Source organism: Corylus avellana, chromosome 4 (assembly GCF_965113065.1).
Source record: "Corylus avellana chromosome 4, dhCorAvel1.hap1.2, whole genome shotgun sequence".
NCBI lineage: Eukaryota > Viridiplantae > Streptophyta > Magnoliopsida > Fagales > Betulaceae > Corylus > Corylus avellana.
In genome coordinates this window covers 27,614,684-27,680,160 of record NC_142493.1, presented here as the reverse complement: position 1 = coordinate 27,680,160, position 65,477 = coordinate 27,614,684, and the positions used below count along the sequence as shown (strand labels likewise).

Sequence of the window (65,477 nt, the reverse complement as noted above, 5' to 3'; positions counted from 1 at the left end):
TTGAAGTATATGTTAGTGATGTATAGGGAAGGGCACAATATCTGATTGTCACTTATTGACCGTCACTGAATTGCTATCGCCACCTGTAGACTTTCGGCGATCGGTAGTTGAAACAAAAGAACTGTTTCGACATCGGTTAGTTCGGTAGGCGGTATAATTATTATTTCGTCGGTTAACCGAACCAAATCGACTTTGGTCCTAAATAGTTTTTTGCATCCATTGTGTAGCCCAAAAAATATGTTCAATAATACATGATTTGTTTAGTCTAAAAAACAACAATTTGGGTACAAAAAAAAAAAAATCATTATGGGCCATAAAAATAGGCTTGGCCCAATATAAAAAGACCATGACTAACCAACTTAATCAACTGACATTTAACCGACTTCACCGATAGTGTCAATGAAAGTGTCAATATTACATTAGTAGTTAACATTAACAATGAGTTGGCCGGGTTTTGTTGAAGAAGAATGAAACCATTTCTGTGATTCACACGACCATCTAGTTAGCAGTTAGCTGGATTGGAAAAGACCATCTAATAATGTACACCGACAACGCTGGTGTCAATGTGCAAATCTGGTTCCTACTTATTTGACCCAATTTGCATATGGAATTTGTCATGCACTGAACAGGTGGTTGGATTTTAATGTTGTTGAAGTCGCTGTGGTTATACCTAATCTTGTTAGATTTCAGAGTGAAAACAGAAGAGAATTAGATCAATATTGTTCTTGGGATCGGAATTGAGTGAAAATGGCTTCAACTCTAACCTCTTGTTTGACTGATCTGTCACTGTCACTAGTTATACCCAAACCCATTTTAAGCAACCAAAATAAAGTTTGTTTTCCTCAGTGAAATAGTTTTAAATTTCAATAATTTTGTGTAGTATTAAGTTTTTTCTTATAAGTAGATGGTGGGAGAAAAAGAAAATTCTTGTTCATCATCATTTGTTCCTTTTGGTATGTATGAAAATCATTAGCTGTGACAAAGTAACAAAAATTTTATAATCAAGATATCAAAATGCTCGCAGTTCTCGCCGTCTAGGCTTCTCATGAGCAGTTCCAGCAGATCGGTGTTACCATATTTACGTTCAGGTAGAATAGCCACAATTAGTCTCTCCCTCTGCCTTTTTTTTTTTTTTTATTAAGAAAAAAAGAAAGAAAGGAAGATACCAAAATCCCTAGTCATGACCTATCTCATCATCACCGGGAGAGCTATGAAATTGATATATCAAGAATATAGCAAGATCGAACTTTTTTTTATTCCTAATCTTCACCAAACTATATGAACTTTCTCACAATTGCCATCTAAATTGCTATTAATTTTATGGATCATCCCAATCCTCTTCTTTAAGCAAAGGAAAGGTACCTAATAGATCCATCTAAAAAGCACAAACAGACGAGCAAAGGATTTGTATAGCACATAGAAAGGTTAAAAAGATTAGTTAGCTAGGCAGGCTTTAGCTTAAACAAAAATAATGATAGATTGACAATAAGAAAAAAGCAACTTTTAGTGGTCACTTTAATTAGTGTTGACTTTGTAAATGAAGTCATTAATTTTTTAAATCTTAATTAGGCTCAAGATAACATATTATACAACTGCACCCAAAAGTGTAATAAGTAGATATATTGATCTTAGGCATTACAGCTGCTAGGAGATAATTAGAGTTACAATTAGTAAACAACAGTTCATAATGACAACCAATGTTGTCTTACAAGATTTACAATATTTTGGAGCCCACAATGTTCTTTCTTTTGTTGTTTTAATCTAAAACCCATGTGATTGTGGGGTTAACATGAAAGGCAATGTCTGTTGGCAACCTTTTCTCTTTGTTCCATCACCACTTATTACTCTGGTTAGGGAAACCACCATGGGAGGAAATCAACCAGTCTCTGATATTTTTACTTAACTAGATATGTGGAAGAGGGAGAAGGGTTGTTCTGTCATGTTCTTTCAATTATGATTTTAACCTTTCCATGGTAATGAAAGGTGTTTGTTTAATCATAGGGCTGGCTCATCAGACAAATCATTACATCTCTACCTAAGGACTTGTTACACTACCTACTATATAAATATATATCCTTTTTGTGCTGATTGGCTTAATTACATTACCTAATTCCAGCAAGTCATGCATATGGTAAATTTGTTTGACATTTTTGCTGGTGAATTAGAGTTTAGTGCACCTAATTTGGATGCATTACCTAATCCCCTTCTTTGGTTGGCCGAGAAAGAATACCTTGCTTCTTTCTTTCCTTCCTCTCTCCCACCCCGCTCTTTCCTTTTGGGGAAAAACACAAAATCAGTTCTTGTAATTATACTGATTTGCAATAAGCTTTTTGCGGTATAAAAATGATTTGCATGTAATAACAAATAGGACCGTACATGTTAAACCCAATTTCTGTCTATATTTTATTTTTGCATACGACAAGGAGCTCTCAGAACTTTTTATACCACAAAAAATCTATTGCAAATTAGTATAACCTCGTGCATAGGCTGAACTATGTTAGTACGTAGCTGCAAATTTTTTAAAATGCCTCAAAATTATATGTGTTTTATGAAATAAGAAATAGGATCTTCTCTAGTTCATTTGTACTGAATAATATCTAGTTAGTTATATTGGAGTCTATTTTTGTCCGCTCAAAAAGTGAAAAAACAAAAATACCCACCATCCTGTACCATCAAATAGGCCTTCCCAACAAAATAATTTATCTTCTTTCTCCCAAGTCCCATCTTTTTTTTCATTATGACTTGTTAGACTCTTTCTCTCTCTCTAACTCTTGGGCCCAATCCTACGCCGAAATGGACTAACAAGGGGGCGGTTGGTTTGGCATTGAAAACATGAAGCCCACAAACCCAAGTGCAAAATTTAATGCACGAAAAGATGTTGTGGGGGCCTCCTTGACAGATTTGAAAAATATTTTTCCCTTTCTATTTTTGCAAGGGCGTCTCCCTCACTTGTGAGGTTGGTATATGATTAATACAAAACAACATTGAATTCAACAACCACGTTTGATATGGTTTATTAGCTTCCAACATTTTGCTATCGTGCATCACATTGTTGAGGTTCTTTTGATATACGTTGGTTGTGCCCCCTTTATTCTGTTTCGGTATAAATTAATTTAACAAGGGAATATTATTACCTATCCAATTGATAAGGAGCTTTCACCTTCATCAAAATTTGTCAAACAAGAATATTCTTATACAAATTCTTCCACTAGCTCCTAGATTCTCACATTACGGAGTTTAAGCCGTTTTAGCTTCCATGTACCAAAACCGTTAAAAAAGTGACATGTTTTGTAGAAACGCTTATTGGTCAGAAAATTAAAAGACAGTTTTTGACTCAAAACTTATATAAAGAGTAAAAACTTGATGAAAATATACTCAATTTTCAATGATAACATATCATCTTTCTAGTATGTATCATTTTTTAAGCTGTTTGATATAATAAATTCTGTAATTTAAAAATCTAGAAGGATCGTGATGATCTGAAAGTTATATATACATATATCATGCATGTCCGATAGTATTTTGCTTTTGAAATGTGAATTACGTGATTGTGCCCTTTATTCTACTTGATGAAAATTCAAGAAGGGGAATATTATTACCATACCTTTATCCACACAAAAATACTAAATACAAGTTATTGATTGATCACATATATATGTGTATGTAAGTGGGGTCTAGCTCTAGAACCTGATTTATACAAGCATATATAAGGTATTAATCCTCAGAAAAAAAGAAAAAAAAAAAGAAAAGAAAAAAGTATTCCTTGTTGAGACCCACTTCTATAACCTCTTTTTATAATACTTTGATGCCCACCAAACAGGTATTAGTTGTAAACCTCTGTCTCTCTCTATCTCTCACATTTTGTGGATAAGAAGTGAGTGAGGGAAAGAAGATTCTTCGGTTAGGATTGTTGCACCAACCTAATCGTACCCCCACATGGCCTGTCTTTCTAATAAAATCAATTTGCTGAAAAAGAATGAAAAAGGCCTCCTGATGTGTCAACCAATCAAAGCCCCTCCCGCGCCAATCACTCCGCAAGCAACCATGTGTGTGTATATATATATATATATACGTGTTATATAAATAAATAAATACAAATTATTTAAAGAAAAAAGAGGAAAAGAAGAAAAGTATAAAAGTATAAAAGTGGAAGTTGCTTGAGAAATGGAGAGGAAAGAGGGGGGGTTAAGTAACAGGAGGGTCGTCGTCTGTTTTGTTGGCTTTAATGGGCATGCATGTGACAATGCGTGCTTGTGTGGGGGTCGGTGATTGCGCTACGTCGTTGGATCATTGGGTCCCGCCAAAAGTATTTTGTTGATTTGATTGTTTTAATATTAAGATCTGGTTGGGGGTGGCCGGGTGGGGTGATTTTGATCAGCAAGCTAGCTGCTTGATTTACTGATCCCGCCCTGAATCAAGCAGCTGCAGGCCCGCCCATTTTGGAGAATTTTGACCTAATTGCCGCTACTTGGTGTTTGAATACGAATCTAGAGGAATCCAGCTTTTCTAGCGTGTGATGCATGCTTAGAAAAATTATTCATATATATATAAGCAGCTCCATTAGGATTTTCTAGTGCTTTCTTTATTAGGACAGCTGTTGGAGTTGAAAATGGGGTCTTTGGTTTTCTATTTCTTTACATCTAACTTTAGGTCTAGAGAACGTCTGTAGTTTTTATCGTATAGTCATATTCAGATATATAAAATAGTTATTTTGGTCGCTCTCTCCTACATTTTTTAGTTAGAAAAGCTGTGAATGGCTATTAGCTTTTATCACATCAACTTTATGAAATATAATTGTGTGGTACGTAACATTTTTCTAAGTGGTTGATGAGAATGCTTTTGTCTTAATATCCACCTGATTGCAGGGAGAAAAATCTAAAGATAAGTTGATTGAAAAAAAGGAAATGTATTCGATCGGTCAAGTGAGATTAATTAGAGGTGTAATGGACCCCTGGAGATCATAAAGGAGTGGAGGGCAAGATCCGTGATAGGCTTAGCTAGCTTGCTTGCTTCTGTGGAAAGTTGGTGCTTCTTCGAGGTATATTAAGGAACTAATTCTTTCAGCTATTTGGATCAGGAACAGTACTGTAATTAATTCCCCATGCCAGTATATAGAAACAATTGAATTGAGCATCTATTCTTGACCCAATATGGCCAGGGATCATCCAACTGGTTGATTCACACCAACCATATATAACATAACATGCTGAATTCGAATTTGCATATGTGCCCTAGTTTTTAATGATCCAAATTTAATTTTAATTTGTTTTTATGAGAAAGAGAGAAAGATAGTGAAATTCAATATGGACCATTGAAAAAAAAAAAAAAAAAGGGGTATAGTTTCAATTAGGTCCCATATCAAAATTAACTACTATTTTAGTAGCCTCTGTCCTAACATAGTACGACTCTCCCTCTCCTAGTGATTATAAGGTGACTAAGACATTTAACGGAAGCCTTGGTAACCAACTAATTAATTAACCATAAATGAGAAGAAGATAGATGACATCTCTACCGTTCACAAAAATACATTGGTACATATTTAATTTTATAAGTAGTTAATTAATTATCATCTTGTTTTTTGTTTTTATTTTGTTTGCCCTGGCCTTCGGGTTGAGGATGAAGTAGATTGGTGTAGGGGCATAACTCTCACGGCTAGATTTTTAGTTTATAATTGTTTATTATTATTATTATTATTATTATTATTATTATATATATATTTGTTTTGTATTTTGGCTATCCATGTCCTAGATGTAGTTTCAATGAATCAAATCTATTCCTTAAATGTAATTGTACATATATAGGTTAACGGAAGCTTAAAGTCATTTTTATAACTTTGTAACATTCATAGCTTTTAGAGCTGTATGCTGTAGTTGTAAGAACTTTATCAATAGAAGTTTCATATTTTCAAAAAAAAAAAAAAAAAAAAAAATTCACTGAAGACCCCTGAACTTTCACCCGATTTGATAAACCCCCTTTAAACTTAAAATCTCTCAATTTAGTCCACTGAACTTTCAATTGCTCTCAATTTGAACCCCTCCGTCAGATTTTAAACGTTACATAACGTTTATACCCCTGACTTTTTATAAAATTTCAACTTCCAAAACGTTTTTTTATTTTTATTTTTTTAAAAATCAGGGATATTTTGGTCTTTTTTTGTATTTTTAATGGCTAAAATTAACGGAGGGTCCAAATTGAGAGCAATTGAAAGTTCAGGGGACTAAATTAAGAGATTTTAAAGTTTATGGAAGGTATTTCAAAACGGGTGAAAATTTGGAGGTCTTCAACGAAGTTTTCCAAAAAAAAAAAAAAAAAATGAGAGAGAATTTATCTCCCACAATATAAAAATCATATGGACTTTGGTAGTTGGTCCGTACCAGTAGTTATTTAACTTATTTTCAAGTATTCAAATGAACGTACGTAATTAATTTGTCTTCTTATTCCAAAAACAAAGGAAAAAACTAGTGAATTACTATGATCATCAGGTTTTCGATCGTCGTCTTGCTTTTTTGTTATTTCTCACAAATAGAAACCAAAAAGAAAGGAAATTACGTGGGGTACGTACGTACGTATGTACGAATACATTTTGATTTTTTTATATATATAGATTTTGATTTTGTATTTTCTCAAAAAAAAAAGAAAAAAGAAAAAAGAAAAAAAAAAGTATTTTAAGTGGTACGAAAAAAAAGGGAGAAAAGCATGTGATAAGTGGTACCCCATATAGTTGCACCATGCACATGGCACACACGTGCTTGGTAGGTCGTCATTATCTAACCCAAATGGACCTTGGAATCTAATCCTAATCAACATATGCCAACAGGGGAGGAGAAACGCACAGCATTATCCAAAATACATGTAATGTTGAGGGCAATTTGCAGTACGAGTGGTACAGGTAGCATCAAGATTACATGCCCATGTGCAACATTGGTGTATGGTCGAGACATTTTGGGTCGCCCTGTAGAATACATGTTCATCTTTCATAGAGCACAAACCTAATTGGAGTTAATATCAGCCTGTAATCTTTGATACATCCCTAACATGTCCATATTCGTGTCGGCTGTACCACGTGTCAATTATGCAGGCTTCCATCCATTCTTAATTACCTCTTTTTTATGATATTTATATTTATTTTATTTTTTTCCATTAGTTGATCATCCTTATCTGTTCATTGCTGTGATGGGACAACGAATGAGACCATGAAAATGGAATCACAGGACCAAAATCTCTGCCTAGGATGGATAGCCGGCAAAACGTAACTTAGCAGTTTTTTTAATTTCTATGATGCAGTCAACTCGAATGTCTAATTAAGATGGAATACACAAAACAAAACGATACAAAAGAAGGGGGAAAGGGGTTGACAACGATGTTTTCAGAAAAAAAAAAAAATTGAATAATTAGCTCTTTGAACTATAACGCCATATACTATTAGTGGCGGTGATTCAATGGTTAATTTTAAGGAAAATTTCAAAGTGGTTAAGAACTTGGGTATACACTATAGGGTGAATATTCGACTCCTGAAATGAGAATCCTCAATCTTATTAGTATTAGTTGATTTGACTCCCATTGATATTCTGATGGAGCTGGGTCAGATTATAGTTCAGTTGAACTTAAGGGAGGGCATGTGGTTTCTACTGTCTAGGCTTCTTCTGTGCAGCTCACAGCGGGCAGATGTTATTATAGTCATGCTCAAGTATTTTTTTTTTCTTCAAAATACCCTTAAAGTCATTAAAAATATATAACCATTACAAAAAATTAGAATTGTTAAAAAAAAAAAAAAAAGGTGGCCTTTTTCACATTAACCTCCTTAATTTATTATTATTATTTTCAAATGGTTATTTCCTATTTTGAAAAAAAAAAAAAAAAAAAAAAAAAAACGTAAAAAGTGTCTAATTTAACACACAATAGTAGTATGAGGGGTTCTCATGTCACTTTTTAAAGTTTAGAAACATAATGAAAATGTAGTAGTAGTTTAATTAAGGGAGTAAAGTATATTTTTCCTTTTTTTAAATTATTTTTAAAATAAGGTTATGATAATCCCATTTATTTTTCTGAAACCAAGTGGCGAGAAAGATTTTAGAGCAGCAAGGGTCTCTCTCATAATCTAATTAATTTATTCATTAACTTGATAAGAATATCCTTTTGCCTTTATGAACACAAATATCTACAATTTGGTTTTGGTTTTTCAAATCGCCGTAATTGCCTGATTGTACATTCGAAAGGAGCTAGAAATTTGTTAATGAAAATCTAATCAAGAGCGACTCTTCAATCTAATATGCCGATGATTTTGGTCTTACGGCCGGTTCATATATAGAAAAATAAATTGTTTTTTAGTACGTAACTTATGGCCCCAATGTAAAAACAGTATGTACGTAGTAAATAGGAAATGCCATTGAAGGTCGTCGTCAACCCTTTGTTATGCCATCAAATACGACAAGGGAAGTTTCTTTCTAGGGTAAATATTATGTAATATAACAAGCAACTCTATCTATCTGCTTTATGCACTAGGATTTTTATGTCCTCCTTCATGTGGTAACCTTCTTTATTAATTATCTCAAAAGTTGGCGGCTCCTGCCCAAATTTCCTCCTTTCACACAAGAAGCTTCGTCGAGGTATATAAGAAGTAAGAATGAAAGGTAAAAAAAAAAAAAAAAAATAGAGCCTTAGCATGCAAGTATAGGAAGTGGTGTAGCTCAACCCCCTCAAGCATATACTTTGTTGCTTGGTAGGGAAATTAGGTTGTTTATGGGATCCCCATCCCTGTCTATGCAACAAGCCGTCAGCCGCCCTATGTGATTCAATGAATTTGGAAATACATAAGCATCAAAACACAAGATAAAGATTCATAACAATTATTTGTTCGAATTGTTAGCAATTTAGGGAGATAATGTGAGAGACTCTATATGAGATCTACGTGTCTGACCACTTACTTGAGTAGGTGGGTCTGATCATATATGATCTTTTACGTTATTTGTTGAAAGTGTTAGTAATTCAGAAAGGTAATTGTTGTGGATCTCAATATCGTCGCACATTCAATTTTTCGTGCCTACTCTAAGAACATCCCACTATTGTTTAAAAAGAAAAAAAGAGATTATAAAAAGAGAAATGCTATGGGTTCCAAATCTTCTACCAAAAAATGTGTATCAAAATGATGTGAAGCTTATTCATTGGTACCCGTAGCATTTTTCTTTATTAATTGTTTTGATAATCTCCTATGAATAAGTTCAACATCATCTTGGTATCCATCTCTCGATAAAAAATTTAGTATATACCCATAACATTTTTCTTATAAAAAAGACTTGCTATATGTATATCTCTTGTACATTTACGTCCATCTTTTTTACAAATCAACTATTTGTATGTGAGATTCATATGTCAGTCCTAAAAATTTAATGGTTGATTATAGAGAATGTACCAAATAAAATTGAACCAATTTCCTAATTATATATATATCCCAATGTAGCATTAACTGATCTTTTAATGGGACTGAAGCAAGCCTCTCAAAGTAGTTGGAGGAAACTGACACTTTTAGTGATGGGACCAATTTCCAAATTATGATGCATTTTTTTGCTATTTGAGAGGCTTTTAAAAACCTTAATGAATTGAATCAGTTTGCTGACGTTTTACTGTTTTGTTTCTTAATTATGATGTTTTCGAAACCAGACCAGAACTGGCCTTCACTCTAAAAGACCCCTGTCATCAACCAGGTTGCATGCACTATGATTACTCAAGTCCCACTCGAGCCATTATTGTATTCACGTGTCTAGTTTAGGTTGCGTCAAAACATATATATAAGTTAATTTTAATTCAATTTATTTAATTAAACGGGTTAAATTCTTTGATCTAAACTCACTAATTTTATGTTAGATCGTGTTAAAAATTATTAACCCTAAAGATCGTGTAAATGTTATGTTCGGATCATGTTGTAATAAACCCTAACCCGACCTATTTCACCCCCTTTCCCCCCCCCCCCCCCCTTGGTAATTGCCGGGATTCTTGGTCAGTTCAAATAGTCCCTTCCATTAAAGAACATTCCTTAGAACACTACTTTTAGGGCGGTCAAGAGACTGCCCCAATCCAAGCCCTGGCCGCATCTCACTTTGGGCAGAGGCTAAAAAGAAAAGTAAATGAGCTTAGAGACCCGCCAGATTGATGGTAACAAAAATTGGCCTACAAGATCTTTCTTTTACTTTTCATTATGTAGAAAGATGCAATTGAGTAAAAAGTGTCAAAAGCAATCCCACCTCTAACATTGTCTCCCCCCCCTCCCTTAACTCTCTTTTGCGTGCATGTCAAGGGATGAAAATTGGTTCGTGGGGTTTTGTGGGGCTCCATCTATAATCCTACCCATCAATGCAGCAAATCAAGCAAAAGAGTGGGAATTTTGGGTTTTTGGTTTTCCCTTACAAAACAACCAAATCATGTTTAATTAAATTTTAAGTAATTACCAACACTCATCTTCCTTGAGCACCTGTTAATACGAACACTTCTCATTGGTTGGAACAGAATCGATGTGAAATTTAACTGTCCGGATAAGTAGTCGGACTGCTCAAAATTAATTTGAGAAACTGAATTTCACATGACCTCTGTCACAATGACTACTCAAATTGATGTGAAACCGAATTCGGTTGGTTGACCTATTGTTCCATGCAATGATCCCCATGTTCATGATTCACTTTAACTTCTCAGCTCAAAAAAGTCAAAACCCATAAGTCATAACCAACTCATGCTACATTGGTCCACGTAATCAATGGCCTTGGTTCTAGTAGCTCATAATGTTGTGTGTACCTTTGTGTACACGATGATGAGGGCAGAACCGTAAATAAGGGGCAAAGATGTTTTTGTACAGGCGTGAGCCCTTGCCATGATGGGAGCCACTTGGTGGTTGCATGGGAACATAATCGTGCTCCCGAAAAGGCAATAGTGAAAGGCTCGAAAAATTAAATCTAATGCTAATTTACCTTTTGGTGCATTTGTTAAGAAAATTTACACCCTAATCTCCTTGGGTTTAACAATGCTTAGATTTTCATTTAAATTTCTGTTCCCGCGTTACCCCTGTTCTAGTACATGATGACACATATCACATTAACTTAGAGAAAACTAGGCATTGCAAAATAAATATTTTAAAAAAACATATGATTTTAAAGGTTGAATATATAATGATTTTACCAAATTCTTAATAGTATTTTTAAAAATTATGTTTTTAGTAACTACATTTTGAAACCATTGAACCAAACGGACACTAATTAAGGGTCTGTTTGAGATCACGATTTCAATAAGTGCGATTTTAAAAATAGCATTTTTTAAATCGCTACTTTTTAAAATCGCAAAGGTGTTTAGTAAAACATGTTAATTTTTTTTTTATTAAATATTTGTTATGTGAATTCATGATTTTGGTTTAAATTCGCACATTTTCAAATAAGCACGGCTTGCTTATTGAAATCGCGGATTTCTTTCATTTTTAAATCGCAATGCTAAATGTCTTACATTTTGTGATATTTTTTAAAAACATAGATTATTCTTGCGAAATCGCAATCCCAAACGCACCCTGAGTCTTGTTCAATCAAATAAAATTAATTTGAGGAAAAAAGCAATGATAATATTGACTTGATATAATTCCTATTTATGCAAACCCCACGACATTAAAGGATAAGGAATGTGACCCATCTTACAATGGGGTTTCAACAATGATTTGTGATAAAATGTATTTAATATTAGAAAGCTTAAACGATGGATATGGAAAAAAAGAAATGGGTTTCAACTAAATTTACTTGCAATTCATTAAGCTGAGAAATGTGGGTGTTGATGAGCATTTTCTTTGTTTGCAAGCAAAAAAATAAAAATAAAAATGTGGGTGTTTAAGTGTAGTGATGGAGCTGGATCTCTAAGGCCACGTTTGGTAGACCTACTTTAGTAGCACTAATTCCTACCTGTGGTATGCCCATAAATTTGCACAATTCAGGTCATGAATTCAACTCCCACCATGCGGCCGCCATAATCAATATGACCTATAATAAGGGAAATCCTTGATCAAAATTTGACTTAATTAAGAGACTTAAATCCCCCCAAATAACAAGTTCATGGGTCTTAATTAGGTTTCAAAATCATCACTTAAACCAAATGAAGCAATTGATTTTTATCAAATTTAAGCTTGTAAAAAAAAAACCCCAGCTAGACAAAAGGCCTATATAATATATGAAACCCGTTTAATTCATTTTAAAGCTAGCTACTTAATTCGAAAAGAAAATGTGCAAAGAAATTGGAAAATCACATGGCCGGTGTCTCCAACACCATATCGTGCAAGACTAGGCTGATGTGCTACATATCTACTCACATGTTGCTTTGAACTTCAAGACATGTATTTCAAATTGAGTTCCCATTTGACCACTCTTTCTGACTTTAATTGTATTTTATATATATATAAGGTGATAGGGATCACATGGCATCTCCTACAAGATGGCGTCGTTTCTATTTGGAAGAAACCATGCCAATCATAGAGATCATTGAGATAAACAAAATGTCGGATTTCCGTTACAATTTATTATTGTTATGTTAAAGAATGCTATGTTTGTTAACGTGGTTTGAGTATGTTTTTTTTGTTTTTTTGTTTTCGGACTATGTTTGTTTAGTTGAAAAATGTTTTTTAGCGATATCATTTTCAAGAAAAGAATAAATTACGAGAGAGAGAGTGTGCACATGTGAGAAGGGAGTCGGGTACTATAAATAGAGAAAAAAAAGTTATAACTCAAAAAATGGTTACATAAATGAAAAACATAAACAATTTTACTCGACTTAAAGTTCATAGTTAGCTAAAAATGTTTTTGATTTGACCAATGCTTTCCGTCGTATCAAATACCAAAAAATAAGAAAAATCCTTTCCAAAAAAATGTTTTCTGTCTAAACAAGCCTTAGTTTGAAATAAGTGTTATGAGGTAATATAAATGTGAAAAATGTTTTTGTGTTTTTATTGGTGTTTTATGTTCAGATTGTTAATTAGTTTAATATTTTAAACTAATATTAAAATAATCTAATTTTCATTCATCTCAAAGGATTTCGTTATCCTGCATATGCAAAACAAAAACATTAAAACAGCAACTTAAAAAAAAAAAAAAAAAAAACAGCCTGTAAGCATTATTCTTCTGGTTGAATCCTGTTGGGTGAGTCAAACAACTTAAAGGCCGTGATTGGCGCCTGGGAATGACCTATCCAGTATCCACGCGACCCATAACAAATAAATAAATAAATAACAGAATTTTTTTTTTTTTTTTTCCAATTTCTTAATGCTCACTTTATTCACTACCGCAAAATCAGCAAGAAACCGTGACGCCGTCCGTACTGACACCCACCCCCTTCCGTAACGGCTTTGCTGACGTGGCATTAGGAAGTAATCCCTGCAGTTAAAAACGTTAAAGTTGGTTAAACCGTAAGATGCCCAAAGAGCCAAGACAGTAAACGGTAAATAGCATATTCTATTATAAGCACTTATCATAATTATATATATTTGGAAATTTTAGTACTTATTTTTAAATAAAATCATTAGATTTTTATTATATCACTATTATCACCTTTATCCACTTAATATGTTTATATTTTAAAAATAATAAATATTAATATATAACAAAATCTTATATTCTAATAATTATAAAAAATATTAGTCGGTCAGTTAACATATACGTGTGACTGAGAAAAAAAACATAAAAAAAGAAATAAAAAAAGAGAGGAATAGGGATGGCACGTGAGTGGCCTATGAAATGCACGTGCATGAGAGCGGGGGGGAGTGTCGGAGCGCTTGGTAAAGCTTAAAACAGTTAGTGGCGGTTAGGAGAGATGCGGTGAGTTAAAAGAGAGATTAGTCTTAAATTAATTTGCGAAGGGTGGGTTAGTTAATGTGGGGTTGGTTAAAGAGAACCTAACCAGGGTCAAAAACCATGGGTCAGTTAACGCCGTTAGGCGAACCAGGGTCAAATGAGAAAAGATTAAAAAAACGAATAGTTAGATAACGGCACGGGACGTTTTGTCTTTCATTTTAATTTATTTTTGGGTCGATCCTGTCTTTCTTGCTCTATAAAGAGACCGTTTTGTTGGAGATCGTCCTCTGACTCTCTCACCTGTTCTTCTTCTTCTTCTTCCTCTGCTTTTTTCCTCTTTATTCGTGTCTGTCTCTTTCTCTACTCTACATCTCCTCCGGGAGACAGAAAGAGAGTAAGAGAGCAGTGGCAATGGCGGTGTCTAAGAAATGGGTTGGTCTGAGCTTAGTGATGCTGGTGATATTGTTCGTTGGGGCAATGGGCACTGTGTGGAAGAACCAGATCCCAGAAAACAGGTACGTTTACCTGTCTATAATTTCCACTCCCTCCGTGTGTGAAATTTGGTACGGTAAAAGCAGAGCCTCCTCTCTGTTTGACTGTTTGATTTCCGTGACCCATTTTCGTGTATGTCTTCTAATTTGGGAGTTTTTGGGGTTTTAGTTCTAAATATTTAGTCACATTACGAGGTTCTTTTCTTTTCTGGGTAGTTATAGGAAAATATACTATAAAAAACTACTGGTTCTATTTGATGACTTAATTAATTTCCGTTCTACTTCTCATTCACTGTTTTCGGACTCCATTAATGCCCCTTTTCACAAAGCTCTCAAGCTTTCTTTTCCTCCATTTATTCCTCTCTCTCTCTCTCTCTAGCCCACGCTTAATTTTAATGGCGAGAGAGAGAGGGAGAGAGAGTTCTTCAAAGTGTCCGTACAAGTTCACCGTGGTACTTTAGGCCTTAGTTTAATAAAAAAAAAAAAAATTTCTTGTGCAGGAATGGGGGAACAGTGCAATTGCAGAGCTCGAGCAACTCATCAATGGCGGCGAGGTCAGTGCCTATTTACTCAGTAAAACTGTAAAAGGGTCTGAGCTACCAAACAAAATGCTACCCAACGTTAATTAGATTTTCCTTATTTTCCCAACCGATCTGAGCCGTTGCTTTGCCCATTGTGTTTTTCTCGGTACAGTCTTATCCAACAGTAAATAAGAATCCCAGCCGTTGAGATCCAGATCCCTAGATCTGGATCGTTAATTCCGTTATGGTCGTTCTTTGGATACCTTCCCTCAATCCTCTGCCATTAACAAACTCTGATAGGTCACCGAGAATGAGATGATCGACCATCTTTCCACATATACCCTCACAGAATCCCCTTTATTTCCTATCTCTATTTATTACATTTCACACTAGGAATAAAAAAATCCCCTTATGGGTAAGAAGGACATTTCGTTTTCCCAATATAAAAAAGAATCGCATTTTTAGGACTTTCCCGCCGACGAGTAGCCTCGTTGTTTCTCTCTCTAGAAACCGCTTTTTAACGGTTATACTGGAATAGTGAGAGTGTGTGTGTGTGTGGGGGAGTGGGTGCCCCTCGAGCATCGCGCACCAACACTCTCTGTGTACACTGTACTTCTTGTGAGCGTGTCGCGTTCCCAGTCTATCTTCGTACTCGCTACATTTGCTTGACACGTGTCCATTTGTCATATTCACCCATTTTCCGTAAAATGTTAGATTTGTAATTGTGTGTTTAATTAATCTTTGTAATGGTTGTTTTTTTTTGGTTGTTTCAGTTTGTTGGAAGAGGCTGAGGGCTTGAAGGAGCTTGCGGTGGACGATCCAGAGGAGGTTGTCGCCATGGTGGAGATGTGGGTGGTTTCTCTTTTTTATTTTTTTATTTCCTCTCAGCATTCTGTTTTTTGTTTGTTTCCTAAGAAAATATATATCTCACTGCATTCACTGCTAAAAAAGGTTTTGGTGAATGGTGGGTAAGAGGTAGTTCGTAGCATGGTGGCGCTTATTACTGCACTTTATGAATTTTGAACCTACCCAACCGACCCATTTGATATTTTTGTTATACCCAATGGTGGGTTTATCTTGTCTTTGAACATCTGCGTACTTTTGACTAACTACCTTTCCCCTTATGCCTTTTAACATTTCTGGGTTTCTACTGTAATGGCCACTGGGGAGGGTAAATACTAAATAATATTCACCCTCCTGGCTCTTTCTCATGCTCTTTCCCATATCTCCATCAACATGCCTTCCTTTGTGGTGCCAGATCCGTGTTACGCGGACATAAATTCGTTTACGTTGTCTCTTTTCTGTCCAATTTGTGCACTCGTAGTACTTAAAACGTACAATTGCTTGTATGTGTATGCCTGCCTTGGCGGTATTGTATTAGTATATAATAATAATAATAATATCTCTGCCCCTGAATATATTTTGATTTTGTCAAATGAATTTGCCTTTTTAATCATGTTGGCACGTAATTTAAGTGGAAAGTTACTTTATATTGCATGAGTGCGTGTGGCATGTCTCATGTCTGTGTAGCAAAAGTAGCTAACAGAGATATAGGCTTTTGAATATTGGTGGGTAGATATCATTGTTGATTCTTCTTCATTTATAATGATCATAATAGTTATAATAAGATTGTAATTTTACTAGTACTAAACTTTTTGGTTTTTTGTTTATTTTTTTTCTTTCATCAATTTGACAAGGTTTCTCACTTCTGGTAGAATATTTTATACTCTGAAAATAAGGAATTGATTATCTTTATATTGTTTCGCGCGTGGACAAACATTGCCAAGAAAGACTCCCCTTCGTTTTGCTTCTATTCCAAAACCAGTAAAATTGTATACGTTATACTGAAAACGACCCAATTGCCCTCACTAATATAAAGAACAAGAAAGGTTGGTGTTTTTGTCGGTGTATCCTTGCCCCCATGCAGCTCAGATTTTGGCCTTTAGTAGACCAAATTGATTGGAGGATAAGAGGGGAGAGGAAGAAAATTACCCCCACCGACACACCACAGAGGAATCAATAGTCTTTCACACTGCAATAACTAGTTTATGCAAATGTAACTGTAATAGATGAGTAATTGAATTTCCATGGTTATCTTCATTTGGGTACACAGTAACTAACATATTGATGAATAAGACACAATTTTGCATCCTATGCTTAAAAACTACGATGTTAATTAATGGTAGCAATGTGTTTGATGTGGCAGGCGCATCCGCAACAGCACAGAGAGGAGGAAGCTGGGCTTCTTCTCATGCGGAACTGGCAACCCCATTGATGACTGCTGGCGTTGTGACTCCAACTGGCAACAAAACCGCAAGCGCCTTGCAGACTGTGGCATTGGTTTTGGCAGGAATGCAGTTGGTGGCCGTGACGGCCGCTTCTATGTTGTCACCGACCCCGGCGATGATGACCCTGTCAACCCCAAGCCCGGCACTTTGCGCCATGCTGTCATCCAGGAGGAACCTCTGTGGATTGTGTTCAAGCGGGACATGGTGATCCAATTGAAGCAGGAGCTGATCATGAACAGCTTCAAGACTATTGATGGCCGTGGGGCCAATGTCCACGTTGCTAATGGAGCTTGCATCACTATCCAGTTTGTCACTAATATTATCATTCACGGTCTACACATCCATGATTGCAAGCCTACTGGCAATGCCATGGTGAGAAGCTCGCCAAGTCACTTTGGGTGGAGGACAATGGCTGATGGTGATGCCATTTCCATTTTCGGGTCAAGTCACATATGGGTTGATCACAACTCTCTCTCTAAGTGTGCTGATGGCCTTGTTGATGCTGTCATGGGCTCAACTTCCATTACCATTTCCAACAACCATCTCACCCACCACAATGAGGTGCGTTCAATGCATTTCTCTCCTCCTCAACCAATTTTGTTTGAAATGTGTTTCTATACTTGGAACACTGACGCTCTTGTTATTAATTATGTGTCGCAAAATAGGTTATGCTATTGGGCCATAGTGATTCTTACACCCGAGACAAGCAAATGCAAGTAACCATCGCATACAACCACTTTGGAGAGGGACTTATCCAGAGAATGCCTAGGTATTATTACCTCTCCTTTTCATATTAAAACCATTTTCTTTCTTCTTTTCATTTCAGCGAAAATGATTTCCTGATGTATATATGATCGCTTTTAACCAGCAGGCCAGTACACTACGGATGCATGATCTTGTCTCCACCTTTTATCGATTTTTCCTCAAAATATTATTTTGGTCCCTAAATTTTGTTTGTTAGATTTCAACTTTTATCCCTAAACTATCAGTTGTTTCAGTTCAGTCCTCAAAACAAACTCTATAGTTTCCCATCAGTATATGAATAATAGTTGCTGAACAAATGTCCTTATGATACTGACAGAGGCTCTTGTTTATATTGTTTTGGCTTTGATTCTTTAAGCCTTTTAATTGATCTGACAAGAAATCAATATATATATATAATTCAGGTGTAGACACGGATACTTCCATGTTGTGAACAATGATTACACTCACTGGGAGATGTATGCCATTGGTGGAAGTGCAAATCCAACCATCAATAGCCAGGGCAACAGATACAATGCACCAGTCAACCCCTTTGCTAAAGAGGTATATATATATATATATACAACACATAATCTCTACCCTTTTGCCATTACAATCTGAATTCGTTGATTGTTATTTACAAATGAATCCGCCATTTGGACAGGTGACAAAGAGGGTAGAAACACCAACAAGCCAGTGGAAGGGCTGGAATTGGAGGTCAGAGGGAGATCTGTTGTTGAATGGTGCCTATTTCACCCCCTCAGGAGCTGGAGCTTCAGCCAGCTACGCCAGAGCCTCCAGCTTGGGTGCCAAGTCTTCCTCAATGGTTGGCTCCATGACTTCCAACGCCGGTGCACTTGGTTGCCGTAGAGGCCGCCAGTGCTAGAAGAAGTATCTCATTCTCTCAGTCAATTAAATTGGCCAAAGAAAAGGCCCCCCCCTCCTTCAATATTTACTACTATATTACATCACTACCCAAATATCCATTGTTTTTTCTCCCCATCTGTTCCACATATTCTGACAAGTGTACAATTTTTACACATTGTCATTATATATTGGATCCATATCCCTCAAAAGAATCCAGTTTGTCTATCCATCTGTTATGTTACTCTGCTCAACCTCGGCCTGCTTCAACTGCAAAAAAGCAAACGCCATTTTAGCGGCGGGTGCGGAAGCGTTGTTCGTCATTTGTTTCCTTCTTTGCCTTATCATCACCTTCTAACTCTCCACCTGTCCATCCATCTCTTTCCAGTGTCAATCTTTGTCCCTACATACTGGTCTGTCTTTTGGGTTCATAGGATTTGAATGATTTGTGTTTTCTTTTCTTTTTTTTTTTTTTTTTTGTCGGTTGGGTCAGTCATACAGGCAAAAAAGTATGAATGTCGAACTGGGAATTACGGAAAAAACTTTGTTACAGATTATGCATAGCAAGCAAGCAAGCAATAGCGGTGATGTATTTTTTATTTTATTTTATTTTTAATTTTATCTTTTACTTTTTTACTTATCAGCCTTCTCTTTGGCAATGAAAGCAATGTTTTTACTTTTGGTTGCAGTTGTGGGTTATCCTGTACAATCTTCTTATCCATTATCATGCTCCTCTGTCAATGTTCTTCTTTCTTCCATGTGCTCAACCGGCAAACGCACGTGACATCATGTCATTAACTAACTTCACCTTTTTTACCTTTATCGATTGATCAATCAATTCCTAAAAATATATATATATAATATATATTGTTTAAGAATACGAAAACGTAAGCACGAGGCGTTCTTATCAAATTTTTAATTTTTTTTTTTTTTAAAATTGCAATTTCAAACATACCCTTATCAAAATGATGTACTGCTAAGCAACCTTCAGCAAGAAAATTCTTTTTTTTTACCTGCTTTCTCAGAAAAAGAAAAGAAAAAAGGAGGGGGGGGGAGGGTGGGGGCCGGCGGCGGATATTGCTGGTTTCTGATGAGTGATCAAACACATATAGCATAATGCGAATCCAACCAGAAAAAAAGTGAAGGATTTATGAGAACATGGGAGAGGTTGTAGGCAAGAAATAAATGATGATTGTGTCCCACACCTAACATGTCCGTGGCAAACGAAACCAAATGGATGAAACGAAGCAGGCGCAGTAATGAGAAGTGAGATGTAATTCACATCACATGTAATGTAACAGATGCATCGCATGTGAGATGGGACCCTCTGGCATGTGACTTACCCTTTTTTTTCTTTTTCTTTTTTTTTTTCTCTCTATAAAATACTATTTCAACACAAGGGTCCATTTTTCATTCATTTCCCAACTTTCACGCTCTACCCATTTTATGCTATTTAAAAAAAAAATTAAAAAAATTAAAAAAAAAAAAACACGAGAGAGAAATTAATGTGGTTAATGTAACACGAGAGAGAAATTAATGTGGTTAATGTGCCACATCAGTCTCTATCTACAACCACTGTTATCCCATAGTATTTATTCTTAATATCTTATATTTCGATAAAAACTCAAGGTGAAAGCTTGAAGCCAATGGAGTTTGGATTATGTGTAATTTACCTTAACTGTAGTATAACATGTCGGCAAGGTGAAAAAGAGTCACCGACTCACCAGTAATCATGATGACCCAAATCCCTGTAACCCTGTTTGTTTGTTTTATATAGAGTGCTACCTAAAAAAAGGACCTCTTTAGCCGTGTACCCCCAAATTACCTCTCATTCTCTCAGATTTTTACTACGTTCTGTAGAGCAAACAAACTCCCTAGCCCCTATCAGCTACCCCTTTTGTTTTTCTGAAGAGGTCGGATGCATGATTAAGATTTAAGACAAAATAAAAAGAAAGGCTCGTCTATTTTGCTGGAGACTTGAGGGTAACCCAGAGAAACAAAAAGTAAAAGCCCAAATCACCCCAAAGATCCTTAGGGGTGGCTAATCACCCCTAAAATTGAATTTTATAGCTGGCCAAATCACTCTTATAGGCCCTTGAGAGTGGTTAATCACCCACGAAGTAAAATTTTAATTTTAATTTTTTATTTTAATTTGATGGAAAAGTATTGATTTCATTAGGACTCATGAAAAAGACTCTAAAAATTATTCAGAAAAGATCATTGATTCATTTTCATATACTGAGACATCACAGATTTATTTGATTTTCAAACTCCAAGAATTCATTCGTTACTTAGGACCAATTTAGTAAAAAATAAAATAAATTAATTCATCCACACGCTAACAATGATTTATTCTGTTTCCAAGGAGTAACTCAATTGATTGTGAACCACGCCTCATGAAGTGAATGTCATTAGTTCGAATCCCCTCCTCCCCTTCCCTTGTGTGGACATGTAAAAAAAAAAAAAAAGATTTATTCTTTGTTTTTACCCTTTCGCATGTTTTATTATCCCATAAGGTAGAAACCTAACTCAAACGTCGCAAGCCTCTCTACATCCCTCTGAGCAGTAGTCTTATTCTCTCCATGTTAACCTGTTGACATTGTCAAACAATCTTGAAGCCATGAAAAGCTGCAAGCTCCAATCTATTGTCATGAAAAGCTGCAAGGATTACAAATTGGTGAACTAAAGCATTACAATATGGTCTACTTATACACTGATTTGACAATTTCATCAAAGGGAATCACAATAAGCCAGTGAAAGAACATGTGAATGGGACATATACTTGTGTACAGATTTGTTAAAGATGAATTCAGCTTAGAAACAATTTTTCATTCACCGCGAATTACATGCTGCTACGATCTTTGTCACCTTTCTTTCAAAGAATTTGATAGATAATGATGGGCCCGTACATCAATGGAAGTAGACTCAAGGTGGTGAAAAAAAATCACCATGGAGAAAATTTACTTAGAAAATTACGTTTCAACTAGATTTAAGCAAGTACTTATTGATGAAAATGGTTTTAGCCGTACACTTCAAAAACATCTCCAAAAGATGAGAAAATGATGAAAAACTGATAGTTGTAACAGAAAATAAAACATCATCCTAAAGCATTTATGTTTTCCAAATATGTATATAAATGATAAAATATTTATATAAGATTAAATTAGTCTTGAGTTTTCAAAATATTTACCTTATCTTTCTCATTTGTTTATCGTAAAATTTGCCAAATTAATGTCTCATGTAGACATTTAGATATGCATTTATTTAAAAATTTTAAACATAACCCTTGAGAATTACTTCATGGAGTCCATGTAACATTTGTTGAAATCTCAATTTTGATGATATCTTGTTGAGATTTTTTTTTTTTTTTTTTATAATAAAAAACATATTTATAATATTTTTTAAACAACTTTTCAAATTTTATTTTATTCTTTTATATAAAATTATAAAAATCAGGGTATTTTAGGCATTTAGAAAAAAAAAATTAACAAAAAAGTCAAGTTTATTGTGCTAGAATTTTATGACCACCCAACATTTTAAAAGTCAAGTTTTAATTGTTAATTTGAAAAAGTTCACTTCAATTCACTGCATTTTATAATTCAAGTTTTATTATTATTTATTTATTATTTTTTTTCAATTAAGGCTTCATTTGTTTTGATGTAAAATGTTTTCCGTGTGAAAAATAATTTCTTGGCAAACATTTTACGGTGTTTAGTGCGTACGGAAAATCAATTCAATAATATTAAACTATAAATTACGAAAATGTCCTAACCAGGTCATGGAGATCTTCTAATCAAGTCCCGTTAGGACTCGACTGAGACCCACCAAAGACCCCGTGTGGGACCCGATAGGGTATAGGCGGGATCCCGTGTAAGTCCTAGCGAGGTCCTAGGTGAGTCGTAATGAGATCCCGATGAGACTTGGTTGGGTCTCGACGGGGCCCTGGGTGAGTCCCAGTCGAGTCCCATGCGGGTCTCAATCTTGTCCTTACAGGGTTCCAAGTGGGTCTCGACGAGGTCCTAGGCGGGTCCCAATTGGGTCCCAGGCGGGTCTCAATCTTGTCCTTGTAGGGTTCCGGGTGGGTCCTGACGATATTCTAGTTGAATTTGTCGATTTGAGAATGAGATGTTTAAATTTGAAAAATAGTTTACGGTTTTCAAAAATGAAAACAATTTTCCAAAAATTAAAAAAGAATTTTCGGTCAAACGGAAAATATTTTTCGTTGATTATAATTTACACACACCAAACACCCAAAAAATAGAGAAAACATTTTTCAAAAATTATTTTACGCCAAAACAAAAGGAACTAAGTCTCTAAACACTAAGTCATTAAAATGAATGTGGAGATGGCAAGTCCTTAACGCATTTCCCACTAATCTTGAGAGATTTGAATCCTCAATCTCTCTAAGTCAAGAAAGTATAAGAAACACTTTTTTTTAGCTTGAATCTCCAAATTCACCCACCTATGAGTAATCACCGTCCATTTTATAGAAAGGAATATGAACTTTCCACACCCCAAGCTGATGAGGATATGTCATATCCAGAAACTCTTTTTTTAGCTTGAATCTCCAAATTCACCTACCAATCACTAATCACCGTCCTTTTTTGTAGAAAATGGAGTTAACCTTCATCCAAAGCTGCTGAGCACAAGTACTTTTTCATCGTTATAGCAAAAACAACCCAAACTAACGGATATAAATTTGCTACAAACTGATTTGTGGTTACTTCATACAAACTTATCTAATAAAGTGACATATATCCAATAACTATTAAAAAAATATGTGAAAAACATGTGCTGCTCGCATGTTATGGAACACATGTCACTTTATTAACAAACCAGTTTGTAGCAAATTTTTGTTCCAAACTAAAAATTTTATTGAAAGGCCCATGTTTCGCCCAAATTATCTGAATATACATAGGTGCGGTATAAAAATAGAAAAGAAACCCCCTTTTTCAAGTATAGTAGTTTGTTAAGGGTATTATAATTTTTGTTACAAAATTATTTAGGTGTTCATAATTAATAAAATAATTAAACAAAAATGTTTAACTTATCCATTAAACACTTTTCTTTCAAGTAATAGGTAACTAATGCATTACAGTATTACATGCTACTTCAACCTGATTATCTCACGAGTAATGCTAGAAATTCATTTTATGTCATTCTAAGTCTCTAAGAATAATGTGATTATTAAAATCACTATTAAACTTGTAATTAACCATTATTAGATTTTGATCAAATAATAATTTTAAAAGTCACCTTACTTTTAAAGTGATACAAAAAAAAAAAAAAAAAAAACTTTTAAAATTACTCAACATCTCACTCCCCATTTCATGAATTATAGAGTCATAAATTTGACCTAAAGGGACTTAGATCCTCTCCATGCCGCAACCTTTTATTAAATACCGTAGCTAATTCTATTTCATTAAATAATATATAGTCCCTACAAAAGTAGACAACAAATACGAGGGCAACAACAGTGACCACCAATTCCCCCTACCCCTCAAGCAGCCCTCTATGCATTCTAGCAAAAACTAGCATATATATATATATAGTAATTACTCTATTTCCTTCCCTTTTCCCCCTGCTTTCCCAACAGAACATTTAGGATAGAAGCACTAATGCTGAGATAAATAGCTTACAGTTGTAAAAATATCCGTCATGCAATGGCAACAAGAAAAATATGTGCCTCCCTCAGACAGAGGGGTCTATCAGGAAAGTGTATCCAGCTTCTGCAAAATGAGATTTCACCTGAGCAAGGGCCTTTGAGCGGTGAGAAATCTTATTCTTTTCTTCCTTTGGCATTTCTGCATAACTACAACAATGACAAACACCATGATTAGGCTGTGATTAGTGCTGCCGGCTGATACAAAACAGCGGAAACTGAAGTGGAGGTGGGATAGGATTACGTTTGCTCATAGCCATCAGGTTGAAAAATAGGATCCCAACCAAAATCATTAGGTCCCCTCGGAGGAACTATCTTCCCCTGAAAAGTGAGCCACAAATAATAGTTAGTGCTATTAATGTGAATATCAGCCTTCCTCTTCAAAAATTTCTGTTCGAATTTACTGTTTGCTTCCTTATAATAAAAGAGTCCAAATTTAATGCGATGAAATGATCAGTTAAAAAACAGGCATGGAGTTCATCATTCCAAGAAGTTGAAAGTGTTATGTTTGAGGGGAAAAGAGTAAACAAAGTCATTGAAAACAGTCAGGTCTCGGCTAACTAAGACAAAACTAATCTTGGTCCCAGGTGATAATTTCACCAATATATAAATATGGCCATCAGAGTTTAACCCATAAAAGCAACCCAATTTAGGAGGTTACAAATTACAACAACTAACTCTAGCTAATCACGCCTGACCACCAATTTTGTCAAAATTTTGGACAAATCTCCTTCATTGCCTCAATGGTGTATTTTTGCCTACAGGCTACTTGGCCAAACACATTATCTAGAAAGCAATCATAACTAGTCTATTTTTTTTTACAGAATAGAGGAATTTCCTTTACCTCTATTCCTTATAATGATTAATTCTATAATGTTCACATCAATCTTAATATAAACAAAAATTGCCTGCCATGTTGTTTTCAAAGGTAAACCAACTTGCATGTTGTATAGAGATATCATTGTTCTTTCTTTGATAAGTGTATTTAGATATCATTGTTACCAAACAGTAGGATATCTTGCATCCAAACTTGCTTATACTGTGTATAAACACAATAAAGTGGCCCCCTAAACAAATAGCAATGATGTTATATCATGGTCAAATTATGGGTAGATTATTTGAATGAAACTGCTGAAAACAAATATGTATGTACATCTTATTTCCTCATCAGAATAAATTATCATAAAACTAGTAAGGATATACCGGAGTTTTCCCCAGGAATGTAATTGGTTCAGCATTGGGCCCAAGAGCAAAAGAAAATGCACACAAAGCATAAGCTGATTTATCATCGTAAGCCATCAAAAGATTGTTCAGACCTGGAAATGTTGAAATTAGCATCAAGTAAAAATATAACCAGTAGAAAGAAAAAATAACGAAGCAAATATGAAAGGAAATAAAGCACAGTGATGACAAAGACCTTCATGGCCAATCTTCTGCAGGAACCACTTGCTGCATTCCATAATTTTCTCATTAGATATTGATCATCAGAAAGTCACAGCAAAGCAAGAATGTTAGCAGCACACATGCATATTGGTATCCAGAAACCATTTGTATGGTTAGAATACTCAAGAGTCACGACCATTTGTATGGTTAGAATACTCAAGAGTCAAGATTGAGTCTAATCGAGCTCAAAAACATAAATACAATCAGAAGAGATTTTCCCACTAATAATATTTTATAAATTATATACAAGCCAACAAATGCCATCTTTAGTTCCATCTGTCAAGAAAAGAAAAAAACTTCTCTTAATCATGAACAGGTCTGCCCAGCTCAAGATCTGATTTATGCAAATGAAGCAGAATGTTTGTGTTTCACTTCCCTTCTAAAGGGAACAAAATGTAATATAGAGTAGAAATCAACAAACCCAAGGTATAGTGAAACGGAAAAGAAAGAGACCAACAACATTTTACAAAAAACGAATGATATGAGAGAAATAACCATAGAAAGTTCTTCCAAAGAAGAAAAAAGAAATACAGAATAAGTCCATAAATGCTAGATTTACAAACCTCATATATAGTGAGCCAAAAAAGAAGTGATAAAATAACTTTTAAGAGAATGAAATGCGAGAAATAACCAAAACTTTACAGGAAAAAGCAAAAAAAAAAAAAAAAAAGAGTCCAGAATCAGTCAAATAAATGCTAGCTTTAAATTTGGGCTTGAAATGCTTCTAAAATTGAAAATTTTCAATCCAAAATGAAGCCGATGCAGCAAGCCTAACATGTTCAGAAAAGAACTTGTAACACCTTCAATTTTTTAATGTAAATTGTAATGATTTTGTTGAGAGAATGGAAATGCAAATATATTGGACTAAGAAATTAGCTGGCTAAATTCGAGGTTAGCTGGGACTCCCAGAAATTTGATAAACAAACTTGATAATAATTTTCATAAAAAAACCCTAATTTCCCTAAATTTTGAAATTCAAACCCAAGCCAACAGTTTTGGGCTTGCAAAATCACAGCCCAAATTGGTTTAGGAGCCAAAGCAGAAGAGGGTGTGCTGCAACTCCCAGCTGATCTAGGAGCCAAAGCTTTCTCTCTTTCTCAATCCCAAATTGCAAAAGCAGACAACCCTCCTGAAAACCTGGGTAAAGGCCTGTCTTTTTCTTACACGTTGTTAAGTACTATGGCTAATATGGATTAAACAGTGGATGCAAAATCTACACCCACTTAGGTTTCTCATTTATTGTACAAGATGTAGGAGTAGAATCTACAGGAGGAGATGCTGGTGGTGGCAAGGAATGGATGATCTTTCTACGTTAAGGAGTCTACACCTGAAGAATTTGGAGAATCAGACAGCTCTGAAAATTTGGTAAAAGAAAGTCTAACTGTGTTGACTGGCAGAGAAGAGAAGAGCTTGAGGACTGGGCTTTTTCCTCCAAATAATATAACTGTATAAGATTCTGAAGTAACTGGGATGCAGGCCATATTGATGAGTAATCACCAGCTTTGTGCTTCACTTCTTAATAACCAACCAAGGTCGACCATCTATATCTTATAATAAGAACACATCATACCAACATCCCTGTCGCAATGACAGCAAGAAGGCCAGCCAAGCTAAAATCCATTAATATGCCAGACAGGAAAAATGAAAGATAATACTTGCAAACATATATCTGAATCGGCAACAACTAGGAGCCAAACCAGGACTCTAAATGAGCAACAGCCTGTGATCTTCAACTCATCACAAAAGCAATATAAGATGTATGTATCAAACGGCCAAAGAGAGCTGCATTTAAAAGATTCCACATTATTTCTGAACAAAAGACCAAAGGTGCCTAAAGATTCCATCACTATTGAGGCCCAGGAAGAGCAACTGTCAAATCATCACCCACGAGTACTGAACTACGAAGATTATATTCAATCTCGTGATTTTTTTTTTTCCCTTATGTAAATTAAATGACTTGCAAAAAAGCATTATTTGTCAGAGCCATTCCACTTTGCCAACCATAACCAATGTGACTCAGGATTAAGGAGCATAAAAGAAATGACATCAGCAGAGTTAGGCTGCTAAATGTAACTAATTTAAGTAAAGAAAAGTACTGAACTACGAAGATTATATTCAATCTCGTGATTTTTTTTCCCTTATGTAAATTAGATGACTTGCAAATAAGCATTATTTGTCAGAGCCATTCCACTTTGCCAACCATAACCAATGTAACTCAGGATTAAGGAGCATAAAAGAAATGACATCAGCAGAGTTAGGCTGCTAAATGTAACTAATGTAAGTAAAGAAAATTTTTATTAGAAAATAATATGCTGGTAATCTGAAGCCCAAGCTGCATTAAATGTGCCACTCAGCAAGGGAAACTTGTCCTTAGCAGCTTAACCTATCATGGGTATCAATAAATTTGAGTGATGAAACAAGGTCATTGCTTACTTGGAACAGCAATTTGAAGGATCAAAAAAGATAAGGGAGAAAAGGGGGGTTGACTAGAATTTTTATAATCATGAAATGAAATGAAAAATTAATAGAAAGAATCACTCAACTCTAAAGTTGAAAACTCTAGTCATGAAAGTTGACACACCTAAAGTAGCATGCAAAAGATAGTTGCAGGACCATCAGTTCACACATTGACATAGGCATGCCATGACAAAGTAGTACAGAGAGTGATTTTACAGCATCAGTAGAAATCCACATCATTGAGGATAGGTGAGTATCTCAACCTACTATGATGTTTCTGTAAACGGGTGAAGTAAATGCTCCAAGTATTTTTAGCTTACATGAAAGCGTAAATGACCCATCTAGCGAGTACTAATAGCCAAATCTGCCTCGTCCAAACCAAGTATTGGAAAAAAAAAAACAAGCAGGAATTGGTTTTTCATTAATAGAATGTGTACTCTTTTCACATATGTGAGCATCAATTGATATCATTTTTCATAAATTTCAAGCAAGCCTTCCTTTACACATTGGTTCACGAAAACTTATCATCTAAACTTATAAAACTACTCATCATATGAACTTATAATCAAATCCAGCAGACACAAATGGCATAACCAAGAGCCCTCAAAAATTGATGAGATACAGAACTTCACCTCAAGACTGAGGTCGAGAGAAAAACAGAACTTACATGTATGGCCCTGCAATAGTTTCAAACAACCAAATAAATCAATAATCAAGTACGATATACACAATTTTGTCAATCTGTACATGTGGGTATAGCACAAATGAACAAAAATGGCACTCAACAAAAACTAAAAGGGGAAAAAATGACATACCAGGTAGTCCCTTTAGAGCATTGAAACAAAGGCAAGTGTCTTCCACCAGCACTGGCCCATTCACCTTTCCATTCGATATAACCCACATATTCAATTAGCGATATATAAACACACATACATATACATATACATATGATATAAGAGACCGAGAGAGCGGACCTCAATGGCAGCCAAGCGAGCCTTCTCTTTGGAGATATCTTCAGGCTCGCCCTGCAATTCTGGCACTGCGAAATAAGAAAATAAATAAATAAACTATTTGAGAGAGAGAGAGAGAGAGTAAATGGAATGGAGTATACAATCAAGCTTGAGGGACCGAAAAGGAATGGAGTTTCCCAAGATGGCTCGGACTTCCTCGAGCTTCTTGGCGTTGCCCGTCACGAAGGTCACCGGCCGTGACATCATCAAAGCCGATGCTCTTGCGGCGGCGGCCATTTTACCGCGCTTTCTTTTTCTTCTCGTTGGATTTGATGGGGAAAATGACAATTTTGTGGGTTGTGAGTTGTGACTTCCTTCACGAGTACCTCTACCTTGATCGCGCACCAAGCGAACTAACCGCCTCACTACGCCGGCCAACAATCCTCTCCATTCTACTCATTCCGCAAGCCTTATGAGTGGAAAGCCCTAAAGAAAACCTTGGGCCAGCCAAAGCCCTAAAAGTATCCTAATAGGCCCAACATGGTCTTTGGCAAATGAAAAAGCCCAGTTCCATCCACCCTTCACCTATGTTGTGATGTTTTGAGTAAAGCTTCTCTTTCATGACAAATGGTTGGGCTAGCCAAACAGTGGTAGTCTTTCTCTCCTCTTAAATCTTGCATAGAGCATTCCTAGTAGACTCACTTATAGAGAGTCTATTTTCTAAGTTTAAATTTTTTTTCAAAAAATCGCAAAAAAGATTCTACAGCAGACTTCTTAAATGAACCCTAAACATTAGAATTGCTACAGTGGGAATAGGATCCTCTCCAGTCCAAAATGGACTAGAGAATATCCAATTTATGGCTAGAATTTATTCTTAGAAATCTTAAAGTCACAAATAAAACACATGTCCACTAACTAAAAATAATAATAAAATATTATTTTAGATTTAAATAAAAATAAAATAATAAAATATTAAGGGGTGGCTGGCCAGCCCATTGGGGGTGGCCAGCCCACCCCAGTTTGGGCGCTGGTCTGGGGTGGCCGAGGCCAACCTATGGCCCAACGGGGGTGGTCCAGCCACCCCCAAGGGCCATGGGGGTGGCTTCGGCCACCCCAGACAGCTGGTCTAGGGTGGCGGAAGACACCTCCCAGGCCCAACGGGGGTGGTCCAGCCACCCCCAAAGGCCAAATAAATTATTATTATTTTTTTTAGATTTGACTCTTGGAAGGGCCATGGGGGTGGCCAGCGACTCCTTAATATTTTCTTATTTTTATTTAAATCTAAAATAATATTTTATTATTATTTTTAGTTAGTGGACAGGTATCCTATTTGTGGTTAGAAATCATAGCCATGAACTGGATATTCTTTAGTCCATTTTGGATTGGAGATGATCCTATTCCGCTACAGTGGAATCCAATGTTTTGGGTTCCATTATTGCAATCCTTATGATTATTAAAAAAAAAAAAATGATTTCCTCTCCTCTCTTCTCTCATGAGTTAGAGCATTTCCAGCATACTTCCTATAAATGAGTCTGTTCCCTAAGTTTATGAAATATGTCCAAAAAATCGCAAAAAAATTCCACAGCAGACTTCCTAAATAAACCATAAGCATTATGATTGCTACAGTTGAACCCAATGTTTTGGATTCCACTATTGCAATCCTTATGATTATTAAAATTTTTTTTTTAAAAAAATGATTCTCTCTCCTCTCTCCTCTCTCCACTCTCCTCTCACAATTCTCTCTCATATCTCCTTTCATATATATAATATAATTAAAAAAAAAAACACAAATATTTTAATGATATAGGAAATGATTAATTGAAGCTATTGAGGTGTATTCTGACCTAGCGAAGCAAAAAGTAGTTTGAATCCTTAAATGTAGGAAAAATGATAAGAAAGCTGCTGAAAATGCTCTTAATGTAAAAGGAATTTATTCTCAAATCTTTGACATAATGCCAATAATATTTATAAACTAGACTAATTGATACACATTTCGAGCGATTAAAACTCTCAACTATCAAAATATTGTTGTTTCTGTGTGCACGCCAGGTCGATTGTCTATGCTTGCGGAAAGCTTTTTAAGAGTCCATTTGGTCCCACAATTTTGCATGTTAAAACAAGTGTTTTTACATAAAATCGAAAAAAGTATTTTATTTAAGAGTACTTTTTTTTTTTTTTATAAAAAAATAATAATAAATAATAGTTTTAAAACGTAATAAAAATAAATATGTTTACGTAGTAGGCAAACAATAGACTTTTTAAATACATATGATGTTACAGAGCAATTTTACCGAAGGCTAATTACAGTTTTATTAACTTAGTTTTGAAATTATTCTTATTATTTTTTTAAAGCGAACCTTTTGAAACCGCAAAACTAAAATAGACGGTAAGACATCTTGGCCCAAGCATGGCCCATTTACACCTTGCTTAATGAGTTTACTTTTATGAAGCAAGTGCAGCTTGGGGCCTGAGGGCTATGGAGCTCACGTGCTTGCTCTTGTAAGGAATGGTTTGTGAGAAAAATCACATAATAACAACAACTCCTATTGACTGACCCTCACAACTTGAGTGAGAGATATTGCATTTTTTATTTTATTTGTTTGAGCAGGACATGTGACAAGCAAGCACGTGACACTTAATCAAATTCTCTTTCTGCTTAATCTGATCACTTTCAAACCTAGTCTTATTCTTATCTAATCTACCTATCTACCAATTAATTAAGGGAAAAATGGTATAAAGAAGTTGCCCCCACGATACAAAGTATGAGCTCTTCTTCTAAACTATCAAATTCGAATATCACCCGGCGTAAAATAAGTGTGAAAGAGTATTTCAATCTAAATATTAACGATCTTATTGGTCGGGTATGCTTCTAAATAACACTTGCATGAAAATAACTTGTCCAAAATAGGCAAAAACTCCATACTTTGGTGCAAAAAAATGATCAAATTTCTCAAACATATTGAACTGTTGAAGTGCATATATATATATATATATCAAAGAATCACCAATCCAAAAGCAACATCTCAAAAGATGAGGTTGTCCTCGTCATAAACTTGCTCTTAGAATTAATAATTCTATTTTTTTTTTTTTTTTTTTCAAAAGGGTTTCAGAAACAAAACGTGTATAGATTCCAATTGGAGCTTTCCCAAGGCCACGACCCTTAAAATCAGGGCTGCGAAGCAGCGCCGTTTAGCTTTTGTTTTTTTGGCCATTTGTGTTCGTAAAGCACTAGATTAATTATATTTTTATATTGGGGAATATTATAATCTATTTTTCCAACTATATTTATTAATAAAGTATTGATATATTTGTTTATAAAAAGAGGGCTTTGTTTGGTGAGAGGCAAAACTAGTTGGAGAAAAATTAGGATTCCCATCCCCACGTGAAGTGGCCTCAAAATCAGGGATGTGTTGTTGTTGTTGTTGTTGATGTTGTTGGTAAAGCTACCACTCCACTAAAATCCACTCGCTTCCAAAATCTTGATTATTTTTTTTCTTTTCTCACTTAATTAATCACTAATTAGCTAGAGGGTGGGGAGAGATGCCTTGTTTGTTTCTTTTTGCTTTTTCTTTCTTTTTGCTTTTTCTTCTTTTCATGATTATGGAATGTAGGATTTGATTCAACCCTTAAGAGGGTCCACTTGGAAAAGCTCCCGATCATGATCATACCCAATATTATTCTTTTTCTTTTATTATATTCCATTACACAAACAAATCAATTGAATCTCATGGTTTACCAAAAAAAAAAAAAAAAAAATAGCTCCATTGGGTTATATATATCATTTTGCCAATTAATATTGAGAAGGTTTTCATTGATCAATGGTAATTATAGAAATGTGATTGTGAAAAAAATGACATCATATAATTATTGGATTAAACAATATATGATTAATTCCAGCTATTTTTTGGCAGAATATGCCCAAAAGAATTACATCATATATATTTTTTCTAGACAGAAATTTCTTACAAACCGGTCTGGAGGAAATATCCTCCAACCCATATAAAATTGTGCCAAGTTTATGTAAACATTTAAAATACACATTAAATATCCCTGATTGTATCTCGGAGATTATCCGAAGAGAGCAGTCTGTAACTTCTGATTGATTGATTAATAGAGATTCGAATGATTTACTCAAAAAAAAAAAAAAATACACATTAAATTTAGTCTAAATTAGTAAACTATTATTAATGAGGTTAAAAATTTAATGTGTATTTTAAATGTTTATAGACAGTTAGCACAATTTTAGACTGATTTGGAGGAAATTTTTGTCCTATTTTTCTTGCACAATTTACAATGTGCAGTAGGCTACAATTATTTGGATGAACCTATATATATATATAGCATCGTGAAAGTTATCACTAGCAAGAAATTAAATTAGAAAGAAAAAAAGAAGAAGAAGGATGTTGACCATAGGATCTAAATTGACTGATTAATATAAGGTAGACCCCATTAATTGAATGCTGTCTTTTTTTATTTTGGCCAGAAAATTGATTATTTTTTTGTTTGTGTCTCACATAATCTTGATTTTTGCTCGATACAATATAGTATTGAAGATGCCAGATCGAGCTGGCATTACTTTATGTAACATATTAAATTGTAGAGAAAACCCTAAAGTCTTAATTCTTTGATAAATATGAATAATTATTTTAAGATTAGAAAAACATAGAAATTAATGCCATTGGATCTAACGTACGGCAATTTGAGCATTAGAGCATGTGAATGAGTGTATGGTTTTAAAGAAAGAAAACAAAGGGGTTTAATTAATTAGCGCGTGCAAGAACGCATTAGAGCATGTGAATGAGGGTATGGTTTTAGTTGTATAAAATTGCTTAGTTTACTATCTGTTTGTCTATATAGCTAGATTAAATTAAGTAGATATATTTGATCAAATTAAAAAATTAACCCAATTAGCTTAAGGCGCATGGTGCAAGCTTGCGGAATTAGCAATCTACCATCATCATGTTGTGCACATTCTGATGCTGCTTCTTTCAGTGTAAGATTTAATCAGATCATGATAAATTCACATAGAGATGCTCAGAAAATGTCACATTTTGTCCTGCCATCGAACTTGGAATAATAGTCACAAAGTATCCTTCCTCGAGGCATAGGCTGGGAAACAAATAATATTAAGGGATGTGGTGGGTCGGAGGTGGTCTAAGATCTTGAAGACCATCGATCTGTATTTGTAATATGTGTGTGAGCCTGCCCAACATACATAATTCGAAAGCATGCATGCAGCATCGATCAGGTTTTGCAATTAATGCTTCAGTATCACTCATGCATGCACTACTGTCAATAAATTAAAAAGGGAGATAAGAAACATATAATCTATTGGATTTTTCAGTGTTTTTAATATATAATATAGTAATTATTATTTGCTAATTTTCTGGTTTATCTGAGATCGATGGAAAAGTTTTCATAATCGGGATTAGTTTGGAGATTAACGAGTTGTAAGTATGTAGTGGAACAAAGGAAATTCAATGCTTATTGAAACTATTTGACCGACGGCTTTGCTGATTTTCAACCACCAAAATCCAAAATCCTCGGTACTCGTACTTCATCTCCAAGTTTAATTGGATTCACTTCGATCTATAACAAGGAAGCTTCTTGGTTGTCAACTTTTTTTTTTTACTCTCTTTTTCTCTTTTTTGGGGTACACCAATTAGGTTTAAGTTGACCTATATATAATTGGCGGTTGTTTGTATTGTTGGATTAACCTTTTGATCATCTTATCTGAATGTTAATTGGTGTTCTATGAGGAAAGTCAAAAAAATTTATATCCTTGGAAATCACACCCCTCAATGCAGATTACGAAAATTGTCCACGTGAACAGAGCGACATTGTTGCACTTCAATTCATATTAAGTCATAGACTCAATAATTTCATAAATGAAAAAATAAAATAAAAAATGAACTTCACTTAAAATTGTTTATGGGTGCTAATAACACATGTAATTGAGTATTAGAGTAATGTTATATATCACTCTATCACCCTTTATCTCCAAAGCTTATGTGGCGTAATCCTCATAACATTTGGCGGTACATAAAGCTCGGTTTTATGATTTGAAAACCACGTCCCATAAACTTTGGGAGATAGGGAAGATGAAGAATAATGAATAGAATTATCCAACTTACACGTAGCACCCACGTCAAGTTAGTGGCAAACAAACAAATAGTAAATAAATAAATAAGATAAAATGAGGTTTTTACGTTATACTTGTTGGACTGGTATCATGTAAATTAACTTTAGCGGAAGCCGTATCTTTCTACCCTCTCTCATTTGTTACCATTGCTAATGAGCTTTAGTCAATTAAAAATTAACAGGGACCATATCTGATATCATTTGCATGAATGCTTATTCTATTGGAGTGATAGAAATATGTGCTTGTAATTCGCTTCTTGTTCGTGTATCAGGTCCAGATTGTGGTTGTGTAAAGGCATTGATATAAAACTATATAGGTCAACTCTAATTCGACCAATTTAATAAATAGGTTAGACCCTTTAATCTTAACTCGCTAATTTCGTGTTGGATTCGTGTCGGATTTGTGGGTCGTGTTAAAAATTACCAGCCTTACACCCCCTCCCCCTACTCGCCAACCCCTCCTCTCCAAGGTTTTAGGAGTGTTCAACTCTAACAAAGCCTCACCAAATGCACATCTTTTGGTAAGATGAGAGAGAATCAATAATACAAAATGAGATAAGGTAACATAAATATTGAAAGATATTATCTTAGCCTTATTGAACTAAGGGTAATTGAAATAAAAAGTATTTTTCCCTTTGTAACTCTTTCTTTCTTTTTTCTGCTTATTTTAATTTCTCTAAACTGTTTTTGTTTTTGTCTCATCTAATACAATTTTGGTTTAGGTTTGTGGAGAAACTTGTGGTGAGGGGACAATCATACGGAAGAATGTGGTGGACTTAAAGCTTGATGATGAATAATATTGAATATTTGGTTGTATTTGGTGGAGGTGTGAAAGCCTACCATCACTTCAGCCTTTTCCAAGAGACCAAATACAAACAAATGATCCTAATCTTCAAATGGGGAATGATCTCACTCAACACCCCAAAAGATGGAATCATGATAAGATAATATGTGAAAATAATTGGAAACAATTAATCGTGATTTTAATTTACTTACTCAAAAGCATGTACATGCATGGATGTCTATATATACAAGATGTGAGAGATATATATGTTTCCATATTCTATGAAATCAAGAATATGCATGTTTGGTATATATGGAGAGAAATTTTGAAAACCAGAGACCTCATTGAACATGGTAATTGCCATATCATTGGACAATAAGACCTTTGAGATTTGAAATGACCATTAAAGAGCATTTGCATTGGCTTATGCATTTGTCATTCCTATCCAAAATTTTCATAGAACTCCCCAATAATGCTCTAAGTAAATCCACTATCTGTTGGCTAAAATAAAAATTAGTTATAGTGTGTTTGGTAAAGTGTTTTGAGACGGGAAAGAAAAATGAATTGATTGATGTGATATAAAGCGTAAAGAAGTTTAGAAATTTTTTGTGAGAAAAAGTGAAGAATGTTGTTTGATAATAGTTTTGAAATGATGTCGACTCTCTTTGGGAGAAATGAAAATAAAGGAAAAGTTTATTGCCAAACATAGTGGTTCATTCCAAATTTTGATTGGTACCATAGCTTCTCCAAACTTATTTTATTCACAAAACACTCTCTCTTGCTTTGGCGGTCGCCTCTTGGCGTCTATAAGCGGTGAGAGAAATAGATGCCAGAATGAAAAATTTGTTTTAAAAAAATAATAATTAAAGGGTATAAAATTATTAACAAGATTATTTTAGTAGAGTTGGGGAAAAGTTTAGGTAAATATAGTATTTTGAAAAATTGATAGCTAAAATAGAAAAAAAAAAAAAAAAAAAAAAAAAGAATGAAAAAAAAAAGTCAGTATACTAATTAAGTGGCAAGAACACCAACTTCTTCCAATCATAATCTATAAACCTCTAATTTTAGGCATATATAGGATATATAATTCTATGAGAGTTTTTCAAATCCTAATCATTGCTAAGCTATTCAAATTTTACAATATCGAAGGTTAGTTTTTTTTTTTAATTAACTATATACATTTCTCTGAGTTATATATGCATTTAGATGACAAAATTGGAGGCATTTATTAATAAATAATTGTTATAATTATAAGAGTTTTATCTTGGAATAACATATATCTCTCTCTGTTTGTGTATATAGAAGAAAGAAAAGATGAAAGAAATATGATGGAAGCAAACACAGACTTGAAGATGGAGCTAACTACTCTCACTAGAGAAAAAATAAAGTAAATAAAACACATTGGTTGTAGAGAAAGATACCAACTTCTCTAATTTTCAAATGGGTGTCTTCCCTCTATGCGCGTGAGCCCAGCTAGCAATCCCTCCATCCATCCATTATTCTAATCATCTCATCCAAGGTGTTGCGTGGTGGTGGAGGTGGTGGTGCAGTTTTGCCGATCTCTAGGCATTTTTCATTTCTTTATTTTATTTTTTGTTTGTTTCGGTGTGTGTTTGTGGCTGTGCGCTTTTTTGTTCTACTTCTTTGAGCTTGAGTTCAAAGCAAGAAAGCAGAAACACGGCGAGTGTGTGTTTGTGTTTGTGTTTGTGTGTGAGTGAGTGAGAGAGAGAGAGAGAGGCTGCAAAACCCAATGATGCAAACCCGAGAAGAAAGGTTTGGAAATTGAGGCAAATGTCGTCGATGCCCAGCTCGAGGCAATCCTCCTCCTCCTCCTCCTCTTCTTCTTCTTCTTCTTCTTCTTCTTCTTCGGCATTTTTTTTCTTACTCTTCTTCCTCATTACCCTTCTCTTCACTCCTGCTTTCACAGCAAACCATGAAGTCTCCATTCTCATCTCTTGGCTGCACAGCTCTGCTTCACCATCCTCTCCATCTTTCTCCAACTGGAATACAAATGACGCCAATCCATGTAAGTGGGCCTTCATAACATGCTCTCCCCAAGGTTTTGTAACCGAAATTAGCATACAATCTGTCCAGCTTGAGCTTCCATTGCCATCCAATCTTTCTTCCTTTCGCTCTCTTCATAAACTTGTTATATCTGGTGCCAATCTCACTGGAGCTATCCCAGCTGAGATTGGTGATTGCATTGAACTCAAAACAATAGACCTCAGCTCAAATAGTCTTCTTGGTTCTATCCCTGCTAGCATAGGAAAGCTCCAAAACCTGCAGGAATTGATCTTAAACTCCAACCAACTAACTGGGAAAATCCCACTTGAGCTATGCAGCTGCACTATGCTAAAAAGCCTCCTGCTTTACGATAATCGGCTCAGCGGGTCGATTCCACCGGAGATTGGAAAACTGTCGAGCCTTGAAGCTCTTCGAGCTGGAGGGAACAAAGACCTTGCCGGGAGAATCCCAGATGAGCTTGGAAACTGCAGCAATTTGACAGTGTTGGGGCTGGCTGATAGCAGAGTTTCAGGCACTTTACCAGCCTCATTAGGTAGACTTGGCAAGCTTCAGACATTGTCAATCTACACAACAATGGTCTCTGGTGAAATACCTCCTGATATAGGTAACTGCTCTGAGCTTGTTAACTTGTTTCTTTATGAAAATAGCCTCTCTGGTTCAATACCGCCAGAGCTTGGCAAGCTTCAAAAACTTGAGCAGTTGATGTTGTGGTATAATAGTCTTACTGGGGTTATCCCCGAAGAGATTGGGAATTGTAGTCGCTTGAGAATGATTGATCTATCATTGAATTCTCTGTCTGGAACAATACCTATAACATTAGGTGGACTGTCGGAGCTTCAAGACTTTATGATTAGTGACAACAATGTGTCCGGTTCCATACCATCAAATATTTCCAATGCTACAAATCTTTTACAGTTGCAATTTGACAAAAATCAGATCTCTGGTTTGATTCCACCAGAGCTTGGGATGTTGTCAAAGCTCACTGTGTTCTTTGCTTGGGAGAACCAACTTGAAGGAAGCATTCCTTCTACTTTGGGTAGTTGCAGTAATCTCGAATCACTTGATTTGTCTCATAATTCACTCACTGGTAGCATTCCTCCTAGCTTGTTTCAGCTCCGAAACCTCACAAAGCTGCTCCTGATTTCCAATGACATTTCCGGTTCAATACCACCAGAAATTGGTAATTGCAGCACTCTTGTGAGGCTGCGGCTTGGGAACAACAGGATTGCTGGTGGGATTCCTAAGACAGTTGGTGGTCTCAGGAGCTTAAATTTTCTTGATCTGTCTGGAAATCGTCTTTCTGGGTCGGTGCCTGATGAGATTGAAGGGTGTACAGAATTGCAAATGATAGACCTCAGCAACAACACTTTAGAAGGTCCCCTGCCTAATTCATTTTCATCTCTATCCGGGCTCCAGGTCTTGGATGTTTCATCTAATGGGTTTTCGGGTCAGATTCCAGCAAGCTTGGGTCGTCTTGTTTCATTAAGCAAGCTCATTCTAAGCAGGAATTCGCTTTCTGGATCAATTCCTCCATCTCTTGGCCTCTGTTCTAGCCTGCAATTGCTTGATCTTAGCAGCAATGAACTCATGGGCAGCATCCCAATGGAACTGTGTCAGATTGAAGCTCTTGAAATAGCCCTGAATCTCAGTTGCAATGGACTCACTGGATCAATCCCAGCTCAAATATCTGCACTCAACAAACTTTCCATCCTAGACCTTTCTCATAACAAGCTAGAGGGGGATTTGAGTCCACTTTCTGGGCTTGACAATCTTGTTTTGCTCAATATCTCATACAATAACTTCATTGGTTTTCTTCCCGACAACAAGCTCTTTCGGCAGCTATCACCAATGGATCTAGCTGGAAACCAAGGCCTCTGTTCTTCAAGCCATTACTCATGTTTTTTGACTGATATTGGCAGGGCAGGACTAACAAGAAATGAGAATAATGTCAGGCGGTCATGGAAACTTAAGTTAGCAATTGCACTGCTGATCACCGTGACAGTGGCAATGCTGGTTATGGGGATAATTGCAGTCATAAGGGCACGAAGAACCATCCAAGACGACGATGAGTCAGAATTGGGAGACTTATGGCCATGGCAATTCACTCCATTCCAGAAACTAAGTTTCTCTGTGGACCAAGTACTGAGATGCTTAGTAGATGCCAATGTGATCGGAAAAGGGTGTTCTGGGGTCGTTTATCGAGCTGATATGGACAATGGTGAAGTGATTGCAGTGAAGAAGCTCTGGCCATTGACAGCTGCCGGAACCAATGGATGTAACGATGATAAATGCGGAGTTCGTGATTCCTTCTCCACGGAGGTGAAAACCCTCGGCTCGATCCGTCACAAGAATATTGTTAGGTTCCTTGGCTGTTGCTGGAATCGAAACACAAGGCTGCTCATGTACGATTATATGCCAAACGGAAGCTTGGGAAGTATACTGCATGAGAGGACAGGAAATGCCTTGGAATGGGAACTTAGGTACCAAATTCTGTTGGGGGCAGCACAAGGCCTTGCTTATTTACACCATGATTGTGTCCCTCCAATTGTTCATAGAGACATCAAGGCCAATAACATCCTCATTGGTCTTGAATTTGAGCCTTATATTGCTGATTTTGGCCTGGCCAAGCTTGTTGAGGATGGAGATTTTGTGCGGTCTTCCAATACAGTCGCTGGCTCTTATGGATATATTGCCCCTGGTGAGTACTATTTCCACTTGCAATATTGTTGTAGATATTTTTGTTTTGAGGTTCAAATGAGATTTGCTACAGAAATTTCACCTAAGAATTCTCTTTAAGCATCTATAGAAGTTACCATATTTGACTCGCCCAAAATAAAGTTACCATCTTTGCAAATAGCAATATGAGATTTCAAACAATTTCCGAAAGAGTAATGCTATTTAGTAAACTATAAGATGACTGTTATACAATTAGGACAACAGGATACTGAAAATCAGTCTTTGGATCAGTAAGGACTTGTAAAAAAGAAAAATCAAGAGTTAATTTTTTATTGCCACATTATCTTAATCGTATATTAGTCTACTAAATAACATATTTCCTTTCTGAAATGGCTGGTTTGAAGGCCCTTTGAAAAACACAAATGTAATGAAGTATTGGCAGTCTTAAGCTAACTTCTATTGTTTTCAGAATATGGCTACATGATGAAGATCACAGAGAAGAGCGACGTTTACAGCTATGGTGTAGTGGTTTTGGAAGTCTTGACAGGAAAGCAACCAATTGATCCAACAATACCGGATGGAATCCATGTAGCAGATTGGGTTAGACAAAAGAGGGGAGGAATTGAGGTTCTTGATCCAAGCCTTCTGTCTAGACCAGAATCAGAAACAGAGGAAATGATGCAAGCATTAGGCATAGCATTGTTATGTGTAAACTCCTCCCCTGATGAAAGACCAACCATGAAAGATGTGGCAGCAATGCTTAAGGAGATCAAACATGAAAGAGAGGAGTACGCAAAGGTGGATGTGCTCCTCAAGGGATCTCCAGCAAACCATTTTCAAGAAAATAACTCTAATAGAGTTCCAGCTACTTCATCATCAAGATCTGCAATGCAAAGCTTGAATCCAAAAAGCAATAACTCTAGCTTCTCAGCTTCCTCACTACTTTACTCATCTTCCTCTAGTGCCAAAATTGGTTTTAAATGATGAATTAATTATATAGTTGTAGCTAAGCATAAGGGAAGTTTGTCACCTAGTGAGTTTCTTTAGTTTTAAAACTGTTTGTTTCATCAATGTAAAGGGGGAAAAAATTGATATTTATTATAACTAAATGCAGATAGAGCCAAACTGTTGCAAGTTTGGTTTTTGCAGTCTTCTAAAATACATGCAGAAGAACTTCTGCTTTCTTCCAATTTCCACAGTTCCAATATACTGAAATGCATAAGAATGCCTAAAATTAGACGGAAGGAATTAAGGAAGACAGATTCAATAGTGGATTTGCCAATTTCTTGTGCGGAGATGGACAGAAGATGAAAACCAAACATTTTTTCATTAAAGGAAGCCATAATCTAGCATTGTTGTTTCTTTCCTATTTGTCTGAGACAGAACCACTCGCTCTGGTTTTCATGTTATTGGGTCAGGTTCAAGCATAGCATCTTGTATCAGGACACATCCAGGTTCTGAATATGTTTGGGCAATTCATTGTGGTTGATGGGTTGGGACTGGTATTTTTATCCATTTGGTCTATGCTCAAGTCACATTTTTTTTTTTTTTTTTTTTCAGCAGAAAACAGATAAATTATTGAAATTGAAACATTTTCTAGAATGAAAGAATCAAGTAAAAAGTTAAGGGAAAGTTGATATCCAGGAAAGACTGAAAGATCTTGTCATTAATGATTTAACCTCTAAATTTATGTTGGCTTGGAACCCAATGACCCATGATGGAAGTGGGTATTTGATTCCTTGCATGTGTGTTGCAGTGTAATGGGTTTCTGAGTTTTCACTTTTTCTCATTCCCCAGTTGGTAATCACTATGAAAGAATTGATTCCTCGTTTGCTTAATCTGTGTACCTTTCCAACGGTCTTAGACTGCTGCGCTGCTTTGTTTACAGGCTACAGCAGAGCTTTTTTGTGCAAAAGGCCTGCCCTTTCAGTAATAAATATTATAAAGTACCAAATATAATGTGTGAGAGAAAACGTTTTGAAGGAATAAAATATATATAATGATGTCCTATGGGTTATGGGCAGGCAATTTCTTAGTTATTTTAAGGGTTTAGATTTTTTTTTTCTTTTTTAATAGAAAAATTAGATTCAAATCTAAACTATTCAAAACTACACAAAAAACCTAAATCAAATCCGTCAAATATTTGATTTTTTTGTTGAAAAATGAATCAAACCCTAGTGGTCCAAGAACAAATCATAATTCCTTGCAATTCTTAAAACTGCCACGGTTGATTTGAAATAAATGGTTTAGATTTTTCCATATCATTCATTTTAAAGAAAAAAATTTACAAAAAATAGATTCTTTAGCCAACCAACATTTTTGGTGGTCAATCACCTTCCATAAGCCTTGAGGGCCGGCTGGATGATGCAACGGAGTTGGGAGCTGCATTGGGACTATGATACCAATCAATGCCGCGTGACATAGTGAAAAGTTAAATTTGTAAATACAAGACTTTTACAACTAAAATTCACAAAGAATGTATCTCTTAGGTATATAGTTTGTGCCCTTTTTGACGATCAAGCCACAATGGCAACGATGTATTTCTCTGGAAATGCAAAGTTATGGCAGCGAACGCATAAAAAATGTGTACCACATTAGTAATTAACTATCGTTCTCAATTTCTCACGCACAATATTAAAGTGGCTTTGAAACTTTAAAAGACTAGATTGAAACAATAGATAATTGAAGAGTATTATAATTTGGCTCATAATTTATAGACCAAAATTATAATTTAACCTAATTTTCACAAATTATTAAAAAATAAAAAATAAAAATAAAAATAAAAAAGGTCTACCTAGAGAGTAAGGTAAATATATAGAGATACAAATAAAAACTTTCAATCTAAGATTTAGAAGGCATCTCAAGAACACCAAGAGAAATTGTAGAAATGAGAAAAAGCTTAATTGCCATTAATGAAGATGGAAGTCAGATGATGCTTCATTTTACTCGTCCATTACTTTGTCCTTGATAATCTCGGCAGCATTCTTAGCAGTTCCCCAAACTCCCGAGACCGTACCCTTTGTTTTCTCTGTGACGGTTTCCGCTGTTTCAGATACTTTTTGGGTCATCTTGTTTACCTGAGCTCTCCCATGAAATGCACAACTTTTTATTAGAATACATTTTTAAACTTATTGAGGGTTTTTAAACTTCGGGGGTAATTTTAAAACAGAGCATTTTTTATAAAGTTTTTTCCCTTAAAAGTTGTCTTTCTTTCGAGTTAAAAATTACTTATTAAAAACTAAGAATTTCCTACCAAACTTTCTAGCTAGTATAGTAGTATTTGGAGCTGAGAAATGCCATAAAATGGACAACTATTCCCATTTCATCCATCAGAGCTGATGTAACAATAAAAAATTTATTTTTATTCACCGAATATTATGAGGGACCACGTCACATCAACTTCGGTGAATGAAATGAAATATTTGTCCAGTATATAGCATTTCTCTAACGAAACCGGCCGGCCCCAAACTTGTTGAACATTTTGATGAGTGCCCTACTCACAAAGAAGTAGGTTTGTCGTGGTTGTAGGCCTTACACTTTGGGCAGTAGAGCTGGCCGTGTCCCTCAAGAATTCGCAAGTCTGCCTCACTTCTCTTGCCCCTGTGGTGACTGCCTCCGCTGCTTCTATTGTCTTCTCATGTGCATCTACATCTACAATATTTGCATCTCCATTCTCATTATCCTTCTTGCAGTACTGCAATATATAAGTATATATATAAAACAAATTATATATGTTAGTGAAAAAAAAAAAAAAAAAAAAAAAATCTTAGACCTAGCTATAATTTGTCTAAAATTATTGCATGGCATTAGTCATCATATGATTGAAACCACCAATAATATAATAGCACTCAGAATATATTTTACAGATTGACAAGGGACATGTAAAACTCACTTGCAATGGCCTTGGAGCAGCAGTGACAAAAAGCCGAGGGCTGCAAGCACTTGTTGGGAGGTGTTGAGGAAGCTTTGCAATGAATCTTAAGGTTGACATTGACATCTTCTTAATTTCTTACTATTATTATTTTTTTGTAATGGATATTCCGAGTTCGATTTATTCCCCCATGCAAAAACAGAATATATATATATATATATATATATATATATATATATATATATATATATATATATATATATATATATAAGGGTGCATGGAGGAGGAAATAATCAAAGTAACATGTGTTGGTCATTGAGATTTTTTCTGTCTAGTGGTTGCATTTCTGCCTGAAAACCCGCGGGTCCTTTAATCCGGATCTACTGCTAGTTTCCCGGAATACTAGGCCAACGTACGTAACTTATGCTTGAGACTATTAATAGATTAAATTAATAATTAAATGATTAAATTTACTATTTTTTTTTATCTTAAACTTTTAGAATAAGTAGTAATTTAACATAGTATCTGTCTATCTGAGCCAAATATCATCAGTTTGAACCATAATTCTACAGTTTACCCAAATTTTAATCAAATATTTCACGTGTTCTAATTTAACTGATCACACTTTGCATCGATCTGACACCAACATTACATGGTCGGATAGATAGGGATCGAGCAAGAGTGATCAGTGATCGTTTATGACAATTAATTAGAGCAATCCTACTATAAATTAAATCATCGTTCCCACTATTTATACGGATGGAAGGGCTATAAATTTTGATTGATTTAGTTTGGCCAAAAAAAAAACGAATTAATTCAGATTCATTTCCATGAGACATACAAATTAAATGGAAACAAAGTCTTGTTGTACTCGTCAACTTTGATTTTATTTAAAGCAGAAAGAAATTAAGTTAAGGCATATCACTTTTGGCAGCAACAGTAGTATTGATAATGAAAGGGTGCAAAACATTTCCCTCCTTGAAAACATATTCTTTGGCAAAAGCCATTGCAATCCGGAACGTCTTTACATTTTCCCATGCATATATATTTTGCATTTCCTGCAAAACGAGAGAGAAATAATTAAACAAATGAACACCCAATTTACTTTTGTTTAGTTATATAATATATTTACGAAAGGAGGGTGGGTTAAAAATGAAATTTTAAAATTTTTCTGCATGTGATACAATGATCATCTTCAAATATATAATGATCATCTTCAATATATATATATATATATATATATATATATATATATATATATATATATTCTAGAACCTAATAAGAGTAACAAAAAAAAAAAAAAAACGTTAGAGAAAGAGGGTTTGAAAAATTAAGATTGAAGGAGGAAAATTTTGTCAAAGATGAAAAATAAAACGAGAAAAGGGCCTAGATTGAGCTATCTATTTTTTTTGCAGATGATAGCTTAATTCGTCTTTGTATTACCAGGAAGTGAAAAAAGGAGCAGGGCAAAGGCAGCCAGGATGAGCAACTTCTTGGAAATGGTAGAGAGATATCCAGTGGCCATATTTTTTCACCACTTTAATTTCTCGTAGAAATGGTGTGTGTTATAAAGAAGGAAGGTGGAGTAGTATATTAATTATGCAATTATGTCTCGATTTCTTATATCTGCATGCATGCCGTGTATCTTCACTCAAAAGTAAATGAATAACTTCTCGAGTTTATTTTTTAATGTAACTCTCTTATGAGTTATGAATGTTTTAGATTTTAACCGTTATTTTTTAATTGATGTTTTGATTATATTTTGTCGCCTATCTATTTTTTTTTAGAGAATCTTAACAATTTTTTTCCTAATTAATTGTAAAATCACATAATGGTAAATAATGAGGTGATAGAAATTTGATTAATTTAAGAGATGTACTTGTTATATACATCTTTCTCTCATCCTTCCACTTTTCAAAATCATCATTGAATATGTGGGGTCATTTGTGGGACGGGGACCTAATTTGCTAGTTTGCCTACCCTGCCCTATCCTAGGATCCCTAGAGCGAGGTAGCTAGGACGAGAGGTACCTCATTAATGTTACCTACTCCAGCGGGATTGAGTGAACCCGCATGGACCCCACAAATTCAGTGATAATTTTAATAATTAGTGAGAGAATTGAAGAAGTATCGGGGAAGACCAGTAGCATTTTCTTTAATTTAATTGTAGAACAACAATACTTAATAGTTGAAGAAATGTATGGCGTAGTTAATTTTCTTCCATTGATTAGTGATTAAGGTCATCTATAATAATCTCATCGTTTCTAGAAAAATAATAATAATAATAATAATCTCATCGTAACTCCTTTGCATTTTTTTTTTTTATTAATGATATTAAAAAAAAACATGCGTTTTTCACGTACTAGAAAACACATGACCCTTCTAGGTTTGGAGAAATTTTCCTACAACACTACTGCAACTCAATCTTTTAAGAAATCTCTGTTCAATCAATATATAATGTTCCATGGCACTAGTAAATCGAGGACTTCAATTCCTTCTTCTTTAATTAAGAGAAATGCTAAACACTTTCAAGTGCACATGTACACTACTCTTTGACATGACATTAAAAATCATTATTGGATCCAAAATTTAATAGTAATTAATCTAAATCCAATGATGATTTTTAGTGTCACGTTAGGCACTTAAACGCGTAGGAATTAATGAGAGTATATATAACAGTTCTCTTCTTTTAACGGTACTCATACTTGGTGCAAACATAATTCGATCTTTTTGGTCATTGATTATCAAGAGACTTTACCAAATATACATTGATCAAACCTAAAAGTGAAAATTTTTTTGTTAAAAAAAAAAAAAAGTTTAAACTCTCAAAAATCTAATACTCTCCAAATTTGAAGTTCTCAACATTCGAATAAGCTTAAAGTTTGACAAATTAAGGTACTTAGCATTAAAAGAAGTTTAATTAAATTATATATCTAATAAATTAAATTAATTGATCAGACATATCCAAACCTACGAATATCCAGATAGATCGAAGTGACATATCCAATTCATATTCTTAATAAATTCGGATCCGGACCAACCTTAATCAGATTTATAAATTTGAAATTTAGATTCGTTTACATAAGACATACAAACAGAAACAAAGTCTTGTTTTACTCGTCAACTTTGATTTTATTTAAAGCTGTAGGGGTGAAACCGGCCAAGTCAGGCTGATATGAAAAGTTAAACAAAGGCATCACTGGCAGCAACAGTATTGATAATAAAAGGGTGCCCTACATTTCCCTTCTTGAAAACCTTTTCTTTGGCAAAAGACATTGCAATCCGGAATGTCTTCACATCTTTCCTTGCATGTATATTTAGCATTTCCTACAAAATGAAAGAGAAATTAATCAAATGAATGCCGAATTTAATTTTGTTTAATTATATAATGTATTTACTGGGCGGAATTAACTAGATTTTTAAGTGAGGGGGACAAAACATTTTTTTTTTTTTTTTTTTTTAAAAAAAGGGGGTCTAATTGGCCTGATAATAGCTATGGAACTTTCTTCAGAGAGGAAAAAAGGAGAAGAAGATGAAACGTTAGAGAAAGAGGGTTTGAAAAATTAGATTGAAGGAGGAGGAATTTATCAAAGATCGCAAAATAAATGCATGCAAGCCGAGTTTTCTTTTTTTAAAAAAAATAAAAAATAGAAAAGAAGTCAATTAGTTTTTTCCATTTTTGTATTACCAAGAATTGAAAAGACGAGCAGGGCAAAGGCAGCGAGGATGAACAATTTCTTGGCAACGGTAGAGAGATATCTAGTGGCCATATTGTTCCACCTCTTTAATTTATCGCAGGAAGGTGATGGAATTTATAGATCGAAGTTAAAGAATGGTATATCTTATAATTACTTAAAAAGAAGGAAGCCGTAGTATATTAATTATGCAATTATGTCCAGATTTCTTATATCTGCATGCATGCCATGCGGCATCCAGTGCGGGCTCAATGCGTAGGCAAATTAGGCAATTGCTTAAGGCCCACAATAAAAATAGGGCCCAAACAACTATAGTATAATTAAATTTTCTTTTATAAAAAAATTAAAAAAAAAAAAAAAAATTAGAGCCTCAATTATAATAAAAAGTTAGTCAATTATCTTTAATTAAGGCCTCAATTATGGTAAAAAATAAAATAATATTATGACAAAAAAGTTAATAAGTACTCTTCAATTAAGGCCCCCGCCAATTACGGTAAACATAAATACATGTAGAAAGAATTAAATTCCAAGATATTCAGACTTTAAATGGAAGGAAAGAGAAAATGAAAAGTCACATTAATTTTCATTTGAACTTAAAACTAATATATTGGCTAAGTTCCTTCATTAAATAATTTTTAGAATAAAGTAGATTTTGTTTTTGCAAATTAAATTTTACATTAAAAAAATGGGTAACTTCACTTAACCCTTAAAATGTCACACATTTTGCAAACGCCCCTCCAAACTTTAAAAATCTCACTTGGTGTATTAATCTTTTGATTTTTTCCAATTACCCCATCCGTTAAGATTTTCTGTTAAATCCTAACAGTAACGGAGAGGTATGAAATTCCTAAAATGCTCTCATTTTTTATTAAAAAAATAATTTTTTTTTAAAAAAAGAAAAATCCTTTCCCATGGGTTCATCGGTGGATCTAACTCACCCGCCTTGTGAAATACGGGTCATATTATTATTTATATTAAAAAGAAAAGTGAGGTGATGACTCACGATGGGTCACATTATTTGTAATATGATAATGATAATAATAATTTTTTATTTGTATACAAGGGTAAATTTGGAATTTTAAAAAATTTCAGAGGTATAAAGGCATTTTTACCTCTTCTACCGTTTGATTTAACTCAAATATCTAACGGAAGGGGAGTAATTGGAAAAGTCAAAAGATCGATACACCAAAGTAAAAGTTTTTAAAGTTTGAAAGGGTGTTTGCAAAATGTGTGACATTTCAGGGAAGGTAAGTGAAGTTACCCATTAAATTCTTAAATCTTAACCGTTATTTTTAAATTGAGGTTTTAGATTTTGTCACCTATATATGTATTTTTTAAAAGATTCTAGGAAAACATATTCTTTGGAGTTGTCTTGCATCACAAGATACCTGGTTGTGTGGGCCTAAAAAGATTCAAAAAAGACAATGAGAAGGGTATCACTTTCACTCATGTAGAAGAAACATTGATGGGTCGCTATGACATAGAAGATATTGAGCTTATGGCAGTGGAGGCACGTAATTAAGATTTGGTTATGTAAAAACGCAGTGGTGCATGGAGGAGACTTCATTCATCCTACCCAAATCGTATGTGAAGCAAGCAATTCTATTGATGAGTTTCGGAGGATATCAATATGCAAGAAGTGGACGTACGGTACACTATATACGTAGAACTTCTAACACTGGCAAAAACCACCTGCAGGTATTTGTAAAGTTAATTGGGATGTAGCGGTAAATAAACCTTATGAGTGTATTGGAATTGGTATTCTAATTCGGGATCATGTGGGAGTTGTCTTGGCTGCATGTAGTACCAAACAGAATTTATTGGTTGATCCTATTATAGCTGAGGCTTTGGCAGCTATACATGCAGTGGTCCTATGTAGAGAGACGGAGTTCTTTGATATTATTTTGGAGGCGAGTGCCTTACAGATTGTCAATGCAGTCAAATTGGCAGGTAAAAATTGGTGCAAATTTGGTAATCTAACTGATGAAATCAAAGATGGGTTGATCATGGAGGATTGAACATGTAAAAATGGATGCGAATTCAACCGTTCATAGTCTCGCTAGGGAAGCTATTTTAGATGTCATAAATAGAATTTGGGTTGAAGAACCTCCAAGTTGTATCTATGGTATTGTGAATATAGAGCAATTGCCCTATTTGATTGATGATTATCAAGAAAGATTGTAATTTGTTCAAAAAAAATAAAAAAAGTTTATAGTTGAAGAAATCTATGGCATAATTAATTTTCTTCCAAATATATAATATATTGATCCATTAGTCTCGGTCTATGAGTAATGTCATATACCATTTTTTTTTCTTCTAAAGTTGATATGATTTTTAAAATTACCATTAGATTAAAATCAAATAGCAATTCATTTCAAATTCAATGGTAATTTTAAAAGTCACGACAATTTTGGGAGAAATAAAATAAGAATGAAAGGATGGTATATGACATTACTCCTCATGCTTATAAAGAATCGTCTAATTTCTTAGGCTAAATCATATAGTGAATTCTTAATTACAATACATTAGTTGTACCATGATTAGCATATTTAAAAATAGTGGTTAAGATATTAAAAAAGTATGGTAGAGTTACCACGAGAATAGAAGATATTAATCTCCATTGATTAGTGATTAAGATCATCTACAGTAATCTCATCGTGAATCCCACGCTCTAGACTTTTGTGTTGAGAAATAATCTCACATTCCTTGTGAACAAGACCTTGGACAACCCTCTTTTATAGAACCAGTTTTATAAGATAAGCTAAGCCCACAAATTTTTTCATAGTATTAGAACATACCAAAGGATGAATGGGGCCTACACTACTTACCCCGTGACAATGACCAAAAAAAATACCAGTCTGCATGTAAGGGAGGGTGTTGAGAAATAATTTCACATTGCCTGTAGATAAGACCTTGGGCATGTTTATAAAGAATGAGCAATCCTCTCTTATAGAACCGATTTTATGAGATAAATTAGACCTACGAATTTCTTCATTTTGAACCATCGTCGGGCGAGGCCTTTGTGAGTGAGATCGGTGTGCCCTTTTTATGTTGCAATGATTCATGGTTTTGTAAGTCGGTGCTGAAACTGCAACATGATCTCGTGATTTTGCTGCATCAATACTGCATCCATGGTCTGGAAAAGTTGTAGGAGATGGGCTTTGAGTGTACGTACGTTGAAAGGGATTGTTCTTGTGGGCTAGGCTAGTTTGAGGTTTAGGAGCCAAGATGATTGGACATTGTTGCCCCGAGCACTCATTAACCTTGCTTTAGCCTTTAAGCATAAGTTTTTGTTAGGGATTTGGTAAATCGATTCCCACAGACAGCGCCAATACAATTAATTAAATGCCCAATTGCCAATTGAGAATGCTTGTAGAGAGAGATAGTTCTAATGCTTAAGTGAGTGCAAGATTCAAGAGAAGAAGAGCTCAAAGCAACTATTGAAAGGTAGAAAAAAATGAAGAAGATACTTAACCGGATTCTTGCGCCAAACCTTTTTTAGTTTATCTTTAATGCTTCTGTTAATCCTTAATAACCTAGAAGTTTGACTCTATTTTGCTAATCTTTGAGCTACATATATTATTATTAATTACTAGCCTATAAGCTGGCCTATGCATGGTTTTTTATTATTGGATATATATGTGGGGTCATGTGTGAGATGAAGACCCACATGAACTCCACAAATCTAATTGATAATTTTAATAAGTGAGAGAATGAAAAAAATAAAAGAAAAAGCATTTTCCTTCATTTAATTGTAGAACAACAATAGTTAATAGTTGAAGAAATGTATGGCCGGCGTAGTTAATTTTCTTCAATTGATTAGTGATTAAGGTTATCTACAATAATCTCATCGTAAATCCCAAGTTATAGATTTTTGAACCACAATCATCAGGCAGGGCCTTTGTTATATATATATTTGATCAGATTTATAAATCCAATTTATTTTACATCGGAACTTCAGATTTGTTTGCGTAAGACATACAAAGAGAAACAAAGTCTTTTTTTATTCGTCAACTTTGATATTTTATTTAAAGCAGCAGGGTGAAACCATGTCACGCTGATATGAAAAGTTGAACAAAGGCATCATGACCGGCAGCAACAGTATTTAAAATAAATGGGTGCAAAACATTTCCCTTCTTTAAAACCTTGTCTTTGGCAAGCGGAATTGCAATTCGGAATGCTGGCTTCACATCTTTCCTTGCATAAGTATGCATTTCCTACAAAATGAAAGAGAAATTAATCAAATGAATGTCGAATTTAATTTTATAATGTATTTACTGGGCAGAACTAGATCGAGTTTTAATTGAGGGGGACAAAACTTTTTTTTTTTAAAAAAAAAAAAAAAAAAAAAAGAGGAGAAGAGGGATATTTGAATCCTAAATGAACCGGAGATGAGCCGGTTCCAACAAAAAGAAGGGCATAATTGTCCAACAAAAATGAAATTACAACTCTAACCCTTCTTTTGTTGGAATTTAATCGGCTCATCTCCAGTTTATTTATGATCCAATTCGGGGGAGGAGGGGAGGGTTAAAAAACAAAAAACAAAAAAACCAAGGGAGAGGGGCCGGCCACGCACCCCTAATTGGCCTATATGTTCCATCCCTGCTGAAAATAGCTATGGAACTTTCTTCAGAGAGGAAAGAAAACATGATGAAAATATTGATCCATCCCATATTATAGAACCAAATAAGAGTAACAAAAAGTTTATTTTTTTAAAAAAATAAAATAAAATAAAACGTTAGAGAAAGAGGGTTTGAAAAATTAGATTGAAGGAGGAGAAATTTGTCAAAGACCGCAAAATAAATGCATGGCCAAGTTTTCTTAAAAAAAAAAAAAAAAAAAAAAAAAATAGAGAAGAAGTCAATTCTTTTTTGCATTTATGTATTAATTACCAAGAATTGGAAAGACGAGCAGGGCAAAGGCAGCCAGGATGAGCAACTTCTTGGCAACGGTAGAGAGATATCCAGTGGCCATATTGTTTCACCTCTTTAATTTATCGCAGGAAGGTGATGGAATTTATAGATCGAAGTTAAAGAATGGTATATCTTATAACTTATAAAGAAGGAATCTGTAGTATATTAATTATGCAATTATGTCCAGATTTCTTATATCTGCATGCATGCCCAGTGCCGGCTCAATGCTTAGGGAAATTAGGCAATTGATTAAGGGCCCCAATAAAAAATAAAACCCCAAATAACTATAGTATAATTATCATTTTATAAAAAAACAATTAGAGCGCTAGCATTAATTATGATAACAAGTTAGTCAATTGTCTTTAATTAAGACCTCAATTATGGTAAAAATATTATGACAAAAACGCTAGTAAGTAGTACTCTTTAATTAAGGTCCCAATTACGGTAAACAAAAATACAAATAATTAGATTCTAAGATATTAAGACTTTAAAGGAAAGGAAAGAGAAAATGGAAAGTCACATTAAGTTTCACTTGAACTTAAAACCAATATATTGGCTAATTAAGTTCGTGCATTAAATAATTTTTAGAATAAAGTAAATTTTATTTTTGTAAATTAAATTCTACATAAAAAAAATAACTATATGTAGCTCAACACAAAATATGACATCTATTGAAATTATATGTCTCCTAACAAAAATGAATTTTGCAAGTCATTTGAGAAAAAAAAAAAAATTAAGGGCAAAAGTACGTAAGAAAAATGATTTAAAATTAAAATGATTTAATTAAATATTTAAATAAATAAATAAAGCCCTACTTCAGTTTGTCGTCTTAGCTAGCCCTCAAAATCTATTAAGTCGGCCTTGACGGCATGCATGCATGCCAATATGTATCCAGAGGGTATCTACTACGTATACATACCTAGCTACCTAGCTAGTATATATATATATATATATATATTCGTGTTCTACATTGTCCTAACGTTGCAGCCAATCTCCTCTCTATTGATAGATTTTGTATCGACAATGATTGTTTCTTTATATTAATTGGCTCCAATTTTTTTTATAAAGGACAATCTGACAAGCAAAACACTCCTTGACGGTCCCAGTATCAACGACCTCTATCCAATAAAACTGCAAAATTGTTCTCTCAACAAAGCTTGTTCCTGCGTTGCCTTTCTTGGCGTGTCTGCATCTTTTGATACCTGGCATGCTCGGTTGGGCCACGCCTCTTCTCATGTCGTCTCTCGTGTTCTCAGCTCCAATCATCTTCCAGACTCGTCTTCTCCAAATAAAAATTCAGTTTGTGAATTGTGCCAATATGGGAAATAAAAGAAGCTTCCCTTTGCTCCCTCCTCCAGAGTCTCGTTGTCACCTTTGGAGTTGGTTCACTCCATTGTCTGGATGTCTCCTTCCATCTCCTTTGGTGGCTATCACTACTATGTTGTGTTTATTGATGATTTCAGTCGCTTCTCTTGGGTCTATCCCCTTGCTCAAAAATCTGATGTATTTCTTTCTTTTGTCAAATTTAAAGCTCTCGTTAAGAATCAACTTTGTACTCGAATAAAACAGTTTCAAACAGATAATGGAGGTGGATTTGTTTCTAAATTTTTTTTTTCTGACTTTTCTGCTCTCCATTGAATTATTCATCGCCGTTCTTGTCCACACGCAGCACATCACAGCAAAACGGATTGGCCGAGAGAAAACATCGCCATTTAATGGAGATGGGTCTCTCATTCCTTGCTCATTCCCATTTGCCAACTACGTTTTGGGTTGATGCCTTTTTACATTCTGTGTATATTATCAACCAGTTGCCCACTCCCCTGCTATCTAATGTTTTCCCATTTTTTAAATTGTTCCATCGATCTCTAGATTACTCGTTACTTCATGTTTTTGGATGTGCTTGTTATCCGCTTTTACAACCTTATCTCCCCAATAAAATAGCATTTAAAAGCAAGCAATGCATTTTTATTGGGTTCAATTCTAATCATAGAGGTTATAAGTGTTTTGATCCGGTCTCTCAACGCGTCTATCTATCTCGGCATGTGGTCTTTGACGAGACTTTGTTTCCTGCTCAACAACGTTCTCTTAGTCCCATTTCTCCACAAATTCCTATGCCCAACTGTCAATCAGATACGGTCCATATATATTTAGCCATAATTAGTCTTTCTAGTTATGGCATGTTCTTGTATTATAGCTATAGTATATTGTAATTAATAGGTAGATTTTAGTTACCTTATTTGTTTCTCTAGATTGCTGTAATCACTGAGATACAGCCTGTAATTACCTAGATAATTTCTATATAATACGAGCAACCCTCACATTGAGAGTTATTCAGTACAATTGACATGGTATCAAAGCCTAAATCAAATTAGGGTTGTGATTCAAGTTTTTTGAGTTGGGTTGGGACTGAGCTATTAGTCTCTTTGGCTGTCGGTAACTTCAGGGGAAGTTGTCGATAATTCTGTTGAGGGTTCTAAATTGCTATTCGGAAATTTTTGTTGAGAGTATGAAATTTATTCTTACCGGAATTTCTGCTTAGTGGTTGTCGGCAGACTCTGTGGAGGTTGTCAGTGGGTCCTGTGGTTGCTATTCCTTGCCAGAGCAGTCTTGGAGTGGCTGTCGGTGATTTTCTGGAGGATTTGGGGTTGTCGACGTGGAGGTTTTGGGGCTGCCGGCGCTTTCTAGAGGTTTTGGGGCTACCAGCGATTTCTAGTGGAGGTGGGGCTGTCGGCTTCAATCTCACTCTCGTCGGTGAAGCTCTCGTTGCCGGGACTGTCGTGTGACGCTGTCGTCGTTGTTTGGTTTCGTTGCTGACATTGTCGTGTGGCTTGCTGTTTTTGAGCGTGGATTTGGGCTGTCGGCATGGTGCGATTTTCTGTTTGTGGTGCTGTTGGTTTGGGTTGGGTTGCGGACTGGTAATTGTGTTTTTTGGGGTTGGGCTTTTGTGGGCTTGGACTTGCTGGGCTGGATGGTTTGGACTTGTTGTTTGGGGTTGCTGAGTTGCTGGTAACTTTGGGCTTGCTGGGCTTGGGCTTTGTTGCTAATTGAGGTTGCTGATTGGTGTTTGACTTGTGTGGATTTGGGTTTGCTGTCCAATAGCTCTGGTGGGCTTGTTACTCATTTATCAGGTTTTATAATTTCTAATTTTTTTATTTCATCATGTCTTCTAGCGAGACTTTTGAGGTCCGTTTTACTGGAAAAAATTATTTTGCTTGGGAATTTCAATTTCAATTATTTGTTACTGGAAAAGAGTTATGGGGTCATATTGACGGTAGTGATCCAGCTCATACGGAAGCTAAGGATTTGGCTAAGTGGAAGGTCAAGGATGCACGTGTGATGTCTTGGATCTTAGGGTCTGTTGATCCTCTTATTGTGCTCAATTTGAGGCCCTATAAGACTGCAAAGACTATGTGGGAGTATTTGCTGAAGGTTTATCATCAGGACAATACTGCACGCCGTTTTCAGCTAGAATATGAGATTGCTAATTACACTCAAGGCAATCTCTCCATTCCGGAGTATTTTTCTGGTTTTCAGAATTTGTGGGGAGAATTTTCTGATATGGTTTATGCGAAAGTACCTGCTGCATCACTCTTGGTTGTTAGGGCTATTCATGAGCAAAGCAAGAGAGATCAATTCCTGATGAAATTACGCCCTGAATTTGAGGTTACTCACTCAAATTTACTGAATCGGGATCCTTCGCCATCTTTGGATGTTTGTTTTGGAGAATTACTTCGTGAGGAGCAGCGTCTTCTCACACAGGCTACGTTTCAGCATGATTCCAATCCAAATCCAGTAGCCTATGCAGCCTATGGGAAAGGGAAAGGTAAGGATATGCGCAAGGTCCAGTGTTTTAGCTGTAAGGAGTATGGTCATATTGCCGCCAATTGTGCAAAGAAATCTTGCAATTACTGTAAGAAACCGGGCCATTTTATCAAAGAATGTCTTACTCGACCTCAGAATCGTCAAGCTACTGCTTATCAGGCTACAATAAACACCTCTGCTGCTCCAGTGATGTCCTCGGCCTCTTTTTCTACGGCCGGATTAGCTGTTCTTACTCCTGAAATGGTTCAGCAGATGATTATGTCAGCCTTTTCTGCCTTAGGGCTCCAAGGTAATGGTACTATTTTGTCTAAGTCTTGGCTTATTAATTCAGCAGCATCCAATCATATGACCAGATCGTCTGATACTCTTTGCAATGTTCGTCCATATCATGGTTCATCTCATATTCAAGTAGCTAATGGAAGTCATTTAGCTATTAATGAAGTAGGAGATATTAATCCTTCATTCAGAGATGTTTATGTCTCTCCTGACCTTTCTAATAGTCTTATTTCAGTTGGCCAGTTAGTTGAAAAAAACTATGATGTCCATTTCTCTCGTGATGGTTGTCTTGTGCCGAATCAGGTGTCGGGGAAGATACTCGCGAAGGGGCCTAAAGTTGGCAGACTATTTCCACTGCACTTTTCAATTCCTAGTTGTTTATCTTTGGCTTGTAGGACAGTTAATACTTCGAACGAAGTATGGCACAAATGTTTGGGTCATCCAAATTCTGTTATTCTGTCTCATATGTTAAATTGTGGTTTGTTAAGCAATAAAGAACGCGTTTCTCAAAATTTGTCATTTAATTGTTCTGTATGCAAACTTGGTAAGAGTAAAACGCTTTCGTTTTCTTCTAATGGTAGTCGCGCTACAAAATGCTTTGATGTTGTGCATAGTGATGTATGGGGCATTTCTCCTGTAATTTCTCATGCTCGATATAAATATTTTGTAACATTCATAGATGATTTCAGTCGATATACTTGGGTCTATTTTCTTCGGGCCAAATCCGAGGTTTTGTCTGTTTTCCAAACCTTTGTAATATATATAGAGAATCAATTTTCTACAGGCATTAAGATTTTGAGGTCTGATTCTGGTGGAGAATACATGTCCCACGAGTTTCATGATTTCTTACACTACAAAGGAATTGTCTCTCAGCGCTCTTGTCCTTATACTTCTCAGCAAAATGGGGTGGCGGAACGAAAGAACCGCCATCTCTTGGATGTTGTTCGTACTTTATTACTTGAGTCCTCTGTTCCATCTAAATTCTAGGTTGAGGCATTATCTATTGCCGTTTACTTAATTAATCGACTGCCCTCTCAGGTCTTGCAGTTTGATTCACTCTATTATCGTTTGTATCAACAGCATCCTAGCTATCTTAATCTGCATACTTTTGGATGTGTTTGTTTTGTTCATTTACCTGCTCATGAACATCACAAACTTTCTGCTCAGTCTGTTAAATGTGCCTTTATGGGTTATAGTGTTTCTCACAAAGGTTATGTTTGCTATGATCCTTGTTCTAACAAATTTCGTATATCTCGTAATGTTGTGTTCTTTGAGCATCAATGTTTCTTTTCTACACATGTTGAATCATTGCCTGAGATTAGTATTCTACCTTGTTTTGATGAATTGCATATTCTGCCTGAGCGGTTCAAACCTGGAATTGTGTATACTCGACGTCTACCAACTTTGCCCCTTCCCGAGACTGACCCTTCATCTGAAACTGTTCCGACAACTCCTCCGATTGACTTGCCATCTGAGACAGTTCATGAGTCTGGTCTTCGATGATTTGTTAGGGTATCACGTCCTCCTGATAGGTATGGTTTTCCCCACACTTCCTTTACTGCTACTTTATCTTCTATTTCCATCCCTACATGTTTTTCCGAGGCTGTTAAATATGAATGTTGGAGGAAAACGATGGATGAGGAACTTCGGACTCTCCAGGACAATCATACATGGGACATGGTTCCTTGCCCCTCTCATGTTAACGCCATTGGTTGTAAATGGGTTTACTCGATTAAGCTTCGCTCTGATGGGACTCTGGATTGGTATAAGGCTCGATTAGTTGCTCTTGGGAACATGCAAGAATATGGGGTGGACTATGAGGAGACATTTGCTCAAGTCGCAAATATGACTACAGTGCGTACAATTATTTCTGTTGTCGCCTCCTAAGGCTAGCCACTTCACTAGATGGATGTCAAAAATGCTTTTCTTCATGGTGATCTCAAAGAAGATATTTACATGACTCCTCATCCGGGGTTGTTTTCTTCTCCATCTGCCGCTGTGTGTAAATTGAAGCAGTCTCTCTATGGCTTAAAACCGGCTCCCCGGGCATGGTTTGAAAAATTCAGGTCTACTCTGCTTCGCTTCTCCTTTGTCCAAAGCCAATATGATTCTTCTTTGTTCATTTGCAAGACTCCGACTGGTTTTGTTCTTTTACTTGTGTATGTGGATGATATTGTCATTATGGGAACCGACTCCAGTTTGATTGCACATCTCAAGCAGAATCTTCAAGACTCTTTTCATATGAAAGACCTTGGTCCTCTTACGTATTTTTTGGGGTTGGAGGTGCACACTGATTCTTCCAGTATATTCTTGAATCAACACAAATATACCCAGGACTTGATTAGTGTAGCTGGTCTTCAGGATTCTTCTTCGGTGGATACTCCTATGGAGGTTAATGTGAAATATCGAAGTGAGGAGGGTGATCTTCTCTCTGATCCTACTGTGTTCCGACAGTTGGTAGGCAGCTTGAATTATTTAACTATTACTCTGCCTGATATTTCCTTCGCTGTCAGCAGGTTAACCAGTTTATGCAAACTCCCCGCCATCTTCATTTAGCTGCTGTTCGGCGTATCATTCGATATCTTCGAGGCTCTTCTGGCCGTGGTTTGTTCTTTCCAACTGGCTCTCCTCTTCGCCTTGTTGCTTATAGTGATGCGGATTGGGCAGGATGTCCTGACACTCGGCGGTCTGTCACGGGTTGGTGCATGTTTCTTGGTGCTTCTTTGATTTCTTGGAAGAGTAAGAAGCAAGCTCGTGTTTCTAAATCATCTACTGAATCCGAATACCGGGCAATGTCTGCTGCTTGTTCTGAGATTGTCTGGCTTCATGGGCTTTTGGCTGAGCTTGGTTTTTCTCAAACTGATTCTACTCCTCTTCATGCTGATAATACTAGTGCCATTCAAATAGCTGCTAATCCTGTTTACCATGAACGTACGAAGCATATTGAAGTAGACTGTCATTCTATTAGGGAAGCCTTGGACACTCGTGTTATCTCTCTTCCTCATGTTTCCACTGATCTCCAGATAGCTGACGTCTTCACGAAGGCTATAACACGACAACGTCATCAGTTTCTTGTGGGCAAATTGATGCTTCTTGATCGACCAGCATCAATTTGAGGGGGGCTGTCAATCAGATACGGTCCATATATATTTAGCCATAATTAGTCTTTCTAGTTATGGCATGTTCTTGTATTATAGCTATAGGATATTGTAATTAATAGGTAGATTTTAGTTACATTATTTGTTTTCCTAGATTGCTGTAATCACTGAGATACAGCCTGTAATTACCTAGATAATTTCTATATAATACGAGCAACCCTCACATTGAGAGGTATTCAGTACAATTGACACCAACGACAATCCTGTTGTCATTCAATTGCCTGATATTTCACCCCATTTACCTGCTCTTCCCATTCCTCCCACATCACCCCTACCAGCCCACAATCACGTGACACCTGCCCCTAACATGTCATCACCACCCTCATGCCTATACTGCCCCCCCAATACACATACTACCCCTACGTCTACCAACAACTCCATGCCCATACTACCATCGCCGACACAGCCCAATCCCCTCTCATCCCTCTCATCCACTCCCATGACCCCACGACCCCCTCTCCTACCCTATCTCTCTCTACACCTGTTTGAATCTGGTTTGTCTAACTTAGCATCTACTACTCAAGTATCTCCCTTGCAGGTGGCACCCTTACCCAATGTTCAGAATTAGGCACTTTCTTCCTTGCAGGAACCTCATCAAATGTTTACACGTTCCAAGGCTGGGTTTCTCAAGCCCAAAAACTTTGGTGATTACAAGCTCTTTTACTCCACCAAACACCCACTAAGGGCTTTACATAGCTCTCTCACTACGGCTGAACCTTCGTGTTTCTCTGAAGCCTTTAAATCACAATCTTGGTGTGAAGCAATGAACCAGGAATTTGATGCGCTCCTGGCTAACCATACATGGTCCTGATGTCCACTACCTCCAGGTCGTCATCCTGTTCAGACCAAATGGGTCTACAAACTCAAACACAAGCCCGATGGTTCCATTGAACGCTATAAAGCACGCTTGGTGGCCAAAGGATTTGATCAAAGGAACGGTATTAATACAACGAAACCTTCAACCCCGTCATCAAGCCATCTACTGTCCTGGTTGTTCTTGTCATTGCTGTCCACTTTAATTGGCCAATTCGTCAATTGGATATTTCAAATGCCTTTTTTTTCATGGCAAGTTACAAGAAGATGTTTATATGACACAACCTCAAGGCTTCGTGCATCCTGAGTTCCCTGGTCACGTGTGCAAATTACACAAAGCCATCTATGGCTTGAACCAAGCCCCAGGTGCTTGGTTTAATAGACTGTCTGATTCTTTCCTTGAGTTTGGATTTGTCCAGTCTCTGGTTGATAGCTCATTATTTTTATATCATCAAGGCATAGCTCACTTGTTTATCTTAATTTATGTTGATGATATTCTAGTTACAAGGACTCATGGCTCTGTTATTGCTTCCCTTCTTGACAAGCTTCAGAACAGACTTTGCCTTGAAAGACCTTAGAGAGTTAAGCTATTTCTTGGGCATTCAAGTGCACCGTGAAGCCTCCAGCCTTCACCTATGGCAGTCCAAGTATATTGTGGACTTACTGCACAAAGCAAGAATGTTGGGAGCCAAAGCATCTCGTTCACCTTGTGTTTTAGGATCCAAACTGTCCTCCTTGGATAGTACTCCACTTGATAATGACACTAAATATCGATAGCTTGTAGGAGGACTTCAATATTGCACATTTACCCATCCTGAAATAGCCTACTCCATGAATCAGCTTTGCCAACACTTGCACTCTCCAACCTCCAGTCATTGGACAACCCTCAAACGTGTTCTTCGCTATCTTAAGGGCTCTGTGGATCATGGTCTTTTTTTTACTCAGGGTACCCTCTCTTTGCAGGCCTACTGTGATTCCAATTGGGTAAAGGACCTTGATGATAGACGATCTACCACTGGTTTTGGAGTATTTCTTGGTCCCTGCTTGATTTCTTGGTGTGCTAAGAAACAATCCGTTGTCTAAAAATCCAGCACTGAAGCCGAATATCGGGCTATGGCTATGGTTACAGCGGAACTTTACTAGCTACGCATGTTGCTAAAGGACCTCCACCTTCCTCTTATTAATCCCCCTGTCATTCGGTGTGACAATCTTGGTGCCATGGCCCTTGCGTCTAATCCTATCTACTGTGCTCGGACTAAACACATTGAGGTGGATTACCATTTTATCCGTGAGAAGGTCTTGAACAAAGACATCACTCTCAATTTTATTTCCACCTGTGATCAACCGGCTGATACTTTCACCAAGGGCCTTACCTCTGCCCGATTTCTGCTCTTATGTGACAAGCTTATGGTTCATGCCCCTCCCATTTGCTTGAGGGGGCTGTTAACCAATCTCCACCTGTCGAAAATATTGTAGCTCATCAAGGTGTAACTATCCTTCCAGAACAAGACACCATCAAGACTGCTGAAGATCATGGACATCATCCCATGACAGACGTGATATCAAGCTACAATAAGAGAGGATCCACAAATATCAAATCCTACCATACTGGAAGACAACCATACAAGGAAAGGATACGTTGCACTCAATCAAGCAGTAAAGACAATTTGATTATTGAAGGAAAATAGTCAATCTGTTATATAAGGAAAATTATTATTCTTTGCTATTTCCTTGAAAATTCACACACTTGTTGTGTATATATAATCCTGTATATTGAAGAAATAAATCATTGAGAACATAATTTAACAATTTCCTTTCTTTTTTTTTTTTTTTTTAACAATATGGATCGTCGATTCGACCTGCCCCACAGCGAGGAAAAACTCTGAGTCTTTAACTTACACATTTTAAGATATGACCTAAGCAATTCCATTCTAGACGGATCTAGAAAGATAGGACCACGAAGATATTTGACCAAGTCTGGGTTCGCCACTCCCGACTAGTTTTCAAGGGTGGCCAACCCACCCTTATTAGTTTTAAGGGTGGCCGATCCACTCTCGGGGGTGGATCGGCTACCCCCGAAACCAGTTGAGGCTGGCTTGGCCAGCCGCCATTAGTTTTGAGGGTGGCTCCAAGCAGCTGATGAGCCACCCCCCCATCTATTTCGAGGGTGGCCAAGTCACCCCCCGAGTGGTTTTTCAGGGGTGGTTCACCCCTACCTGTTTCTGGGGTGACCGAGCCACCCCAAGACCGTTGTTGGGGGTGACTCGTCCATCCCTAGGGGTGGTTCAAAACCACTCCAAAATTTTTTTCTTTTTTTTTTTAATATATATATATATATATATTTTAATTTTTAATTAAATTTTTTATTCCTCAAACTACCCAAATATAATCTCAACTCTTTTTCTCCTCAATATTCACAATTTTGAGTTAAGTTAAGTAGAATACAAAAAAATTACACACCCAAATAAGCCAAGATTTCGAGCTCGAAGCATGTGAGAGCATAGATTTATGGGCTTCTTTGCGAAGAAGGTGAGAATGTGAGTGGCACGTGACCTTATACAATCGGGTTGTGATTGGGTCGGTAATAGATCTGGATAAAATGTCTGAATCCAATACCTTAATATAATTGGGTTTTGATCAAAACGACGTCATTCCACTTATATTACTTTTTAATCACACATACGCCCCAAGAAACAAAAAAGATAAAAATTTTAACCACAATTCTTTCGATAGCTATAAGCCTATAAATAGTCGTATAGCGCAATCTCCCTCTAGCTCTCGCACTCTCGTCTCCTCATCATGTTGAGCCTAAGGCACACTCCACCTACAGGGCTAGTGGCGCCTCCTCCTAGGAGTGTGGTAGTAAAATGCAAGGATAACGGTCATAGAGGTGTTTCGATGACCGTTCAGTCATCCGGCAAAGAGCGGCGATTCTTAAAGCAAAAGGAAGCTAGGCGAAAGCCTGCATGCAACAAGAGGCAACAACGGCGGGAATCATTGGGCAATAGTAATCTTCTTGGGTTGAGTGCCGGTCCTTCCTGTTTTCCTCCTCACTGGAGGACTTCATCTTCTCCTTTAGTTCCGCACATATGTAAAGTAGACAACCACTTCCCCTTTCTCATTTTTCTTCTTTCTTCCTTTGTTTGTTTGTTTCTTTCTTTCTCCATCGATCACAGTTTCTCAAGTAGTGAAAACTACCAATTTACTACCACATAGAAGCTAGATACGTAACTATATCATTGTGCAGGAAGGAGATTGTAAATTTTATGAACTGCTATTTATAGCTATATATCAAGTATTCCAATCATATACAAAAATTGGATCGGGGCATTTTCTTTCATTTCTTTAAAGGAATTGGAGTTGTTTCATATTTTCTTTCTAGCATTCACAATAGTTTATGCAAATTTATATGCAAAATGGATAGCCAAAATTTACTTTATCTAGTTTAGCTAACCACTTTTCAATACTTCTATACAACCGATTATCTAAATTTCTTCTACTTTTAAATTATTCTATTCATTTAATTAAAAACCCATATGTGAACATGAGAGAGATATATTAAAAAGAAAAATTATATCTAAACACCTTGGGTAAACAAACCAAAAATTTTTTGTCCCTAAGTTTTTTTTTTCAATAATTTACTCCCTGGGTCAATCAAAATGTCAAGAAAATTCCTATCGTTAAATTTTTTTTAACTGCCGTTAGATTGGTTGAAATAAATTGTTTTGCCATATCAGCATAATAATTTTTTATTTAATTTTTAAATAAATTTTTTTAAAAAAAAAAGGGTGGCCGGAAGCCACCCCATCCCACCCCAAACCACCCCTGGGGTGGTCGGAAGCCAACCCGGGTGGCTCGCGAGCCACGCTATGGGTGGTTAGGGGTAGCCCGCAGGCCTCCCCTAAACCCAAGAGGTGGCTCGCGGCCACCCTAGGGGTGGTTTGGGGTGGCTTCCGGCCACCCCTTCTTCTTTCTTTTTCTTTTTTTTTTTTAAAAAAAAAAAAATTTAAAAATTTTGTTTAAAAATTAAATAAAAAATTATTATGCTGATGTGGTAAAACGGTGCGTTTTAACCAATCTAACGA

The 65,477-nt window shown here is 35.8% G+C and overlaps 5 protein-coding genes across 5 annotated transcripts; 3 read left to right on the top strand and 2 right to left on the bottom strand.

Annotated features, from left to right (window-relative positions):
* The first annotated feature begins 14,070 nt into the window (after window positions 1-14,070).
* On the top strand, window positions 14,071-19,383 carry LOC132177837 (putative pectate lyase 8). The gene is made up of 7 exons (XM_059590306.2): window positions 14,071-14,317; window positions 14,794-14,847; window positions 15,588-15,662; window positions 17,021-17,663; window positions 17,768-17,871; window positions 18,269-18,407; window positions 18,508-19,383. The coding sequence occupies exons 1-7, from the start codon at window positions 14,214-14,216 to the stop codon at window positions 18,727-18,729; spliced, it is 1,341 nt and encodes a 446-aa protein (XP_059446289.2). The 5' UTR covers window positions 14,071-14,213; the 3' UTR covers window positions 18,730-19,383.
* Window positions 19,384-24,083: 4,700 nt separating this feature from the next.
* On the bottom strand, window positions 24,084-29,824 carry LOC148586558 (Inosine triphosphate pyrophosphatase family protein). Its single transcript, XM_088516084.1, has 8 exons — window positions 29,381-29,824; window positions 29,244-29,308; window positions 29,085-29,148; window positions 28,937-28,946; window positions 25,787-25,818; window positions 25,573-25,685; window positions 24,614-24,690; window positions 24,084-24,519 (listed from the first exon to the last, which is right to left on the bottom strand). The coding sequence occupies exons 1-8, from the start codon at window positions 29,514-29,516 to the stop codon at window positions 24,399-24,401; spliced, it is 618 nt and encodes a 205-aa protein (XP_088372210.1). The 5' UTR covers window positions 29,517-29,824; the 3' UTR covers window positions 24,084-24,398.
* An 8,070-nt stretch (window positions 29,825-37,894) lies between these two features.
* Window positions 37,895-41,922, top strand: LOC148586557 (Leucine-rich repeat receptor-like protein kinase family protein). The gene is made up of 2 exons (XM_088515953.1): window positions 37,895-40,867; window positions 41,315-41,922. Exons 1-2 carry the CDS (start codon window positions 37,936-37,938, stop codon window positions 41,827-41,829), a joined length of 3,447 nt encoding a protein of 1,148 aa, XP_088372079.1. The 5' UTR covers window positions 37,895-37,935; the 3' UTR covers window positions 41,830-41,922.
* A 1,865-nt stretch (window positions 41,923-43,787) lies between these two features.
* On the bottom strand, window positions 43,788-44,841 carry LOC148586556 (uncharacterized). The gene is made up of 3 exons (XM_088515069.1): window positions 44,738-44,841; window positions 44,381-44,539; window positions 43,788-43,922 (listed from the first exon to the last, which is right to left on the bottom strand). Exons 1-3 carry the CDS (start codon window positions 44,834-44,836, stop codon window positions 43,788-43,790), a joined length of 393 nt encoding a protein of 130 aa, XP_088371195.1. The 5' UTR covers window positions 44,837-44,841.
* An 11,818-nt stretch (window positions 44,842-56,659) lies between these two features.
* LOC148586555 (uncharacterized) lies at window positions 56,660-57,756 on the top strand. Its single transcript, XM_088516038.1, has 2 exons — window positions 56,660-57,440; window positions 57,725-57,756. Exons 1-2 carry the CDS (start codon window positions 56,660-56,662, stop codon window positions 57,754-57,756), a joined length of 813 nt encoding a protein of 270 aa, XP_088372164.1.
* Window positions 57,757-65,477: the final 7,721 nt, after the last annotated feature.

What these genes read in the sequence shown, in the direction of transcription:
- LOC148586555 (XM_088516038.1), top strand. Translation starts at nt 56,660, where the DNA reads ATGTCTTGGATCTTAGGGTCTGTTGATCCTCTTATTGTGCTCAATTTG. An exon ending in CTTAGGGCTCCAAGGTAATG is followed by an intron (nt 57,441 to 57,724) that starts GTACTATTTTGT and finishes GTGCCGAATCAG; the next exon opens with GTGTCGGGGAAGATACTCGC.
- LOC148586557 (XM_088515953.1), top strand. Translation starts at nt 37,936, where the DNA reads ATGTCGTCGATGCCCAGCTCGAGGCAATCCTCCTCCTCCTCCTCCTCT. An exon ending in TTATGGATATATTGCCCCTG is followed by an intron (nt 40,868 to 41,314) that starts GTGAGTACTATT and finishes TATTGTTTTCAG; the next exon opens with AATATGGCTACATGATGAAG.
- LOC148586556 (XM_088515069.1), bottom strand. Translation starts at nt 44,836, where the DNA reads ATGTCAACCTTAAGATTCATTGCAAAGCTTCCTCAACACCTCCCAACA. An exon ending in CTGCTCCAAGGCCATTGCAA is followed by an intron (nt 44,540 to 44,737) that starts GTGAGTTTTACA and finishes TATATATTGCAG; the next exon opens with TACTGCAAGAAGGATAATGA. An exon ending in CCAGCTCTACTGCCCAAAGT is followed by an intron (nt 43,923 to 44,380) that starts GTAAGGCCTACA and finishes GGGAGAGCTCAG; the next exon opens with GTAAACAAGATGACCCAAAA.
- LOC132177837 (XM_059590306.2), top strand. Translation starts at nt 14,214, where the DNA reads ATGGCGGTGTCTAAGAAATGGGTTGGTCTGAGCTTAGTGATGCTGGTG. An exon ending in GTTGTCGCCATGGTGGAGAT is followed by an intron (nt 15,663 to 17,020) that starts GTGGGTGGTTTC and finishes TTGATGTGGCAG; the next exon opens with GCGCATCCGCAACAGCACAG. An exon ending in ATCTCACCCACCACAATGAG is followed by an intron (nt 17,664 to 17,767) that starts GTGCGTTCAATG and finishes GTCGCAAAATAG; the next exon opens with GTTATGCTATTGGGCCATAG.
- LOC148586558 (XM_088516084.1), bottom strand. Translation starts at nt 29,516, where the DNA reads ATGGCCGCCGCCGCAAGAGCATCGGCTTTGATGATGTCACGGCCGGTG. An exon ending in TCGGTCCCTCAAGCTTGATT is followed by an intron (nt 29,309 to 29,380) that starts GTATACTCCATT and finishes CTTATTTCGCAG; the next exon opens with TGCCAGAATTGCAGGGCGAG. An exon ending in CCTGATGGCTATGAGCAAAC is followed by an intron (nt 24,520 to 24,613) that starts GTAATCCTATCC and finishes TCATTGTTGTAG; the next exon opens with TTATGCAGAAATGCCAAAGG.